This window comes from Schistocerca serialis, chromosome 3, assembly GCF_023864345.2.
Source record: "Schistocerca serialis cubense isolate TAMUIC-IGC-003099 chromosome 3, iqSchSeri2.2, whole genome shotgun sequence".
Classification (NCBI taxonomy): Eukaryota; Metazoa; Arthropoda; class Insecta; order Orthoptera; family Acrididae; genus Schistocerca; species Schistocerca serialis.
In genome coordinates this window covers 797,458,822-797,530,910 of record NC_064640.1, presented here as the reverse complement: position 1 = coordinate 797,530,910, position 72,089 = coordinate 797,458,822, and positions in this window count along the sequence as shown.

The following is a 72,089-nucleotide window of genomic DNA, read 5'->3' as shown; positions in this document are numbered from 1 at the left end:
GGATGATTAAAGGTTGCCTTACGCTTCCGTCATCAAAGCTGCTTGTTTTCTCTACTTTTACTACTACTACAAGGGTAGCCTATGATCTAAGTTAGATTGGAAGGTGATTGCGAGACGGTGAAATCAGCGAATGTGATGTCGCGAGAAAATGTTTGGCGACCCTACCGATGCCAAATAGCCAAGTTAGTGTATTCGTTTGTGTTTCATGAATTAAAAAGTTATTTTTGTTGTAATGGAGAGTCCCTTTTGGACTTTTGGGTTTACGATCGCCTTTCTCCCGAAAGCTTTGGGCATTCCGTGGTAAAATTCACAGCAGGATTTGGCACAATTATTGAAACTCATTAAGTCAACTCACTGCTTTAAAGGACGTCGTCTGATTGCTACCCTCTCTTTAGTCACTTACAACCAACTTCTGACGCACCGCATTGCGTTCCCATCACACCTTAGTGCGGATGCTGCTAACGCTGTTTTTCAATATATGTAAGTAATACCACTGCCCATATTATAGACTCTTAACGAGTGACATTCGTAGGTCACAGGAGTGTAGAATCTAAACTAAAAATTGGTCGGCATAAAACACTCTTCTCTCATTTATCGTACAACACATCTGCATGCATGAGACGACTGTCACGTTGATTTAACGGAGTCTACTGGATCCGTCATAATGAAGTTGCTTGCACATGATGGATTAGCATAGAGAAGTGCATTAAACTGGTCTTTGGACTGAAGACCACGACAAAAACTATATCAACTAAGTGTGTACACGAACATCCTTAAATCGTCCGCCGGCCGGAGTGGCCGTGCAGTTCTAGGCGCTACGGTCTGGAACCGAGCGACCGCTACGGTCGCAAGTTCTAATCCTGCCTCAGGCATGGATGCGTGTGATGTCCTTAGCTCAGTTAGGTTAAATTAGTTCTAAGTTCTAGGGGACTGATGGCCTTAGAAGTTAAGTCGCATAGTGCTCAGAGCCATTTGAACCATTAAATTGTCCAGTAAGATTGGGAGTAGTGAAGGGAGGATTAGGGCACTCAAGGGCAAAGCTTGTTGAATATATATCATGAAGAATCACATACCTATTACTTCCATATTGATACGTACATCTTCTTAAATCGTAATTAAGTGAGGTATCATGAACATTCCGTACTCGCATACATACCATTCACGAACATGTAAAATAAAAACGTTTCTGGATTAATGAAGACAACTAAAGGGGCGTTTAAATAATCGGTCGTTAGAAATACTAGCCAGTTTCACCTAGCACTTATATCTGAGAGAAACTGAGAACATCAGTTAAATTTGAAACCCATAAAACCTATGTCTTTTTGTCTGTGCTCTTACGGGAAAAGAAATCTTTGTTACTATTGACATTAATCACCTAGCTCTTTTCTTCATATTTTTACTTATAGACGATAGATACTATCGAATATTCATAAAATTCACAGAGGATGACTTGCAACGTAGCTGTTGGTTTCTAGCTATCAGGATACTCCGGAAATAAAACAATTCCAAACCAAGGTCCATGATAGTTGTCTTCCGCAACAGGAGAGAAAATTTGAGCTCGTAAGTTTGCATCTGTGGCTGAGTCGAAGAATCTAGCAACTAATTAGCAGTTTTTACTGTATGAGAGATGGTAACATCCCAACGAACACATAAAAACTGGTTGTACTCTTACATGATGACTAGGACGTATGCACGAACCGTACCGTTCTATTTGTGAGTTTGAAAGAGGACGCACTATTGGCAGGGGAGAATGTGATGCATCCATCTGGGAGACTGCTGCTCGTTTGGGACGAAGTGTTTCGGCAGAGCAACGGATGTGTACAGAATGGTTCACTGAAGGCCGTAGAACACGACGAGATGAGTCAGGTAGCACCACCCAGGCCACCCCCAAAGAAGGTCGACATCTCATCCGAATGGCATAGCAGAACAGTTCTGCGTCGTCCTCGGCACTGGCGCAACAGTGTATGTTAGAGAAGAAATGAACAACTCTGGCAATAAAATAAAATCAATATGGAATGTTGTTAGAAGGGAGACAGGAAAAGTAACCACTGGGTTAGGTTGTATTATTGTTAAAGAGAACGAGACTACCCTAACCAACAGTACACAAGTAGCTAATGTATTTACCAACTATTTCTTAAGTGTAGGAGAAAAAATTGATGAGAACAGTTCAAAAGAAAAAGCTAGGCAGTACATGAAAGAGCCTGGTTTGAAAAAATTTAGTCAGATTAAGTTTCACCTATCAACCTTTTGAGAAATAAGTAAAATTATTAAATCTGTGAAAAATAAATGTTCTGTTGGAGTAGATGACATCTCTAATAAGATATTAAAACAGTGTGGAGCATTTACAGCTGATGTTCTGAGTCACATATGAAATGCATCACTAACTCAAGGTATTCTCCCAGACAGGTTAAAATAGGCCACTGTTAGGCCTCTCTATAAAATGGGGGACACCACAGATGTCAATAATTATCGGCCAGTATCCTTGCTTACAGCATTCTCAAAAATCTTCGAGAAAGTAATGTACTCAAGAGTCATCTCAACAGTAATGGGATACTTAGTAAATCGCAGTTCGGATTTCAAAAATGCTGTTCCACTGAGACAGCAATATACAATTTCACTCTCCACGTAATAGAGTCTTTAAATAGTAAAATGTCACCATTAGGAATTTTCTGTGACTTGTCCAGAGCATTTGATTATGTGAACCGTGACATTATGTTACAGATATTACAATTCTATGGTATAAATGGAACAGCATATGAGTGGTTTAAGTCATACCTACAGGACAGGAAGCAAAAAGTTTCTTTATATGGGTGAAGTGATTTAAATAAGTTTGCCATTTCATGTAACTGGAGTGAAATTACATTAGGTGTTCCACAGGGTTCAATCATGAGTCCCCTTCTGTTCTTGATATATGTGAACGACCTCCCTTCCTATCTGAAACAGGAAGTTGAACTGACACTGTTTGCTGATGATACAAGCGTCATTATTAATCCAGTAAAAGGAAGTCAAATTGAAAATGATACAAATAAGATCTTTGGAAAAGTCATTAATTAGTTTTCTGCAAATGGGCTTGCTCTAAACTTTGAAAACACCCAGTACATCCAATTTTCTGCTGCAAAATGTACAATTCCTTCAATAAATATAACACATCAACAGAAGTCAGTAGACAGGGTAGAGCATACTAAGTTTTTGGGTGTACATATAGATGAGAATCATAATTGGAAAATTCATATTTTGGATCTGCTAAAGCGACTAGGTTCAGCAACTTTTGCGATCAGAATAATTGCCAATTTTGAGGATATAGAAATTAGTAAGCTAACATACTTTGCATACTTTCAGTCTCTGTTGTCAGACGGAATAATATTTTGGGATAACTCAACATTTAGACAAAAAGTATTCACTGCTCAAAAGAAAGTGGTTAGAATAATGTGTGGGGTTCATAGTCGCACATCTTGTAGGCAGCTTTTTAAAAGATTGGGAATTCTTACAACAGCCTCACAATACATCTACTCACTAATGAAATTTGTTCTCAACAACATGGGCCAGTTTAAAAACAACAGTGACATTCATGATTATAATAACAGAAAAAAGAAAGACTTACACTATCCTTTGCTCAACCTATCTTTGGCACAGAAAAGGTAAAATATGCTGCTATAAAAATTTTCGACAAATTGCCGGATGAAATAAGGTGTCTGGCAGACAGCAGTAATAGCTTCAAAAATAAATTGAAATCATATCTCCTTGACAACTCCTTCTGTACAATAGATGAATTCTTGAATAGGAATAAATAAATCTATAAATATAGTATATGCATTTTGTGCCATTTAAGGGAATGGGGTAAATAATAGAAATATTAATCTTTAACTCTGTATTGTAATATACATATATATATGAAAAAAAATTGTTTCATATGTGCATTTCTTGTGCACTTGACACGTCCCACACCATAACGGCTACCGTACCGTGCGATTGATCAATGGAACACCCAACCAACTAACTATAACATCGTACGCTATCACGAGTGACAGTCCATAGCCGTTTATTATGGCATGGGTTACATGCGCGTCGTCCACTTCTCCGCTTACCTTTGACGAATGTGAAGCAACATGATAGACGGCAATGGTGTTTGGAACGACGTCACTGGGTACAGGAATGGCATCAGATAGTGTTTTCGGACGAATCCAGGTTCTGTTTGTTTGAAAATGATACCCTTTCGGTACACAATCCTAGACAATATTTTTCGACAAGACATAAAACTATGGGTGCGGCGCTGAGACCCAGTGCCAACCACCACAGATGAACTTTGGAACCAGTGATCGCACCGTGGATTGGTATACAACAAAACGCCATTGGCGCTTTATACGCGTCAATGCCATCACGCATGAAACAAGCTATCAGGGGATGGCGGACCCTGTGTCTACTAGGCAACAAGATACATGCTGAAACGTGGTGACTAAAATGTTAATCATTTCTACATAACATACTAGTGTATATGTCCGGTAAATATGAACATCCTACCTCTAGTCGTTCAAGTGTGTTTTTTTTTTGTTCTTTGTTTTTGAAGATGGATGAGTGTATAATTGTTAAGTTATGCTCATTAAGTTAAGAGACTTTCGAAATCTACGAAAGAACATTGCACTATGGCGTCACTGAATAGACCAAATCAAATTGTGGCGAAACACACGGGACAACGTGAGAAGCACGCATGTTAATATGAGACTATCTTGTGTGCCTGTAACGGTCCAGTTTGGTAAAGGTACTGGGTATAATGGCTCCGACTGTGTACTGTGTATGTGTGGCATAGGATACTGAAGTCGCATGGAAGGAGGCAGGAAGATTAGGGTGCCCTTTTGAAGGAAAAATGGTTCAAATGGCTCTGAGCACTATGAGACTTAACTGCTGTGGTCATCAGTCCCCTAGAACTTAGAACTACTTAAACCTAACTAACCTAAGGACATCACAAACATCCATGCCCGAAGCAGGATTCGAACCTGCGACCGTAGCGGTCGCGCGGTTCCGGACTACGCGCCTAGAACCGCTAGACCACTGCGGCCGGCTTTTGAGGGAACCATCCCGGCATTTGCCTGGAGCTACTTCGGGAAATCACGGAAAACATAAAGCTGGATGGCCGGACGTGGATTTGAACTGTTGACTTCGTGAATGGGAGTCCAATGTGCTAACCCCTGCGCCACTTCGTTCGGTGGTTTTACGGAAGCAGAATTCCACAGCAAATTTGTGGTATTGCAGGTGGGGAACTCATGCGTTCAGTAACCGTCGTAATCTGTAGGGATAACAACCTGCACTTTTCGTGGAGCGTTTGGACAAGAAAAGTAATGCTGGACCATAAAGAATGGCTCTGTTGATGAATTACATGCCACATGATGAAATTACACGTCTATAGCCGACAGCTCGCCTTCGGATTTAAACCCTGTTCATAATTCATGAGACGATCTAGAGCAAAGGACGTCTCCAGCACTAACTAATACTTTTTCAAGGGCCGCCATACTGGACTGCCCGATCCTATATTTTGTGGAAATTATGTATTCTGTTTTGCCATAGGAAGGTGTGACGTACAATATCTGTATTCCATTGACTCACGCCTAAGTGCCAGCCATTGACGGACATCCAGTATTCATGTAAGTATCAGTGTGTTATGTGTCACAATATTTGCAAGGAAATTATAAGCGCACACTTTATTCGCCGTGTTTCATGTTGTTTCTTGGCGCTTAAAGTCTCTTTTAAGTTATACTCATTAGTGAATACTAATAATAATGAAAGCATTAGGGATAAAAATATGCTGGTTATACGAAAATAAAATGAAACGATCTTGTGGCATTATTGGTGGGAAGAACCCGTCTGAGGACGGACGCCTAGTGTTAGTCTTTGCATTTGACGCCACTACGTCGATTTGTGTGACGATGGTGATGAAACGAAATAATAAAGACCACACAAAGGCCGAGTCTTCATACGAAGAAAATCTCCGTCCCAGCCCGGTGTGGAACCTCGGAACCCAGGAACTGGAGGGAGCAACGTTAATCAATAGACCACGGGCTCCAGGACGGTTACCCTCAAGTTCATACATGCAACCGGGGTTCACGAAATAGCACACAAGACAAAAAATATTCTCCACCAGGAGACATCACATTCATATCGTGTAGCACCCTCTCTAACTCAGATATTGGTCTCAGTTAGACGAGGATGTTTCTTCACGTGTGTAATATCCAGCTCAAACCAGTCGTTAATCATTAGAGTTTAGCTACTTAATATCAAGTACAAGGACGGCAATGATTTACAGCTGTTGCAAATAGTCACAGACATTTTCTGAGGGATGAAGAACGAGTATTTAGCGGGCCAGTCGAGGTGGAGTAGGGTGCCTGATTGCTCGTCAAACCAAGAGACGTATGCGTGCAGACTGTAGATACGGTTGTCGTCATCTTGGAAAGCGGGAGTGTTCACAGCTTTCGGCACAGGCACCTCAGAGAGAATAAACACTCCACTGAAAATATCGAACGAAATCTCACAATTTTACGTAAAGTTTTCAGTGCCCAGTTAACGGAAATTTTAGAAAAAAATACAAATCTACAGTCACACACACAAGCACCCAGAATAAATGGTAAATCAAATTCATAGAAAATTTCCGTAGCACCTTAATCAGCATGTGAAAGGCACTCCCACCAAATACTTAATCACAAGCGATTCAAAGAAATGTTCAATAGTATCTTCTTCAGCAATGAATTGCACTCCATCCTACCTCAGTCACGCACAGTATACGAGGCTACAAACAATGCCCTACAAATTACGAGAGTATAACAATCCTATTGTATGTGGGTGTCATTGAAATACAAATGAAACAATACGTTTCCTCTTAAATAGTGCTAGAAAGAAAATGAAAATTTATTGTAATCTGTGCCTCACACTGAATGTAGTCAGTGATATTAATACAGTCCCGAAATAAACTGAATATATCAAAGATTATAAGAGACATTACGATAAAATTCTTTGCATCAGCATCTGTGAAAATTACAACACCTACAATAAATAAGCCAGCGTGACACACAGAATAATCCAATAACAACTTCTCTTCTGCACATAAAACATCGTTGTAACGTGTATCACTTCATTTTGGATAATGGAGGTACCACAATCAACAATATATATACTGGCCATTAAAATCGTTACACCAAGGAGAAATGCAGATGATAAACTGGTATCCATTGGACAAACATATTACACTAGAACTGACATGTGATTACATTTTCACGAAATTTGGGTGCATAGATCGTGCGAAATCAGTACCCAGAACAACCATCTCTGGCCGTAACAACGGCCTTGATACGCCTGCACATGCAGCTTCAACACGATACCACAGTTCATCAAGAGTAGTGACTGGAGTATGGTGACGAGCCAGTTGCTCGGCCACCATTGACCAGACGTTTTCAATTGGTGAGAGATTTGTAGAACGTGCTGGCCAGGGCAGCAGTCGAACATTTTCTGTATCCAGAAAGGCCCGTACAGGACGTTCAACATGCGGTCGTGCATTATCCTGCTGAAATGTAGGATTTCGCAGGGATCGAATGAAGGGTAGACCCACGGGTCATAACACATCTGAAATGTAGCGTCCACTGTTTAAAGTGCCGTCAATGCGAACAAGAGGTGACCGAGACGTGTAACCAATGGCACCCCATACCATCACGCCGGGTAATACGCCAGTATGGCGATGACGAATACACGCTTCCAACGTGCGTTCACCGCGATGTCGCCAAACACTGATGCGACCATCATGATGCTGTAAGCAGAACCTGGATTTATCCGAAAAAATGACTTTTTGCCATTTGTGCACCCAGGTTCGTCGTTGAGTACACCATCGCAGGCGCTCCTGTCTGTGATGCAGCGTCAAGGGTAGCTGCATCCGAGCTGATAGTCCATGCTGCTGCAAACGTCGTCAAACTGTTCGTGCAGATGGTTGTTGTCTTGTAAACGTCCCCATCTGTTGATTCATGGATCGAGACGTGGCTGCACGATCCATGACAACCATGCGGATAAGATGTCTGTCATCTCGGCTGCTAGTGATACGAGGCCATTGGGATCCAGCACGGCGTTCCGCATTACCCTCGTGAACCCACCGATTCCATATTCTGCTAACAGTCATTGGATCTCGACTAACGCGAGCAGCAATGTCGCGATACGATAAACCACAATCGCGATAGGCTACAATCCGACCTTTATCAAAGTCGGAAACGTGATGGTACGCATTTCTCCTCCTTACACGAGGCATCGCAACAACGTTTAACCAGGCAACGCCGGTCAACTGCCGTTTGTGTATGAGAAATTGGTTGGAAACATACCTCACGTCAGCACGTTGTAGGTGTCGCACACCGACGCCAACCTTGTGTGAATGGTCTAAAAAGCTAGTCATGTACATATCACAGCATCTTCTTCCTGTCGGTTAAATTTCGCGTCTGTAGCGCGTCATCTTCGTGGTGTAGCAATTTTAATGGCCAGTAGTGTATATATAATGCACCTACTTTAACATAACACAGTAAAGTGTAACAACAATTGTGACATTCTTCAACGCAGGCCTGAGATAAATTTGCTTGTGATGACATAAATAGAACGGTCCACATAAAACACATCCTACATGCAAAATACGGAGGTAGTTACCATACCAAACACATTATCAAAGACACCTTTATTATTCACATTCGACGAATCCACTTGTAACAAATTTTATTCTCTGTAGTGGGTGACTTGTGAGAATGGGCAAAGCCCGAAACTATTCAGAGACAAAAATAAATAGCAGCTTTGGTGGTAAACATTTAAAAAATGTATTTTCTTCAATATTTGGAAGCTGCAGGACGCGACGTATTGGAAACATTTACAGAGCGTATTCATCATGAAGGTTTAGAGGACAGGGCAACACATGGTTTCGATAGCGTCGAAATAAACATAGTGTTTCATTTTCACACTATCCTAAATCAGTGGGACCGAGTCATGGTACGAAACAAAACGTCAAAGAACCATCCCTGTCCTGAACCACGCCCTCTAATACTACGGCCTGAAGGTCCCATCCGTGCACTTGATGCCTTGGATCATTTGAAAAGAGGAAGAATGGTGGTCGGAGGAACACACTACACGTCTCCAACTACTGTTCAGTTTCTGAGTTATTATATCTACTGAAGACGGGAAACTGTACTTGCTGCTGTGAGTAATGACTTTCTGCGTAGTACCCGCTGCCAAATGAGCACTGAATGGTCTTCGCAATGTTCACTGTGAAACTGAGATGAAATTACATTCACTGTTAGCAGCAGTTCCTGTCGGGTTTGAAAAAGATTGTCATTGAGAAAGTATAACAATCGTTTTCGGTTCCGTTCGGTAAGCATATTTTTATGATCGCTGTTCTTACACCGTGCTGAGAAATCCTGCTGCGTTGATTCCATACAAGCGACTGACACATACACACCACTTCACTACCATGAGTTACAGGGATGGCAAAAAAATACGGAAACACGAAATCGCAACATATTACCATGACTAACAAGGTACAGGGAAGCAGTTGGCATCCAGAAGAGCTTCCTGTCGTCCCGGAATGGACAAATACAGGTTCTGCATGGTTTTAAAGGAATTATTACTCCCACCCTTCCTGCAAGATAGTGGCAAGTTTAGGCAACGATGCTGGGGGTGGATAGCGCTCAAGCACTCTTCTCTCCAAAGCAGATCACAAAGGCTTAATAATATTGAGATCTGTGACTGATGATCGGGGCTGATGTGACAATTCATCCTAGTGCTCGCAAAAACAGACCTGAAAGATGCGAGCTGTGTGAACAGATGCCCTGTCGTCTTGGGATACGGATTCATCATTGGGGAACAAATATTGTACCATAGGGTGTACTTGATCAGCTGAAATGGTTACAAAATCTTTGGCAGTAATGCGACCTTGCAGAGCAACCATTGGACTTATGGAATACCTCGGCATTGCCGTCCAGATCATCACCGAACGTCCCGGCGGAGGTTCGAGTCTTCCCTCGGGCATGGGTGTGTGTGTTTGTCCTTAGGATAATTTAGGTTAAGTAGTGTGTAAGCTTAGGGACTAATAACCTTAGCAGTTAAGTCCCATAAGATTTCACACACATTTGAACATTTTGAACACATCACCGAACGCTGCGATGTTTCACTCTTGGGAGGTAAACTCGGCCAGAAGTTGGTAACAGCGTGATACATCCTACCATGCCACATTCTTCCATAGCTCCATAGTTCACATTTTATAGCTTCTCCACCATGTTTTCCTGTGTTGGGGATTTGCGTTGCTGATGATTAGTTTTTGAGTCTCAGCTCGCCCTGTAATGTCCTACCTATGAAGCTCCCTTCGTGTTGTTTTTGTGCTGACAGTGTTCGCAAGTGGGACATTAAGTTCTGCAGTGAGTTTTGCAGCTATTGTCGTTTTCAATGACTATCCGCCACGATCACTCAACACAAACTTTCATTCTCGTCGTGACATAGCGGGTGATGTTTTTGCGCTTTCCCTCTATGCAGTATAAATATTCGACAGGGTGCCTGTTGACACACCAAGCACTTCTTCGGCTAGCATAGTTACGAAAGCACCCACCGTATGAGCACCAATGAGTTACCCATGTTCTAATTCACTTATCTCCGACACAGTCCACTCACAACTACACAGAAAACTGTTGTGACTACAATTTTAATACAAATTTTTGGAACAGTGATCAAAGATTTTTAAAATATTTCTTTTTAAAATTCAGTCTTGATCACACCACGTATGTTACAAGAACATAGGTGACCGGTTTCGGTCATATCACATGCCCATCATCAGACTGATGATGGGTCTGATGATGGGCGTGTGATATGACCGAAACCGGTCACCTATGTTCTTGTAACATACGTGGTGTGTTGAGACTACGACTGGCACTTGCAACGTGTTGAGGACATTGGACATGTGTCGTTCTTGGGCAAATACAACAGCACAACCTGCAGACTTGTCTAGCATTCGCATTTATGCTTAAGCATGCTTTCTCACTGTTTTCTCATGGTTTTTTTTTCCAGCCCCTGTATTTCAGCGGTGAAGGGTCACCCGATCGCCTGGTACCAGTTTGAAAAGTATCAACAGCTATCTAAAATGACAAGCATGCTGTAGAAGGGGTGAGTAGTATTATATCTGGTGAAGTTACCATCGTCTGATGTTGAGCCTGCAATGGCTTCAATTCTAGCAGGAGGCCAAACATTACTTTACGTTAATTGACGACTGGTTCTATTTCTACTAGAATCATTTACAGTAAAATCACAGTGTTCAACAGTGTTCAGAACGGACAAGATAAGCGCCGTGACGTAGCCGCTACGGCAAGCGCGAAACGGCGCGGGGAGAACACGCAGAATGTCATCGTAGAGGGGCAGAGAGAACCCTCAACAAAGTGGGCCACGCGCGCGCGCCTCTCGAGGGCCACGTCACGGGCGCAGAGGGGGCCGAAGAAAAAAGCCCGGGATGAGGTCGGTAAGTGAGCGGCCGCGTGCGGCGTGCGGCGTGCGGGTAGCTATCGCGTCGTAGGAGGTCCGCGTGTCGGGTTCCCTGGCGTGCCACCGCTTCCGGGGTCCGCTTGCATCGCTCCCCAACGGCCTAACCGGAGCAGGTGTACCGCTAAATCTGCCCCGGGCCCCGGTCACTCTCCCAAAGAATTAACGGTCGCTTCTCGCCTGCCACAGTCTTCTGCACCTATGCCGAACCTCCGCTCTTCGCAGCGAGCCGAGCTCCGTAGTTGCTGAAACACTGGGCTCGTATTCGCGGGTACGGGGTTTAAATTCTCGTCTTCACTGCCAGCTTGACATGTTCTTAACTCACATAAATTACTTTAGACGAATCTCAGTACGATAATGTTTCTGTTCTCCGAGCTATTGATCGCCTCGATGCCGACGTGGCGAAACGTAGAAAATACTTTCTAAATTCGAAATATTTCATATAATATCTCGAATAGCAGAATTATTTAAATTTAGATAAATGAGAGATAATTTCCATGTATAAGAGAAATGGTCAACAGCATCCTGTAACAAGATTAATTGTATACCTTCTGCAGACTCATTCGAAGATTTAAGTACCGAAGTATTGCGCCACGAAATGATGTGAAACGATATGGGCACATGAAATCAATTATGGGTTCTTTTTGGAGGATTCTCTTAAAGTACCTGCATATAAGGCTACTGCATGACCCGGAGTTCTTCTTCAGTGTTTGGAGTTGTTTTAAGGCAAACCAGATACCGGACGAAGGACTAGGATCGTAAGATACATTATGTGATCAAAAGTATCCGGACACCTGGCTGAAAATGACATAAATTCGTGGCGCTCACCATCGGTAATGCTGGAATTCAGTATGGTGTTGGCCCACCCTTCGCCTTGATGACAGCTTACACTGTCGCAGGCATAAGTTCAATCAGCTGCTGGAAGGTTTCTTGGGGAATGGCAGCCTATTCTTCACGGAGTGCTGCACCGAGGAGAGGTATCGCCGTCGGTCGGTGAGGCCTGGTATGAAGTCGGCGTTACAAAACATCCCAAAGGTGTTCTATAGGATTCAGGCCAGTACTCTGGCAGGTCAGTCCATTACAGGGATGTTATTGTCGTGTAACCACTCCGCCACAGGCTGTGCTTTATGAACAGGTGCTCGATCGTGTTGAAAGATACAATCGCAATCCACGAATTGCTCTTCAACAGTGGGAAGCAAGAAGGTGCTTAAAACATTAATGTCGGCCTGTGCTGCGATAGTGCCATGCAAAACAACAAGGGGTGCAAGCCCGTCCACTGCACACGCTGGCATTCGCCATACCCACAACCTGCCATAGGATCGCCACATTGTGAACCGTGATTCGTCACGCCACACATCGTTTTTCCACTGTTAAATCGTCCAATGTTTATGCTCCTTACACCAAGCGAGGCGTCGTTTGGCATTTACCTGCGTGATGTGTGGCTTATGAGCAGCCGTTCGACCATGAAATCCAAGTTTTCTCACCTCCCGCATAACTGTCGTAGTACTTGCAGTGGATCCTGATGCAGTATGGAATTCCTGTGTGATGGTCTGGATAGATGTCTGCCTATTACACACTACGACCCTCTTCAACTGTCGGCGGTCTCTGTCAGTCAACAGACGAGGTCGGCCTGTACGCTTTTGAGCTGTACGTGTCCCTTGACGTATCCACTTCAGTATCACATCGGAAACAGTGGACCTAGGGATGGAAACCTCGCGTACAGACGTCTGACGGAACCAACCACCTGACCACGTTCGAAGTCTGTGAGTCCCGCGGGGCGCCCCATTCTGCTCTCTCACAATGTCTAATGACTACTGAGGTCGCTGATATGGGGTACCTGGTAGTAGGTGGCGGCACAATGCACCCAATATGGAAAACGTGTTTTGGGGGGTGTCCGGATACGTTTGATCACATTGTGTACATATTAATGTGAAAAAGGACATGTTCAACGAACTTAGAAGCAAATCTTCCGCATAAAGACGGTGTTGTTCTCGCTAAATACTGTTGGACAAATTTAAAGAACCACTCTTCGAGTTCGGCAGTGTAAAAGTTGCATATCTTTGTCGTATATCTCTCGTAGGGACCGTGAGAGTAAAATAATGTATGCTACGGTATGTACATACATAGAGCGTCAGTCATTTTGCCCTCCTGCGTATGTGAATGGTATAGGGGAGGTATTGACTAGTGTTTACTCAGTACCTTCCTTCATGCAGAGTCCGTTAGTTATGAATATATAGATGAAAATATATATCTAGTTCAGTTAATGTCATTTAAGCGTTGCTCACCCTGAGAACAGCAATTAACGTAGGCTGGCGGAACATTCAGCACCCTAGAAATATAAGAAACTTATCGATCTTCATTTACTCAAAATCCATGTCTTGAAACTAAAAACTACTGTCGCGAATACTCCATTGAAGGAAAACTTTTCCACTAAAATATTTTTTATTTTATTTCGATAACGAATGTAAGTAACACGGCACAATTCATACTCCCAAATCACATGATAAGAAATTAAATTCAATCTCAGTGGGTGACTGCAATTCAAAGTGTAGCTCTGGTTTACATACAAAGACACGACGTTTCCGAATATTTATAAGTGAAGTACTACTGAGTGTATCAGACAGACCCAAGACTGTTTTGTTTACAGAATGATACGGGAATAGTTTCATAATAACCGTACTAGATTTCACCTTAAGTGTGTGACTTCAAAAATTATATAACAGATGAAACATGCTACATACAGGCACCAGTATTATTTACTTGTTCCACGTGGCGCTTCGAAGGTTTACTCTCATTTCGTCACATGGGCGGCCATTTTACGTTACTGAGAACTTGTTGTGCAGCTTTTATTACGTTTCTGTGAAATGTTATGTGTTTGTTTCCTAAGGTCAAAGATTATTATTGGTTCACCTACAGTGACCTCGACACGTCACATAAAAGCCATAACATCAACAGTACGTATACATCGGTAGAGTAATATGTGTGTTCACCTGAAGACGACAGAATAAAAGCATTTAACGCGTGGGGGAGCTGATCAGTGATAATGATAAATACTTGCAGTGTTATAACAAGAATTTCACAAGAATGGTTGTTTGTAGCTGTGGTCATAAACTGTATCGTACAGCAATTAATGTGCTTCACAGTCAATTTGCTATCGCTCAATACATGCAGTTTCTCACACATAATTCTGATTGAGAGTATGATTAGTGCATCGGAGAACATAAGTTTTTGGTTTGTAAGTAGATAAGACGCTCTCATATAATTTATGTATTTTGCCTTTCTGCAGAAGAACGCACTTGTGCTGTCGTTAAGGCACTCGAAGTGCATCCAGGGTTCAAAGGATGTTACATACCGGCAATTGTCGTACATGTTTGCTTTCACCTTCTGTGTCCTTGTGGCTGGGCGGTTTCTCACTCATGCTCACGCCCTTCATCCTCATATTACATTATTATCCATAAACAGCCGAAACAGACTAAAAGTGGACTAATAAACATTATTTTGAGTCGCAGGCAGATTTATGTCGTCATTTCGTAATTTTACTATGTCTGTGGACTCTGTTCAAACGGAAGTAATTTATTAACAAAGGAAAGTAATATATTACCAAAGGAAAGTAATGTATTATCAAAGGGAAGTACTGTATTGCCAAATAATACTGTATGTGCTGGAGAATGGTTAGAGGTAAACGCCCCATCGACGCCGAATTAATTAAATGACGAGTAATTTCTCAGTCAGAGAATTATTTCGAAGGCCAGTGTTCATGGAATGTTAAGCAGAACAAAATCTAAAGGCTGGATGAGGATTTGAAAACCGCTCCTTCCAAATTCGAATCCAGCGTTTAAATAACTACACTTCGTTACTTAGTGTGTACCCTGAGACACTAAAATGCTTACCTACAAGTAGATACATCTTTAGTTTAAAGTTGCACCAGTAATTCTAGCATAATACAACAAAATCTTCTCCAAGCATCAACCGATTCAGAACCAATGAGTGAGAAAACACTGCGCATATAACTCGAATTCTAAAATAACATCGTGATGTGTGAAATAGCGATTCTCACTTATCCAGTCCTCAAATAATTAAGTCAGATTGAAGAAATAACAGAATACTAGAAATATAAGGGAGCTTTTCGGAAAATAAGGACCGATCGATAACGAAATGAAAACCACAATGAAAATCAAAACTGTTTTGAAATGGAAACCACAGCGAAAATCAAAACCGTTTTGTTTGCAAGAGTTAGCTACACCTTCCAGCTACTTCTCTACATAGTAGCTGCTCCGACTTAGACATCTACCGTAGCCTTGTACCAACTTTCCAATAACCTCGTCATAGAAGGCAGCCTCCTGTGCTTTCCGACAATTTTCTACTCTGGACTGAAGCTCGTTGTCTTTGCCAAAATGTCTTCATAGCCTGTGGTTCAGATGAGCAGAAACGAAAATCGGAGGGAGCCAATCCCTGCCTGTGTGGTGGGTGATCAAACACTTCGCATCGAACATGCTGCAGTGTTCGGCCTTCATGAAAAAGGAACCTCATGACATTTGCGTTATGTCGGGTAGTATGAAATTAGGCGAAGTCTCTCGGCGGAGACGCTATTTTCTAGGCACCTTTACGCGGTCACTATGCGCTCAGAACTGAGAATAGCGACGTGACGCTATCTATGGACATACTAGAGACACTTCCCAACGCATCCATGTAAACCTTCATTGGATTTTCACTGTCGTTTCCATTTCGTGACCGATCTTTCCTTGCTTTCCTAATAGCCCTTGTACAAAGAAGTATCTCAATACCTCCTGACCATAATTGTCATTCACTTGCAACGTATATCATGGTGTAAGGGTATTCATATTATAAAAATTTTAATTATGCTAAATGAACAACCTAGTTCTAATACTAGGCAGAAAGTAGAACTGAAATGTTCATTCATGTACGGTGAAAAAAAAAAAAAAAGAACGAGTGAAGCGCGTGTGGAACGTCCCATCACCTGCGTAACAGATGACGGAAAAAACGCTTTGCGTGACTAACAAAACACTCTGTCGCGGAACCGACGTCTGAGGCAAGTGGTGTAAATACGTAACGAAAATACGTGGCGTCTCTCGGCAATGACAGGGACGATAAAGGCATTTTCTGTGGCACGCTATGAACGGTTAAATTGATTTACCGCATTCTTCGCCAGAATAGGAAAGCAGCTCTGACAGAAGTCGATCTACATGCACGCTGGCACTCTAGTAGGTGGCTTTGTTCAGAAAAGAATGTCACATATTTTGACAAAGACGACAACATATGATGCTGTTCGAGGTACACTGGCGCATACAGACCACTTGATGGCTCGTGAGGAGCGAAACTCAAGGAGTCCGTTAAGGATAGAATGTAATTCAGTACTTTGAATAGCGCGTGAGTATTACCATAATTACAACACAAGAAGAAATAATAAACTGTGTTATTCTTAATTAGAATTGGCTTAAGCCCACAATGCCTACTATCAAAATATTTGACTACTTACATGGTTCTATAAAATGCCTGCGACATAGGATAAATAAACTTGAATTAAAGTGAAAAAAGAGAGAAAAAAGGAATATTCCAACTGAGCCATTGCTTCACTTCTATCAACTTTTATTTAGAATGTCGTGTTTTTTACTGGTATCATCATTTCTGTTATTACACTAAATATTTTTTTCCTACTATGTGGTGTGATCTGTGAATAGTCAGCATACAGCCACAGAAAAATAGAAATTCCTTTAATGGTCTGGAAACTGATTAATTCTATGCTATTACGATGTATTTTGTAATTGACCCATAGAACAAGTAATTAACTAATTCATCAGGGCACTTTCCATTCGGAAAGCGATTGCACTCAGCGACTGTTACATTGGCTTGTAAATTATAGATTGCAGCAATCAGTCGTCCTTTTTAAATTTTATTATGCAGATCTAGATTTCGGCTAGAAGCTAGCCATTCTCAAGGCACTATTATTTTGGCTCAGAGAATGTAAGTCCCCTTGATCGGGCTTCACCCACAGTTCATTGAATAATAATTAACTAATTAATATAGTTATTTTTATTCTTGTTTATATCGTATGTAAGAACTTTCAATTTCATATAGCTACATGTTACATAGTCACGTGGAAGTATAACAAGTGAATGATGGAGTGTTATAAATACGAATACAAAATGGGCGAACTTAAGAGTTTAATATTTAATCGACAAAGATTATGTTAAATGTCGAGATGGATAACTTATAGTGGCTTGTTCAATGGACACATGCTGGCTACGTACCAACGGCAAAGGATTCGCAAACCTCTGTCCAGCCCCACAGTCAACATTTCGCCAATTAGTTGGTCTTTAAACCCTATAAAGCTCGAGCGCAGCCCTCCCATCTCGTGAACATCTTCCTCCAGGAGGCACGATGCAAACGAACGGACTGACCTGTGGGATCTGCCGACACGAACCTGAATGAGAATGCTTGAGACCACTCAGAATATTCCGTGCGCCATCGGAAGAAACCCCCTCACCCGCTGGACGACCCCAGCCAGGATGGCTGCCTTCGAAAGGTTGGACAGCAACATCTCGGCCACCTTGCGGACAGCCTGCCAAACAGAGTCCAAACATGTTACTCTTCACGGCGTAGAGCAGTGTTTCACAGCAGCTGATTTTCATTCTGCAGATACGGAAAGATATGTACTTTCGAACAGACTGCTTTTATTTTTGTATTTTGTTGTTTTATTTCACAGAAAATAAATATTTCAGTTTTGTAATTTTTTTTCTTCTATGTTCCCGTATATTCTGCTTATTAACAAATTCTGTCTTTTTACGTCACAAATGTCCTTTTCGTGCTTACAGTACCACAGACAATATAAAGGACACAAACGAGGTATGAACAAACACTAACGGCAATTTTTTTCTTAAAGAATCTTTATTTATTCATCAATATCTTTTATATCTCCTTTAACGTAATTCGCCTCGGAGATAATACATTTGTGCCAGCGCGATCTCCAATCTTGGAAGCACTTCTGGAACTTTCCGTTTTGATGTTCAGCTTCTTCAGCGATTCTGTTTTTATCTCGTCAGTGGTATAAAAACGGCGTCCTTTAATGGTTCTCATCAGCCTCGGGAATAGAAAGAAGTCGCAGGGAGACATTTCCGACCAATACGGTTGCTGAGGCAACGTAACGATTGTTTTTTTTTTTTTTTTTGCCAAAAATTACGAACAAGCATTGAGGTGCAAACGGGAGCATTATCATGATGAAATTTCCTCGAGTGGTTTTGCCACAATTCTTCGGATTGCTTCACGCAAACGACGCTTAACTTTCAGGTAGTATTCCTTATTGACCGTACCACCACAAGGAAGGAACTTATGATGCACCATCCCACTGTAATCGAAGAAAACAGTGAGAAGAACCTTCGCATGTGATCGAATCTGTCGAATTATTTTCGGTCTTGGCTATTCAGGCAGTTTCCATTGGTACGGTTGGGTCTTGGGTTCGACATCGTACACTTATACCAATGTTTCGTCACCTGTTATAACCTTCTTTAGACGTTCTGGATCGTTGTCAACTGCATTCAACAATTCCCGAGCCATGCCGATGCGACGTCGTTTTTGGTCGAAATTCAACAATTCCGAAACAGACCTAGCTGCTACACGTTTCATGCCAAAAACATCAGAACAGATTGCTTGGCATGAGCCAAAGAATGTGCTGACTTCATCAGCAACTTCTCTGATGGTGATTCGGCTATTTTACAGAACCATTTTCTTTACTTCTTCCACATTTTCGTCCGTAACTGATGTGGTAGGGCGTCCAGGGCGGTTGTCATCTTTAGCGCCTTCTCGACCCTCTTTGAAACTTTTATACCACACGTAAACTCTTGTCTCACCCGCAGCACTTCATTCGTTTTTTAAAGCGATATACAATGCAAATTCTTTGATTCATCTTTCTCGAAAGTAAAAATTCGCTGATCACTGGAAAACGGGCATAACCTTTTCGACTGTCAACAGTAAAATAAATATTCAAAACAGCTGAAAATGCTAACGTACATCAGTAGCATGTGTACCAACGAGAGAAAAAAAATTGAAAATCGGATGTATAAATCCCGTGAAATTAAAAAGTTCCCATTACTTTCTGATCGTAACTCGTATTGGGTGTGAGAATAATAGGCAAACAATTTCTATTTGTTCCATCTACCAGCGCAGATATTTCACAATGTAGTTTGGTAGGCGTAGTACAATAGTTCATAGATGACATGACAGATTTCGAGTCCTATCTCAGACCACCCAACCTCTAGTGTAGATTCGTAGGTGGGGTGGTTGGGGAGGTGGGGTGGGGGCGTACGTTACATGTTCTGCTGCGGTAAGGGTAACAGGTGGATGACAGTGTGGTTATGAAATGGCACGACAATTGAAACGTACTCCAAATTTGAACTGCGCGTGACAGTACTATTCTTGTGGGCAATACGTCTAAATTGCACACAGATTCACTTCGAAATTCTGGCGGTATATGTACAAAATGAAGTGCCACGTCCAACCGTAGTGAAATGGTGCCAACAATCTGACTTAGGCCGTACTGGCGTGGATGATGATGATCGGAAAGCCCAGATCTTGCAACACGTGATTTTCCATCTTCTCGGTAAGCTGGAAGAACATCTGGGGGAAAAGAGGTTTTCCAGCGATAAGCACATTCACACAGTAGTTCTCGAATGGCTCCGTGACCAAGAACAGCATGTCTGTTTTCGAGGAACTGAACGATCAGTAGAACCTTTCGACCGCCGTTTAAATAGACTTGCGACTATGTTGAAAAATATAGCCATATATTTGTATCACTTTGATATTCAGTGCAGAATTCAATAACAGTTCCGTGGCCCTACACCATAATGTGTAACTTACTTTTTGAATTCTTCCATAATTTTCCTAGTTACTGTTGGCTCCGCATGTTCGGCGAATTGGATTATTGTCGGCTTCCTTTGCGATGAGCTGGATGGTAGCTTTGGCTACAGTTGCATGCAAAGTCAGTGGGTGCTCCGCTCTCCTGTTTGTATGCTACTTCCTGTTTTGGTCTTTAAAAGTAACTGTCTCTGATAGAATCCTCGCAGCTGCTCCTCCGTACATCAGACTTACAGTGAACATTTTATGCGTACTAGAAACATTCGTCTACTGAGAAGTGTCAGACACATATCGTTACCGAATAACGGAGAAGAGGTAAACTGCAGCCCACTGCGGCAAGACCTGTCCGTTCAACAGTCCAAACTGTAAGACGAAAGCACGCTCCTTCTACGGCAGTAATACCTAAGTTCTCTGTAACATGATGACTTCTGAATGATAACGAACAGAACACGATTTAACTTCAGACGATGTTGGAGAAGGTATCATCAGTGCGTTTGTCGACCGAACTATCTGACACCTACCTGAACCGGTGGGACCATGGAGGTTCAAATCAACACGATCAAGAAAAACTGAGCGCGGTTCAAGTCATTAGATTATTCTTTATACACGAGCCTTCCACATGCTCAGAAGTCTTTTCAGTTATGTACCCTTAACAAATAAGCCTACCTTTCTGAGCTGTTAGATTATGTTGTTACTATAGTATTGAAAAATTTTGATAATAGCGAAGTGTAAGTTCTGTTATGAATTTGTTTCAAGATAGATAACTGGCTGGTAGTCAAGTGTGAAAAATGGAAAGATGTCTTAACACGATGATACTTCGGCGGCTGATAGAGCAACACTAACCTGCACCGATTGCAGTGGTGGAACGATGTCCACACTCACTGTTGCGGAACAGAAACTTGTTGGCTGCTTACGTGCTCTATATATGTCCCTGTGGCAAACGACTGAAATACTGTAATACGTTTTGTATCAGCAAAGTGGTTTCTAAAACTTCAACCGAAAGCCTACTAAATTCTGAGAGCCATTGTGTAGCCTCGTTGCAGAAGAAAGTAATTTTCTCTTTTGAACGAGAGGAAAAGTCTCTGCTTTGAGATGGGGAAAAATGTTTTTGTTTCGTGTTTCGTTGTTCAGTTTTATCGAGTGAAAATGGTAATACAATGTAGGCATTTTCATTTTAACTTACGATCTGTAGTTATGTCAAAGGGAGTATATTATGTCTAACAACAGCTGATTATTTCCCAGAAGAGCGATATTGACTTTCGAAAGTGAAACTTTTGGCCTCTGTGGCGCCGGAAGTGCGAAGTAATCAGTTCCGCCGCTGCACAAAACAACAAAGAGACGTGATAATATCAAAGCTGCTGATGGCGGTTATCTGCGGTCGCTGTGAAACCAGTGGCAGCCCACAGCGCAGTTCGAGTTAGCACTCATTCATTACAACTTAGGATACCCTCAGAATTCCAAGTTCTCGGATATCTTTTCACTGTTCTTCTCACCTACATCACATAATAGTAGTAGCATTTTTTAATTTTTTTTTGTATATCTATGACATAAGTTATTCTACAAGCATTGTTGCACTTTTCCACATGTAACTATATGTTATAACTCATGATTACTTTTCTAATTTGGAAAATTACTTATCATGATTTATGTTAATGGGGCAATGTGACATGGCGGTCACGGACCTTGAGAGACAAATCCCCATTCGTCAGGAGAGCCTGATTTAAGTTTACTGTGATTTCTCTAAAGCGATTAATGCTACTGCTAAGATGGTTCCATCGAAAGGATCGATTTCTCGCTCCGTCTTTGTGCCATTTAAAGCTCGTCCTCCTGCTGTTAAGACGACGGAAAGTTAAATCGTATCTTTCTGCCTCCTCCTACTTGCACAGAAACTTATTTTTTCCATTCTCCTTTAGTTACTGCGTAGCTTACGTGTATGATTTTCAGAATGAAAGGAAACACGCACTTTAGGTATTACAACCACCCTGAGACATGTTTGGCGAATAAAACATAAACACCGAGTTTTACAAGAAGACGGTGTTCAGCTAATTATTCATTTCCTAGGAACTGTTCCTCGAATAACAGAGAAGAAGGTAACGAGTGAGTGTGGCAGAAAACATGATAAATACTGTAAATTTCGTATAACAGTCGCAAATCTCAATCGATTCCACTGCAGTGTAGATAAATTTTACCTATTATCGGTGTCATTCATCTTTACGGCAGTAGGGTAAGTGAATTATGCTCGCATTCCTCCTTTTCGTGGAATAAAGTGTAGAAACAGAATTAACTAGGAATACAGCAGAAAGCCTGGACACGACTGGACAGATTGGGTACGTTTCAGTGTTTTGTCCATTGCGACTACACTACGTCTCCGGGCCAACGGAATCCAAATGTATGGAGAGACACTCATACGATCCCTTGACTTCAAGATAATAAAATCAAAATTCTCTGTCCCGTCTTCAGTGGGAGTCCTCTCAGAGAGCTCAGACGGTGGGAGGCGGACGAAATGCTAGCTGTTGAGGTGCAGGCCTCTGAGGAGGACATTAGCGGCGATCTGGGGCCGTAATAGAGCGCACCAGGATCCAGTGTCACACTAGCCGGGCTTCCCGTAAGTCACACCGCCCACCGGGGCGGCCGAACACGCATTCTTTACGTGCCCACCGCCCAAGATTACAGAACACTACCTAACGCCTACCCCAGCACGCATACAACTAGACGAGTATCGATGGGTCACACAATGTGTATGAGGTACAGCTCCATCTTCATTTGTACATAGGTATGGAGAGTACGTGCTGAACGAAGTGCATCTCCCTTCCTTTCCGTTCCATTCGTGTAAGTAATATGTTTCTTCACCGGTTTTGGAGCCCGGTTTTCCGGAATTCTGAGTGTAATGCTGTCTGTGATGGACGCAATGTCTTTAGCTTTTCCCATTGTATTTTGAATGACGTTCCCGTAACGCTGTCACGCTGATTACTAAACAAACCTGTGATAAATCACGCAGCACTTATTTGAATTATTTTAATACGTACAGCAATCAGCCACTTTTCTATGTACTGTTATTTATGCCGGCTGGTGTGGCCGAGCGGTTCTAGGCACTGCAGTCTGGAACCGCGCGATTGCTACGGTCGCAGGTTCGAATCCTGCCTCGGGTATGGATGTGTGTGATGTCCTTAGGTTAGTTAGGTTTAAGTAGTTCTAAGTTCTAGGGGACTGATGACCTCATATGTTAAGTCCCATAGTGCTCAGATCCATATGTACTGTTATTTATGCTAATACGCGTTTTGCTCTTTCACTCATCTTCAAGTGGCGTAATACATATTTCAACCTTCAGTTGTACATCGTTAAAACGTCGACAACAATTTAGATGCTGCAGATGGTTTGTGAAAATGAACAGTTTGTTTTAGCTACTATACTTCGGGAGTTGGATATTTACGATATATTGTTGGTTAAAGGTGCTTACTTTCTATCCTGCTTGTTGAGGTTCCGATTTTAGCCTTTATAATCGCTGCACAAATACTTTCTTGGTTATATTTTGCACAAAAACAGCGTAGTATCCGCCATGTTGCTGACTAATATCATTGTTTACATCGAAATATTATGTCTCTGGTCTAAGTTATATTTTACTTATAGGTTCTGAAAGTATTATTTCTAGTTAAAGCTTTTCTATGACTGAAAAACTGAAATTACTTAGCATGAATGTCCTGAGGGCAAGTATGATTATTCAACAAGTACAGTACTGGTTGGTTAGTCAAACTGTATTGATTATTATAAAAATGATCTACTACATTTTATGTAAAAGAACTGATATTACTCACAGTTGGAGCGACATTTACAAACAATGAAGGGAGAAAAACTGGCTTCTTTGACGTAGGATTACTGTATACATTAGATGAGCTCGTACTGGATTATGTTTTTACATGACTGTACTTAGTGAGTGGTTGTGTAGGTAAATTACTGAAATTCCTTGGAAAAATTTTGTTGGGTAACTCTGGTCATTTAGGATGTCATTTGGAGATGCACATTTATAAGAAGAATAAATTTCAATTTCTGCAGGTAAGGTGATTCTTTATCCTTTGTTAGCCAGATGGTACATATATACGTGGGTTGTTACTTATGACTGTCACTTGATGTTTTTCTTCAGTGACATGTATGGCTAATGTGGATTTGCTTAATTTTCTTAAACGAAGAACATCTATACGTTCCTGGAAACGTACCTTGAAATTTCTTCCTTTTTAGTCAACGTCTATTTTATAAGTTGAACTGCCGTTAAGTTTGTACATTCCTGATCGAGTGTATGGTTTGCTGCTATATTTAATACTATGGATGGTTTGTCCATTATTTTGTTACTTCTGATTCTCAAAGATGTTCCTCGGAAACGGTTAGCTACTTTATATGACAGTTTTCCTAAAAAGGGCATGCTCACATATTTTTCTGTTGGCTGTGATGTGGTGCTTTTCAGTATTGGTTTGTCTTTTTGGTTGGTTACTTCAGAATTTATTTCACTGTAGTCATTATTTCAAGCATTTGCTTCCAATGTGTTTAGTTCATAAGTTTTGTCAGCTGTTTCTAATGGGATTTTGTGCATTCTGTTGAGCATTGCACTGTATGAAGCCATTTTGTGATTATCTGAGTGGCATGAGGTTTTATTGATTGTGGCATCTGCGTATGTTCGTTTCCTTTATACTTGAATTTTATATGTATTGTTGGAGCTACTTATGGAGACATCCAGGAAATTTAAACGTTTAACTGTCTGATGTTCAAAAGTGAAGGCGATATACTAGCCCATTTTCTTTGTTTTGCAAGGCCCTTAATTTTTTCTGTTATACTATCAAATAATATTAATACATCATTAGCACATCTTGTATAATGTATTACTTTGGCAACTATCTGCGTGTTTACTTTAAAGTTACATTCTAAGTTGTTCATGAAAATGTCAGCAAGTAAAGTGTCAACCCAGCTGCCTACGACTAGGCCATCTTTCTGCTGGCACATTTCGGCATTAACAGAAAATTCAGATCTCTCTGAATTTGTAACAACTTTCAGACGTCAGCTGTCTGCACGCAAATGCGTCGTCTGCTAATAATCATTCAGAGCATATACACTATCTGATAAAAAAATATCCGGACACCCCTGCGTAACGTTGAATTGACCACTAGATGTCACGAGAGACAGACCACCAGCATGAAAGGAGGCGGGGAGTATTCTGTTGTCAGCAGAAAAACAGTAACAGCAGAATAGGTCGGTCAGGACACGCAGTGACTTCGAACGTGGACTAGCAACTGGACGTCATCTGAGTAGAAAATCCATGAACGATATTTCAGCCCTTCTAAGGCTACCGGAGTCGACTGTTGTTGATGCGATAGTGACGCGTAGGAACAACCACAGCTAAACCAAGACTAGGTAGACTTCATGTACTGACTTACAGGGACCGTGGAGCATTGTGGAGGGAGATTGTAAAAGATTGAATTAAATCACCGGAGAAAATCACTCGCGAGTTTCAAAGTGTTACCAGCAGGCCACCTAGCACACTGAGTGTGCGCAGGGAATTACCAAGAATCGGTAAAATGGTCGAGCAGCTTCTCATAAGGGAGATACACTATCTGATCAAACGTATCTGGACACCTGGCTGAAAATGACTTACAAGTTCGTGGCGCCCTCCATCGGTAATGCTGGAATTCAATTTGGTGTTGGCCCACCCTTAGCCTTGATGACAGCTACCACTCTCACAGGCATACGTTCAATCAGGTGATGGAAGGTTTGTTGGGGAATGGCAGGCCATTCTTCACGGAGTGCTGCACTGAGGAGTGGTATCGATGTCGGTCAGAGAGGCAAGGCATGAAGTCAGCGTTTCAAAACTTGCCAAAGGTGTTCTATAGGATTCAGCTGAGCACTCTGGCAGGTCAGTCCATTACAGGGATGTTATTGTCGTGTAACCACTCCGCCACAGGCCGTGCATTATGAACAGGTGCTTGATGCTGTCGAAAGATGCAATCGCCATACCCGAATTGCTCTTCAACAGTGAGAAGCAAGAAGGTGCTCCAAACATCAATGTAGGTCTGTGCTGTGATAGTGCCACGCAAAACAACAAGGAGTCCAAGCCCCCTCCATGAAGGACACGACCTCACCATAACACCACCGCCTCCGAATTTTACTGTTGGCACTACACACGCTGACAGATAACATTCACTGGGCATTCACCATACCCACACCCAGCCATCGGATCGCCACATTGCGTACTGTATATTCGCCACTCCACACAATGTTTTTCCACTGTTCAATCGTCAAATGTTTTCGCTTTTTACACCAAGCGAGGCGTCGTTTGGCATTTACCGGTGTGATGTGTGGCTTAAGAGCAGTCACTCGACCATGAACTCCAATTTTCTCACCTCCCGCTTACTGTCATAGTACTTGAAGTGGATCCTGATGCAGTTTGGAATTCCTGTGTGATGGTCTGGATGGATGTCTGCCTATTACACATTACGACCCTCTTCAACTACCGGCGGTCTCTGTCAGTCAACAGACGAGGTCGGCCTGTACGCTTTTGTGCTGTACGTGTCCCTTGACGTTTCCACTTCACTATCACATCGGAAACAGTGGACCTAGGGAGGTATAGGAGTGTGACGCAAGTGACACCCAATCACCTGACTACTCCTGGGTTCTGGGTCCGTGTCGAACGCTTGTCCGAAATCTAGAAATATGGAATCAACCTGTTACACTTCATCCATAGTTCTTAGTATTTCATGGTAGAAAAGATCAAGCTGTGTTTCAACAGAGCGATGCTTTCTAAAGTCGTGCTGATTCGTGGACATGAGCTTTTTGGTCTCTAGGAAATTTATTATATTGGAACTCACAATATGCTCAAGAATTCTGCAGCAATTCCATGTTAATGAAACTGGTCTGTAATTTTGCTGGCCCGTTCATTTGCTCTTCTTATATACAGGAATCCCCATGCTCTTTTTTCCAGTCGCTTGGCAGTTTGCGATGGACGAGAGATTCCCGACAAATGAAACTAAGGAAGGGACCAATAACGCAGAGCACTTTTTGTAAAACCGAATTGGGATTCCACTCTGATCTGGGGACTTATTTGTTTTAAACGTTTTCTAGGCCAACGATATCGGGGATTCATGGACTTCATATTCCTAAACAACGACTTCATGTCACCGTTTCACAACTGTTCGCGACTGGTTTGAAGAACTTTAAAACGAATGATTTGTCCAGTCAGACTTCCCGACATGAATCCCGTCGAACATTTGTGGGACGTAATCAAGAGGTCAGTTCGTCCAAAATAACCTGTATCTGCAATCCTGTCGCAATTATGGATGGCTATGAGGCAGCATGCCTCAGCATTGCTGCAGGGGACTTGCAACGACTTGCAGAGTCCATGCATTACGCCGGGGTAAAGGAGATCCGACACGATATAAGAAGGCATCAGAATGGTTCAAATGGCTCTGAGCACTATGGGACTTAACTTCTGAGGTCATCAGTCCCCTAGAACTTAGAACTACTTAAACCTAACTAACCTAAAGATACCACACGCATCCATGCCCGAGGTAGGATTCGAACCTGCGACCGCAGCGGTCGCGCGGTTCCAGACTGTAGCGCCTAGAACCGCTCGGCCACCTGGGCCGGCTAAGAAGGTATCCTATGAAATGTCGCCTCACTATATGTGTAAAATGTTAATGGCACTACTCCTACCATCTTTGTGTTGTTGTTCATCATTTGCATGTAGAGGGTGTCAACGACGAAGTCCCGGATTTCAAAATTAAATATGTCGGAAAGTAAGATCGATAGACGAGTGCAACAAGACGTGTGTTTATTGTGAAAACTGTAGTTTAATATGTAGTTATATAGAACTCTCGAAATAATTTGAAAATCAGCTGACAGATGAAGGTGTACGCTGTACAGCTCGTAGAGTATTATTGTACATAATTAGATTCGTCCTCCGCAAACATTCAATTGCAATCACAACAGAAACTTTTCGAAATGTCCACCACTCGCGCAGTAAGGAGGTGACACAAACAACGAAATTTGCCATACACATCTTGTATTGTCTCAGCGCAAATGGACTCAGATGCCATATAGATCGCCGATTCAAGCTCGTCCAGCGTGATCAGATAGTTCCGGTAGCCAAACAGAAAGCGCCAATAGATTTACCAAAACGACATGCAATGGCTCTATTCCCAAGCTATTCATCAAGAACTCGAAACATCTTTTCAGTGCCGTGTAGTCTGGCCCCATCTTGCTTGCACCACTCGGTATGCGGACGATCCTCCAACGCTAGCTGTCTGGTGGCGATTCAGTCCAAAATTTTAACGTAACGTTCTCACGTTACCGTTTCGCGCATGAAAGAAGGATCACTAAAGCCTACGCTGCAAACCACAACCCAAAAAATAGCGTTGGGAATATATAGTCGTTTCGCTTCACACAAATGGGTGTTTTCGTAAGCCCAGAATCACCAGTTTTGCTTATTCACTATTCCATCCAGGTGGAAGAGTGCTTCATAAGTGAACCAGATGCGACCAACATCAAGCCCTTTATTAGCAATCATTGTGAGAATTTGGTTCAAAATCTGCCACACAACTAGTACATTTATGGCCTGGTGGCTTTGGAGTTTTATTGGAAACAAGTGTCGGCTCTATCTCAATACGTTCTGTGTGCTTGAACGTTTCAAACCAAACTCTTCTGTAGTTCTTCTGTCCCATTTCCATGGATTTTCATGAATAATTCCAGAAACTGTGTCGATATTTTCAGGAGTAAATAATATTTTCCTGGGACCAATATTCCCCAGTTGATTATCAGCCACATTACCTATCCGTTGAAATTTGGCGAAGAGTTTGCGGATGAGTTTTTGCATCGGGTCATTTTGGACCATCTCTAATTGCATGCGGTGAAAAGTTGCTATTCCTTCACACGCAGACTTCCCACGCAGCGTCTCTTGTCACCCAGGTGGTCCGGTGACAGGCGGGCTCTGCCGATCTTGAAAGGGTAAGCCGACGGGTGTGAGGGAGTCGAGTGAATGCTTTCCAGACGCCGACATTGTCAGAAGACATGCCCGGAGGAACCTGAAGTAGCAGCTGGGCTAGAGGTTTCGTTACTTCGCAGAAACTTAGCAAAAACACTTTCTGGCGGGCTACCAGCGAGGCGCGGGAATGACTTGTGTTCCCAAGCAGCCTTGGCGCGCAAATTCCCGCGTTTTCTGCCGTATAGTAACTGTGATTGGCTTGCTCAGGGCATAGCTTCGTGACGTAGCAAAATCGGCGCAGAAATTGGCGCCAAGAATCTCCATTGGTGGAATGGTAGTGCTCCGGCAATAGAGTGGAATTTTCCGCCGGTTTTCGAGTTGCTGATTGGAACATTTAACCACAGCCACTGTCGTGGGGGCGGGAATGTCCTGTGTTCGGTTTGTATGGGTGCTCTTGTGGTAGTCGGCTCTCGCCTTTCGGTCGGAGTAGGTTACAAGACTGAGCTCTCGCTGCGCGGGTCAGCCTGCCTTCCGTTGGCTGTCTAATATACTTTTATTTAATTGTAACTGTTTGACAAAGTTGCTGAAGTTTCGTCTTCAACGTAACTTTCTGAGTACAGTTGGCAATTGAGCGTTCTGCGTACAAGCGGCCCATGTTGTCTGTCTTGAGCAGTTTTGGCTAAAGTTGACTGTATTGGAGTTACTGTGTGACTTCACTTGTTAAAATCAATCACTGTACCGTCAGTGATTGTGTGGCGAGCCTTCTTCGTCTCCCTCAGAGGCGCATTTGTATTGCTAGGAAGTCTTTAGTCTGGAACAACCAGACCAGGATAATTTGTTTCAGGCTATACTCGCAACATTGTCATCACCAAGACGGGACGTCGATGCAACCAGCCATCGCCTCCGGTACGCCATATCGTGTTCTTGTAGTTAAGAAGACAGTTTGGTAATGTATGTCCGCTGCACAGGCAGATAGGGATTTTCCTAGGTGATAATCAGAGCTAAGCAGAGCGCGCCTGTTCGTCTTTCTCTAGCTTTGTTCTGTCTTGGGTGTTCATTGTCTGAGTTCTCACTAATGTGGCAGCAGTTAATGTTGGGCTAGCTGTGTGTCTTTCTTAAGATTTCAGTGGCAAGGAATTGGATCCACATACCACTTCGTCATAATCCCCACAATCTAGTTTAGGGACAACTTCACCTTCACAGCGTTTGTTTGAGTATCCAATTTGAGCCAATTTGATGTATTGTAAATGTTTCATATGTTTTTGTTTATTATTTTGTGTTTAGTCTTAATAAATCATATTGTTATTTTGGACAGAACTTTCATTCTGTTAATCGGTAGAGCAACCCTATCAATTCTCACTACGTTAATGAAACCTTCGTTTATTTAACTTATTTATCAAATTAAATTATTGCAGGTGCCTAACTCTTTTCTACTCCACTGGCAGGGTTGATTAGAGTCAGTTCGCGTTTTTTTTTAATCCATGTGGAACAGCAAAAGTCGGAGTAAGAATAGGGGGGGCTTAGAGCATCATTTACATATGTAGATTCTAGAAGAATTTAGTGTTAAATACACTGCTAGCCCCGGCACCTCGCATAAAATGGCGACCCTGCCAGGATCTTTCCTGTGAATCACTGATTAACAAACAGTATTCTTAGTAGGAACATTCAAATTTTTTTCTCTACTATTTTTATGATTAGTACCCAAGTTCTTTTTCTTGTAGTTCCACGATTAGTTTTTATTAGTGTATATATTTTTTGTCTGTTCATTGTTTTTTTTGTGTTTCTTTGATGTGGTATCCGTACCTCATTACCCTTTGTCGGGTTTGTGTGCAGTTTCTGTACCACAACAAATCGTGCTTGTAGTTACAGCGTTGGAATGGCGTTGTTGAAATTTTATGTCTATGTGGAAAAATATTGGGAGTAGATGATTTTTATTGTGAATTTTAGATAAATTTGTTTTTTTCATGAATGATCACGAGAAGTAAGGCACGACTATTATCGAGCAAAACTAAAACAAAAGAGGATAGCATAATGGATAAGAGGCAGGTTACTGTCGAGGATAGATTCGAAGATGAGATGGGCACATTTTTGGCAGCACAGGACGACAGGGTCATTGATGAGGAAGGTGATTTGGACGCGATCTTAGAGCAACGTCGCGAGCGTGATTATGATAGTGAAGTGGAGGATGGAACAGAGACTGGCACACAGGTCGAGACGGTAGCAGAAGTTTATAGTCAAACGAACAAGTGCAGACAGAGGCCAGCTCGGTCATTCAGAGCTCTAGCGCCCAGGTGTCCAGAGTTACATCACCCATGTTTGAAGAGGATCAAAAAGATGACGTAAACCCAATACTGAGCTTCCTACGATCAATGAAAGAAGAAGCTGATGAACAACGTAAGAAGGAGAAGGAAGAAGATGAGAAACAACGTAAGAAGGAGAAGGAAGAAGCTGACGAACAGCGTAAGAAGGACACTCAGGCAATAATTTCGCATATAGGAGAAATTCGAGGGGAATTACTAACAATAAAGAAAGAATGTGGAGAAGTAGGCCAAAACGGCGGCAATAGGGGCAATGAAAGTCGCGGAAGCAACTTCTAAACTCGCAGGGCGCTTGCGACGTACAACACAATCCCACTCAAAATCCCTAGCGTTCTTAAAAACTCAAGGTAATATCGCGGTTGCGAACAACACGAAACGAATGGAAGAAGTAGAGAGGCGGATAGCAAAACTAGAGCAAAACGGGCACACGAGCACTGCGCGTTCGGATACCAGTGATGGAGTACACAGAATTGGTCTCCGAGGAAAAGCCCGCCGAGCTCTAGCCCAATGACCGAGTGCGGAACTAACAATGCACACGCAGAAACAGCGAGTAATAGCTCTAATAATTGTATCCCGCTTAGGAGAGTGAATTCTGCATGCCACTGCCACTGTGATACAGAGGTAGCACATCACAGTTATCAGCAAGATAGATCAGGACACTCAGCAGACGTACAAGTATCGGAAACGAGTGACAACACCAGTGCGAGGATCAGACAGGATTTTGATCACAATCACTTCCTGTCGATACTAAAATTCCGGAAGTTCGAAGAAAATGGAGGGTCGATGCATCCGAAGAGCTGGGTGATGCAGTTTACAAATTCATTACCGACATCATGGCCAACCCAGGCAAAATTAGAATTCATGTGTGGACACATCGAAGGCCAAGCCGCGGAAAAGATGCGAGGTGTGGCAGCGACGTGTCGGACTTATCAGGAATTTGTTGGTGCATTCCTGCGGACCTACTGGTCAAAGGAAACGCAAGACAGGATTAAAGAGGAAATAATATTTTGTCCTGAACTGGAAGTGTCCGGGCATAGGAGCGCAACCAAATCTCTTGATGATTTACTCAAGAAGAATCAATTTTTAGATAGTCCATATAGCAACGGAGAAATCATTAAATTTTGCTTTTCCAAATTGCCAGTTAGGTACCAACAGACACTTGTCGGGAAGTGTGGATCTGACATAGAAGCATTCAAGAGTCTACTCCGCGAACTCGAAGTTGTCTTTGATAAACAAGACGCAAAGGACAAGAAGAAGAGGCAAAGTAACAAATACCACGGTCCAAGAAGGGAAGACGACAACAGATCGCATAATCGCACTGGTCAGTTAGGAAACCAGGGTTACGGACGCCAAGGTTACGCTATTCAAGGTTATGGAAACCAAAGACACGGAAACCAGAACGTCAGGGAGCAGGGTCAATCTAGACAAGGAATCTGGGATAGGAGGAATAACGAACGGCAAAGCGACCGTAATTGGAGAGAGCGAAACCAAGGACAACAGTGGAGCCAGGAGATTGAAACTAGACCCGCAAATCCTAATGCACGTCAGAGGAGGGGGAGCTAAACAAGGGATTGACGCCAGACTAGTGCGAACACAGGCCGCCGGAATTTCGCACGTAATCTCGGACCTGACCAACTACTGATGATAAATTACGAAGATTTATCAGAAATCCTGCTCGAAGAACCTAAAACAACACCTCGACAGGATCGGCAGCCTCTTATCACAGTATCAACAGCTGAAAAGAGTATGAATGCGATAATAGATAGTGGAAGCTACATAACAGCAATATCTGAGGCAGCATACAAGAGGTGCTCTCAGGAGGTGTACTGGCCTGTCCTATCGGTTAAGAAAACCAAAATAAAAGGGGCATTAGTGGGTAAATGTACGGTGGTCACCCAACAAACAAGACTGGAATTCTCCTGCCAAGGACACAAAATAGAGTCTAACTTCTGGATCGTGCCAAATCTGGCGATCGACATGATAATCAGAACGGACTTCCTAAATGAGCATGAAGCGATAGTTGATCTAGGACGAGGTGAAGTGGTTCTGAGGAAAGGCAATCCCGTCCACATTAAGTTCGACGACCAGCTGATCCCAGCTCAACTACCGTCTAACTATGCGTGTCAGAAAGACAGAAAGGAAGAACAGGTCGACGTTGCGGGTAGGGGAGATGACACGGATGAGAATGAAGTCGTAGTAATGGGAGAAATAAAGGAGAAAATAGGAGAAAAAGTGGAAACAATAAAGAATATAAGGTGCGACCACCGCAAAGAACTTCATAAATTACTAGTAGAACATGCGGAGGTTTTCATTCCCAAGACAGGATCAATAAAGAACTTCCAATATGAATTCCGTGTACGTCCGCACAACCAGTTTCGTGTGTCACCCTACCCAATCCCCTTGGCATATCGACAGAAAGTAGAAGCTGAAATTACGCGAATGCTGAGTGAAGGAATAATAGAACCTACGGCTTCAGCCTATAATAACCCGTTAAGAGTAGTCGAGAAGGCAGATGGTAGTATTCGTTTAGTCTTGGACTCGCGACAGATTAATACCATAATAGAACCCGAAACAGCCAGACCGGAACGATTAGAGGAGCTCTTACAAAACTTCCATGGAATATCAATCTTCTCATCAGTTGATCTAAAATCGAGTTTCTGGCAGATTGAGCTCCATCAAAATTGCAGACAGTATACAGCCTTTTTAGCATTTGGAAGATGTTACCGGTTTCGTCGTCTGCCATTTGGTTTAAACATTTCGTCTGCCGCATTAATTCGGAGGCTGGACAGCATACTAGGCGATAATTTGAAACGTCATGTCACCAGCTATGTGGACGATTTGCTGATCGCGGAGAAATCTTGGGGAGAGCACAATGCGGTCCTCGGTGAACTCCTTGCGACATTCAAGGAATACGGAGTGACTATCAATATCGAAAAATCGAATTTTGGGACGTCCTCTGTCAAATTTCTGGGACATATCATCACGGGTAAGGGCATTGCCCCAAATCCCGAAAATATCGAAGCGATTGAAATGTTTCCCATTCCTACGACAAAGAAGCAATTAAGGGGGTTCTTGGGGATTATAAATTTTTATAACCGCTTTATACATGTCAAAACTCAGAGCAGTCCTAGGTTGCATCAACTTACAGGAAAGAAGATTCCTTGGGAATGGGATGAGGCGGCCGAATCCGAATGGAAAGCATTAAAATTCGCATTATTACAAGCACCCATCCTCTCACACCCTAATTTAGCAGAAGAGCTTTGCATAGTCACGGACAGTTCATACTCAGGTCTGGGTGTCATGGTGTTCCAAGACTATGTACATGAAGGAAACAGGGTGTGGAAGACAATTGCGTTTGGTAGCAGAGTACTAGCCAAGAGTAAGAGGAATTACTCAGTAACCGAGTTAGAGGCGCTGGCTATTGTATGGGCGTTTGAAAAATTCAGATACCTTCTGTTTGCTCGCAAGACGAGGGTCTACACTGACCACAAAGCACTCGAGTTCCTGATGACTGCAAAGCTTAATCACAGGCGGCTCATTAGGTGGGCATCATATATGCAGCAATACAATTTTTCGATAGAATATATCCCCGGCAGTCAGAACATTATTGCAGACGCCTTATCACGGTCACCGATCAGATTTGAGCACAACATGGAAGAAGATCTGGAGGAAAATCACTACTGCCTTTTCTATATGCAGAAAGTAGCCTTTGAAAACTTTATTACCTGTAGTATGCAGGACATCAAGAAGGAGCAAGACAACGACCCTGCCCTAGTGTTATTGAAACAGAAATGGATAGACAGAAGACACGCCACCGTCAGGCAGTTCTACCTGTTGCAGAAAGGCATAATTTTCCACCGAAATTATGCCAATGACACTGAATGGGGGGTATGCATCCCTGAAAACCTAATAAACAAGATTATATGGCATACTCACCTCAGTTATGGACACTTCGGACCACGCAAGTGCAATCTCAAGCTAAGGACCATGTGTTACTTTCGAAACATGGAGCGTCGAATTCGGAGGGTACTGTCGGTGTGTAAAGACTGCCAAAAGGCTAAGCACACCACTGTGAGCATGCAGGCACCATTATACCCAATCGTACCGACCAAATTAAGACAATTAGTAGCAACAGATTTGATGGGACCTTTGCCAAGAACAAGAAGAGGATATACTTACGTATTAGTGTTTGTTGAACTAACGTCCAAATACGTTACCTTACGGCACTGAAGAGGGCGACAGGACGAACTGTATCACGAGCCCTAATCCGGGATTTCCTACCACAGGTTGGTCATGTGAGTAGAATTATTTCTGATAACGGGCCACAGTTTAAGTCAAAAACATGGAAGGAGACGTTGCGTCGATGTAAAATTGATCCCATTTTTATATCTTCACACCATCCGAGCTCGAATGCTGCAGAACGGGTTATTAAGGAACTCGGAAACTTGTGCCGGCTGTACTGTAACAAACAGCACACGACATGGGACGTTTTCCTTAAAGACTTCCAGGAGGTGATCAATGAGGCACCCCATGGGATAACAAAATTGGCACCCATTACAGTACTGAAAAATCGGATTCCTAAGGAGTTGATAACCGAAGTGGTAAGCTTCCCACCAAGGGCGCGAACGCAGCACCGAGCCATAGTGGATTTGGCTCTCAAGAGGATACGGGCTGCAGCAGAGGTCAGGAAGAGACGTGCCGACAGGGGAGCTCGTCTACGACACTTCCAAATTGGACAAATGGTGCTCGTGAAGTCTTTCCGACTCTCTAACAAACAAAAAATGATATGCCAAAAATTCTATTCTGTTTACAACGGCCCGTACCGTATAAGGAGAGCAGCTCACCACAATGCTTATGAATTGGAGACGCTGAAAGGAAAGAAGTCAATAGGACTCCACCACATCTCTCACATAAAGAAGTTCGTGGAATAGTAGTAGTGTAAGTGGTGTACATAGTAGAATGGGCAAATACATGAACCTTGCTATAGTAGTAGTGTAAGTGATGTGCATAGTAGAATAGGCAAATATATGAACCTTTCTTCGGGGAACAATAATCGTTGCATTAATAGATTAAGATTGCTAAAGTATTAACACGCTGCGTTGTCTTGCATAAGAATTTACTGCTGCTATCCTCTTTTTGTTTACGTTCGCGACTTCCAATGTCGATGGAGTAGGAGACACTACCTTTTCATGAGCACTGTGTTTGTCCTTTCCTGTCTGGTGTCCATGTTGAGGGATAATGATGAGTGAGGAGATGTCGCACAAACGGGCGCATACAACAACGTGCTTTTAGAAGCGTTCTGAGAAGTCGTGATACGCTCTATAGCGGCCACAATCAGTTCGTGAGACGTTCATACCAATGCTTGCAGGCACGCAACAGTGCACTGCAAGATTGTGGTATATTGCGTGATTTCGAGGATGAATATGGGAAGTATAGTTTTTACAGTGCTGCGCCAGCATCGTTGTCTTGCAAGTCGGGGTGAACCTGTGAGCGTTTGACTCCAATGGTGCCCTAGACGGTAGAAACGCGGGCATAAAGCCTACCATGCCAATGTGCTGGTTGGGGATTTAGCATGCTGCTTGCGACTGTCACAGATGAATAACCAGGGACTTATACTTGGATATTCGTGACATACTGTGTAGCTGGCGTGTGGTGGGCGACTGAATCCTCAACAGGAACCAGTCTTGGCTTGGTCATATTACATTGCCTCTGGAAAGGTGCGCTTTCATTGCTAAAACTGCATCACATACAAAATTAAGTTCAACTATAAATTTATTGTCTTGTATAGCCATGGCTAACCCAGTCTCCGGAGTTTCAGTGAGGCGTAATGAAAACTCGGAGGTCATGTCGTACGGCGCGCACATCACTGTCGTCAGTAGCGGCGAGCAGCGAGACATCTCAACGTAACAGGAATTATGTAAGACTATTGTATAAGGTAAACAAAAAATAAATAAATAAAAATAGAAAAAAAGGAGAGTACTATATACTAGGATAAGTTAAACTTTAGGATTTAACAATAGCTAGATCCTTAATATTGTGGGGGTTTTCTACCATAAGTGTTTGGCGCGCGACTGTTGGGATGCTATGTTTCAGGTCACCAAACCACAGACCCCAAGTGGAGGGACGACGGGCGAGCAAATGTAGAATAGTTGCATGTTCTTTATAACTCAGTAAAACTTCCACCTGCATAATCACCTAATTTATTCAAAAGACATCGAATGTAGATCTTTGGTAGTTGGTAGTTAACTCTTGAGCATGTCTGCTGTCGCTCTATATAAGTAATAGTAATATAAGTGCGGGCCCGCACATTTAGCTGTTCATCCAGTATAGCGTCACACACCATGAACAGTAGTGAGATCAGTCTCTACACAAATATCAAGATAGATTATTTCCATGTCTAGCTTAGATACACCAAGATTTGGTTATAGTGATAGCCGTAAATTGATAACTATAAAATTAAAATAAGAGTGTCTGAAATGACAGACCATCAATGTATCGTTATGTAAATTTATTATAACATAGAAGGTCATGGGAAAAAGTTAGGCATAAGATTTTTGTCAGAACTGTGCAGATGACGGGAATCGTGGCAATGCAGAAGCCAGGCGGAGCAAAAACAAGAGGTCATCGGCTACCTGCAAGAAGGGGAACGTCAACGCGCCACCTGACGTGAAGGGCGCGAGAGCATCCGGTCCTACAAGCTGTCAGTCACCGGGCCGTATACCTCAGGGATTAGGCGGGATCCTCGCCGGGCCACAAGCGAAAGTGAGGCTGGCCGTCGACACTGACACGCGACCCACACATGACAGCCTGCTAGCTCTCCGGACGCGGCAGCCGTTTGGAGGGATTCCCTGCGGCAGACCACGTTGTCGTGAGTACACGAATATCACATAACGTGTCAGAACCTGCACCTCATGTGCCTCAGGACAGAAAGGGACGCTATATACTCACCTGTTTGGGTTTTTACAACTCACTAGCATTTTCCGATCTCCATACACAAAGCAGTATCATGCCACACACTCTAACAAATGAATGGTCTCATTTCTAACTTCTCCTCTCTATTAGAGAGCAGTTGTAGCAATCGTCGCTCCTAGTTCGATCCTGTATGGATGACCTCACACACTTGTGGAGTCACTCCACGTGCCATCATCCCTTGTCGAACTGCAATATTGGGAAACGTAAAGTACTGTCCAGCGAGAGAACAGACCTAGACTAGTGATGTATCCCAACAAGTAGACCTCAGAGACAATTAATCGACACGAGGAGAGCCTATCACTGTGTCTTCCTACCGTCCTGCCGTGATCGTATGCGTGAGTCTTGCTGCAATCTCAACATAGTACTGCAGATGCTCCAGCACACCCCATTGCTGTTGCAACAACGTAGCAGCAACACCCGACGTTTAGCCCTATGTGATGTCAGTACTGTGGAATTTGTGAAGTGCTTCGAATATTTCTAACAATGTGATTTAGTGCCTCATTCTCAGCACAGTCGTGAACGTTGTGCAATGTGGAAGCACAACTTGACACCCCATGAACCTTGTTTTTTTTTCTTAAATTTCTTTCTCTAGTGTTGTTTTTGTAATGTATGTTATACCTTGTATGTGTTTGTGTTTTACACTGTAATTCTTATGTAAGTGATAGAGTAGGGCGCACAAATTACAAATTTCTGTATTGTTCTCCACACCATGTTTTTTGTTTGTATTTTGTATTTATTGTTGTGTGTATGCAAACAGTGTGCCTGAAGTCCCCATAAACTGAAGCAGATACCACCACTGTCATTGTGAATGGACCATCAGTTCAGGGAACATTTTGTAAAGGTTATTCTTGCTGCAGGGAGACAGAATGAATCGGAGGTTGTAATTAAATTCTGAAAGCTCCCAAAGAGATTGTTAAATTAAAAAGTATTGTGTGTGGGTGAGTTCAGGTTAGTTTAATGATTCAAATTGTTGTAACATCTTGGGCATTTAATTGTGGAGCACTCCAACTCTGATTGTAAAGAATAAATTGCTCCATATTTGGCTCACATGCCCGGGCCATATTTAGAGAGTGAATGTCTGTGTGAATCGGTGTTTGGAAGGGGCTCCCTGGGTATGGATGTGTGATGTGAGTGTTAGAGTTCCATATTAAGAAGGTGAAGTTGGCTACATCATAAATAATCCTCCCTCTATGAGCTGCATTTTTCAGTTGGAGTGATTTTCTTTATAGAGTGCGGCATGTGGAGTCAGTTGGCGAGATTGTTCTTGGGCGATTGACTCACTACCTTGCTCCTAAGTGAGCCAACCGCTCACCAATTACAATCTAAAATGGTGTAGGGGCTATGAGAGGTGCCATGAGCCCCCTCTCATATTTCTATCTTACGATTTTCCTCTGTAATTGCATGCGGTGAAAAGTTGCTATTCCTTCACACGCGGACTTCCCACGCAGCGTCTCTCGTCACCCAGGTGGTCCGGTGACAGGCGGGCTCCGCCGATCTGGAAAGGGTAAGCCGACGGGTGTGAGGGAGTCGAGTAAATGCTTTCCAGACGTCGACATTGTCAAAAGACACGCCCGGAGGGGCCTGAAGTAGCGGCTGGGCTAGAGGTTCCGTTACTTCGCAGAAACTTAGCGAAAACACTTTCTGGCGGGCTACCAGCGAGGCGCGGGAATGACTTGTGTTCCCAAGCAGCCTTGACGCGCAAATTCCCGCGTTTTCTGCCGTATAGTAACTGTGATTGGTTTGCTCAGGGTATAGCTCCGTGACGTAGCAAAATCGGCGCAGAAATTGGCGCCAAGAATCTCCATTGGTGGAATGGTAGTGCTCCGGCAATAGAGTGGAATTTTCCGTCGGTTTTCGAGTTGCTGATTGGAACATTTAACCACAGCCACTGTCGTGGGGGCGGGAATGTTCTGTGTTCGGTTTGTACGGGTGCTCTTGTGGTAGTCAGCTCTCGCCTTTTGGTCGGAGTAGGTTACAAGACTGAGCTCTCGCTGCGCGGGTCAGCCTGCCTTCCGTTGGCTGTCTAATATACTTTTATTTAATTGTAACTGTTTGACAAAGTTGCTGAAGTTTCGACTTCAATGTAACTTTCTGAGTACAGTTGGCAATTGAGCGTTCTGCGTACAAGCGGCCCATGTTGTCTGTCTTGAGCAGTTTTGGCTAAAGTTGACTGTATCGGGGTTACTGTGTGACTTCGCTTGTTAAAATCAATCACTGTACCGTCAGTGATTGTGTTGCAAGCCTTCTTCGTCTCCCTCAGAGGCGCATTTGTATTGCTAGGAAGTCTGTAGTCTGGAACAACCAGACCAGGATAATTTGTTTCAGGCTATACTCGCAACATTATCATCACCACGACGGGACGTCGATGCAACCAGCCATCACCTCCGGTACGCCATATCGTGTTCTTGCAATTAAGAAGACAGTTTGGTAATGTATGTCCGCTGCACCGGCAGATAAGGATTTTCCTAGGTGATAATCAGAGCTAAGCAAAGCGCGCCTGTTCGTCTTTCTCTAGCTTTGTTCTGTCTTGGGTGTTCATTGTCTGAGTTCTCACTAATGTGGCAGCAATTAATGTTGGGTTAGCTGTGTGTCTCTCTTAAGATTTGAGTGGTAAGGAATTGGCTCCACATACCACTTCATCATAATCCCCACAATCTAGTTTAGGGACAACTTCACCTTCACAGCGTTTGTTTGAGTATCCAATTTGAGCCAATTTGATGTATTGTAAATGTTTCATATGTTTTTGTTTATTATTTTGTGTTTAGTCTTAATAAATCATATTGTTATTTTGGACAGAACTTTCATTCTGTTAATCGGTAGAGCAACCCTATCATTTCTCACTACGTTAATGAAACCTTCGTTTATTTAACTTATTTATCAAATTAAATTATTGCAGGTGCCAAACTCTTTTCTGCTCCACTGGCAGGGTTGATTAGAGTCAGTTCGCATTTTTTTTTAATCCATATGGAACAGCAAAAGTCGGAGTTAGAATAGGGGGGGCTTAGAGCATCATTTACATATGTAGATTCTAGAAGAATTTAGTGTTAAATACACTGCTAGCCCCGGCACCTCGCAATATCATATTTGAAAACTGAGCCTTGTTGCTTTAGAACTGTGTTATAATCTACCGTATTCCAATACCAAGAAAACACTTTGTTCAATGGAGTACTTGATTTCGCCATCTTCCATCAGTACGCTAACCTCCTTCTGCAATGTAACTGATCGTTCTGAGCTGCGGTGCACTATTTATAGGCACTACGCATTGCGATTACAGTACCACCTGTTGGCAGCTTTTCAAATTATTCCAAAACTTCTGTATGAATTTTTTACATCTTTCACAACTAACGTATTCTTTGTTGCACTGGTCTGTCGATCTTAGTTTTTGGGATATTTAATTTAGAAATCAGGTACTCCTGTGCTGGACACCCTGCACAAGCATATAATACACTTGATGCCGATTTGAGGTTTGTTGCATGCTGCGTTCATGTTTTGCAGTAACTCTGATGCCAGATAACGTGTAGCCGGATTCTGTAAGAAGGTTTCAGCAAGAAGGTGGGAATGTCGGTTCAGATGATTTTACAAGAATAATACGGGGCCAATTCCCAAACACTTTTGACATTCGTGGAGGTATGTATCGTCTGTGCATTTTGACATTATCGATAACGACCACGGAAGTCTGTGTTCTTATTTGACGTAATTTGTTACCTACATGGCATTATTAATCGAATCGAAGACTTTTCATAGGTCAAGAAACACGGCATCAACCTGGACTTCGCATTTCGTGATCGAAGAGAGCAAGCTTGGTTTCACAGGTTCTGTACTTGTAGAATCGATATTGACTCGTAATGAGGAATTGCTCGGCTTCTAAACACGTCATCTCAATAAAAGAGTCTAGAAATGTAAAATTTCCGAGCCTCAGTTAGGAAACAGGTGACATGTGCATACATTTCGTCGGTTAGTTACAACAGGAAGAACGTATCAAACTATCCAAGCTATATTTTGCAATACAGCTTAACACACACAGTATGAACTCCTTCCTATTATGATGCAGCGCCAGATTTTGCATCAAAAATAGACTGAATTCTCTGAATGACTGATGGAAATCACTTCTGAACGGAAATCAATAGATTTTTAAACGATTTATTAAGGAATTTTAAATTTCTAGGGAAATGCTGAAGGGGGGTTATGGGAATTCAGTTCTTTTTAAATATCGATCGCATTCACTTGAAAGTGCTCTATTGGGACCAATTTCTGCGCTACTGACTGAACTTCATTACCAATAATAATCTTAAAGTTCTTAACAATTATAATCTAAATTGCAGTTGTTTCAAAGAAAATGTCCTTTGTATGCTCCACATCCAAATTTTTATTTTTATTTACGCACCCATGATAAAAATAAAAAAAATAAAAATGTCAATGTGCAGCTTGCAAAAGACATTTTCTTTGAAATAACTGCAATTTATATACAGCTGCTGCAAAAATGGCCACTACAAGAAACGAGTTATACTCTCTTTCACTGCCGTCACAGTATTCACCAAAATGCACCGCATGACTTTTCAAGTCATTATAGTATCTCTAGCATACTTAAAAATTGGAAGAAGACTATCTGAATCGTAAGTTCCTCCTGACATTTTCCCTAAGTAAACACACCGTGTGATAGTGTACACTTTACACCGGACAAGCTAATTGTATACAAGATCCCGTCAGCGCCACTTTGGCGCTTTGTGGTTCATAGGCAAACCGACATAGTTACTCAAAACACTCAAGCCAAATAGAAAACAGAACGCAAAGTATAGCTATTAACAGACCATAGTATTATTCTACTGAAGGAGGAAGAAGAAGAGGAATCAAATGAGCCACTACCATCTAGATGCGGATCACAAACTTGGCTTGATCGGGCTAATAAAGAACTCTCGTCGCACCAAACTACATTTTTTCCCCATTGGTCGGTAGCGCATGTAATGTGCTCCTTGTATAGGAGAAGCTGCTAAGTTCCATTCACTGGTTTACAAGATCTTTGGTAGTAGAAGCCCACCATGAAAAATATGTAATTTCGTTGACGCTGTATTATTTAGACACATATTAACCTCAACAGTTTCTTTTTTTCATCCAGAGGTAGGCTGATTAGGGGTAACACGTCTTCTTTATGAGCCGGTTTAGATTTTACACCACTCTAATATCTAAGAGACGAAGCTACACCATGTACACTGTATGCTCACATGGCAAAAAATACAACAGCTCTAGATACCCTCAGGACTGCAGTATTAGGCAGCAATTATCAACCAAGTGAGCAATACAATTTACTCTGAGCGTCTGATACGACGTTAGATCAGCACAAAACTACTTTCATCGTGTCAGTCAAGCCTAGAGGTACTGGGGATGAAAGTTCATTATAAATTTGGACATCAAAGTGCTGTCATTTTGAGCTTCTACAAGCAACTGTATGTATGTATCTTAAGTAGGAACTGTAGTTGTCGTGTGAACAACTGATAATTAAACATTTGTACGTATTTGCTAGAATAATTAAATCTCTTCCGTGGATTTCAGATGATATTGGTTGCTTCATATAAAATTTGTGTGATGGGCAACAGGTTCCATGCAAAGCATAAAACTTCAGATAGGTAGATGCAAAATATTCTTGCCTATCAGAGGTCCAGTGCATACCTTTACAGCTTCATCTTCGCTACTGTGAAACACGCCTTTACTGAACAGGTGCTCATAGCTATCAAGGTATGCATTTTAGAGTCTATGTATGCTAGATAATATTTTCTTGTTTTGCTCCACACTACCTCATCCCAAAATAAGAAAAGCAAAGATCTTGTAATACAAGGCTTTATTTTACATATGGAAGATGAAGAAGTGGTCATATACCTTACGGTGTGCATTTTAGAGCTCAAGATTATTTGTCTTTTCTGCCTCGTATGCTTGTTCCTGTCATATTCCTGAACACTGATCAATCCTCGTGGGACACTCTGAATAATTATGCTAGTCATTAGCTACAAATTTCTTTAGATGTCCAAATAAGTCCAAGGGTGACAAACCCTTTGAATAGGGCAAGTGTTCCAACAATTCGCACTTCAAACTCCACTTTGTTGGCTGATACAGATGTTTTATTTTTATTTATTAATTTATTTGCTCTGCCACCAATTTTCACCAAATGCTATGATTGTTGTTATTTCTTTATCAAAACGTGGTGGGCACATCCTTCATCCAGAGTGCCAAAATTCTCTTTAAAACGGTCCTGTATTACTGAGAAACACGTTTTTGCATTTGTTAATAGTCAGCCGGCCGTTGTGGCCGAGCGGCTCTAGGCGCTTCATTCCGGAACAGCGCGACTGCTACTGTCGCAGGTTCGAATCCTGCCTCGGTCATGGATGCGTGTGATGTCATTAGGTAAGTTAGGTTTAAGTAGTCCTAAGTTCTGGGAAACTGATGACCTCAGATGTTAAGTCCATAGTGCTCAGAGCCATTTGAACCATTTTTTCGTTAACGGTTACCATTCAAGTTACATGGCACCGTTCTTGTAGAAAGCTTTCTCGTGGCTAATTCATCATGTGTAGTGTACCACATACCGGGTGATCAAAAAGTCAGTATAAATTTGAAAACTTAATAAACCACGGAATAATGTAGATAGAGAGGTAAAAATTTACACACATGCTTGGAATGACATGGGGTTTTATAAGAACCACCCCATATTGCTAGACGCGTGAAAGATCTCTTGCACGCGTCGTTTGGTGATGATCGTGTGCTCAGCCGCCACTTTCGTCATGCTTGGCATCCCAGGTCCCCAGACAGTCCGTGCGATTATTGGCTTTGGGGTTACCTGAAGTCGCAAGTGTATCGTGATCGACTGACATCTCTAGGGACGCTGAAAGACAACATCCGATGCCAACGCCTCACCATAACTCCGGACATGCTTTACAGTGCTGTTCACAACATTATTCCTCGACTACAGCTATTGTTGAGGAATGATGGTGGACATATTGAGCATTTCCTCTAGAGAACATCATCTTTGCTTTGTCTTACTTTGTTATGCTAATTATTGCTATTCTGATCAGATCAAGTGCCATCTGTCGGACATTTTTTGAAATTTCGTATTTTTTTTTTTGGTTCCAATACAACCCCATGTCATTCCAAGCATGTGTGTCAATTTGTACCTCTCTATCTCCATTATTCCGTGATTTATTCAGTTTTCAAATTTATACTGACTCTTTGATCACCCGGTACTTTAATATTCGACTGCTCAGTATCATATTGCACCATGTGTGTCAATGTTTTCATCTGTGCAGGAAAAGAAGTAGCGCCACTTTTGAATTCAGTTGCCAATTTAGTAATAGGTGGCAACTGAGCACAAAAGATCACGAACTTAGGATGTATTTCCTATGGCGATGAACTACCCCACGCATATAATTTTACAATGATATAACATTTCAGTTTATCCATCTGAACGAAAAAAAACACGACTCCGGAAAACAGATATATCACAGATCAATGTAACATTTCACGTATATTTTTATACACTTGCACCAATGTAACAGCATCCTTATTAACAATGCCAGCTCTGTCCTAGACGATGAATTTTCCACACTGCAAACACACTCGGATGTGAGTTTGCGAGCTGTCGTTTCACCTATAAAATAATAACCAGGTAACATTTTGTGATACACGTTGTAATGGTACTTGAATTACGTAACCATTACGGCACCTCACCTCAACCTCTCGATACCAGCAATATTCTACTGTGTTTCTGTAGAAAAGTTAACATATTTCTGTGACAACATTCAGATTTGATTTCATTAATGTAGAGGTACTTCGATACATGGATCTGTATATGTTGCAATGATATTATTCTTATGTGTATTCTTTCTTTTGTCACTATGATCGTTGACGTACTTGTAACTCTGATTTTTGGGCGCGTAAGCGGTTATTAGAGAGTCAAGCTTTGGTCATCATGTTAAAAAGACGCAAATTGTAGTCGGTTTATGAAATGTGAACTTTAACTGTGAGGAAGATATTTTCAAGTATGTTTTATATTGTGAAGTGATGTTTTGGAACGAGTTACGTGATATTGCAACAAAAGTAATAAAAAAGAAGTGTAACATAAATTCGGAGTGCTGATTACTTTTTTTACATCACGATTGTCCTAACTTGCAAAAGTTTAATCTTCAAGAATGGTTTATGAAACACATCCATAAAACTTTTGAATATCGCAGAATAACACCTAGGCCTCTTTGCATCCGAGTTTGGAATCATCACTACCTAGATTTTCGACGATTGAGCCATGAGTTCACAGCGAGACCAGCGTGGGAAACAGGAAAAGATGAGTGCTTCGTTTATCCATTATTTCAAGAAATGACTTTATTAACTGTGCTCTAATGACACCTGCCACATAATATAACTTTGTTGTTGCCCGAAAATGCAATATTTAGCAGCGTGAGCAACACTACATTCATAATTAATTTTTGACCTTTGTTGTGGTAGGGTTGTTAGAACGTGACAAATTTTACGCATGAATGTCTCTAGAGAAGTGTCCAAGACGGGGATAGTTCTGATCGTGGTAATGTGCTATACTTATTTGTGGGCGATCCGGGAGCTGTGGGACGGTATGGCGCCGAGAGAATCAACAGTTTTTCGTATCGCCCTTTCCCAGGAGCCGCCCGCACGCCACTTAGGCCGCTGTTCATCTTGCGGTGTATTTCTATTATTGTCTGGGCGGGCTCTCAGACGGTAGTTCTCGAGCTACCGGAAAATAACTGATGATTACAGGGACGATTAATGGCGAGGAAATGATTTTGATCCCATCTCATGTGAGCCAAGGCCAGGTAGTTTTTTTGGGGATGAGTGCAGCATTTAGGAACCATCGGGATCCGCGGCCGGACTCTACCTGGCGATTGGCCGCCTCCACTCGCTACCCGCGAGCCCTATCGCTCGCATGCCGGAGGCTCCGATTTCGATTAACACAGACAGAGCTCGTGGCGGCTGCGGGCCCACGCTTCACCTGACTCCTTTGCAACAGCTTTCTCGCTCAGGGCAGAAGCTTAGAAACTCAGTACACTGGCTACAATGAGTGCTGTATACACTACTGCCCATTACAATTGCTACACCACGAAGATGACGTGCTACAGACGCGAAATTTAACCGACAGGAAGAAGATGCTGTGATATGCAAACGATTAGCTTTTCAGAGCATTCACACAAGTTTGGCGCCGGTGGCGACACCTACAACGTGCTGACATGAGGAAAGATTCTAACCGATTCCTCGTAATCACAAAAAGCAGTTGACCGGCGTTGCCTGGTGAAACACTGTTGTGATGCCTCGTGTAAGGAGGAGAAATGCGTGCCATCACGTTTCCGACTTTGATAAAGGTCGGATTGTAGCCTATCGCGATTGCGGTTTATCGTATCGTGACATTGCTGCTCGCGTTGGTCGAGATCCAATGACTGTTAGCAGAATATGGAATCGATGGGTTCAGGAGGGTAATACGGAACGCCGTGCTGGATCTCAACGGCCTCGTATCACCAGCAGTCGAGATGACAGGCATCTTATCCGCATGGCTGTAACGGATCGTGCAGCCACGTCTGGATCCCTGAGTCAACAGATGGGGACGTCTGCAAGACAACAACCATCCGCACGAACAATTCGACGACGTTTGCAGCAGCATGGACTATCAGCTCGGAGGCCATGGCTGCGGTTACCCTTGACACTGCATCACAGACAGGAGCGCCTGCGATGGTGTACTCAACGACAAACCTGGGTGCACGAATGGCAAAACGTCATTTTTTCGGATGAACCCAGGTTCTGTTTACAGCATCATGATGGTCGCATCTGTGTTTGGCGATATCGTGGTGAACGCACATTGGAAGCGTGTATTCGTCATCGCCATACTGGCGTATCACCCGGCGTGATGGTATGGGGTGCCATTGGTTACACGTGTCGGTCACCTCTTGTTCGCATTGACGGCACTTTGAACAGTGGATGTTACATTTCAGACGTGTTACGATCCGTGGCTCTACCCTTCATTCGATCCCCTCGAAGCCCTACATTTGAGCAGGATAATGCACGACCACATGTTGCAGGTCCTGTAAGGGCCTTTCTGGATACAGAAAATGTTTGACTACTGCCCTGGCCAGCACATTCTCCAGATCTCTCACCAACTGGAAACGTCTGGTCAATGGTGGCCGAGCAACTGGCTCGTCACAATACGCCAGTCACTACTCTTGATTAACTGTGGTATCGTGTTGAAGCTGCATGGCAGCTGTACCTGTACACGCCATCCAAGCTCTGTTTGACTCAATGCCCAGGCGTTCAAGGCGCTTATTACGGCCACAGGTGGTTGTTCTGGGTACTGATTTCTGAGGATGCATGCACCCAAATTGCGTGAAAACGTAATCACATGTCAGTTCTAGTATAATATATTTGTCCAATGAATATCCGTTTATCATCTGCATTTCTTCTTGGTGTAGCAATTTTAATGGCCAGTGGAGTATTGAAATGAAAAGGGTGAAACACAAAGGTATTTGTGAAACTTCACTAACGACATCTGAAGGGTGCAAGCACGAAGGTCGCTGTAGACATATGCCGAAGAAGGAAGGCTGATTAGACCTAGATATATTTCCAAGAAAGTAGGCTGATTAGACCTAACATGTCGTCGACGTCTAGGTCATTTCAGATAGCATTGTGGCGCGGATGATACAAGAAATCGCTCAAGTCTTTGTTGCCGAAGGAATCTGGTCATTCGGCTGATTTAGGAAAACCACACAAAACAGTAATATGGAGAGCAGAAAGAGCATCTTTCCCGGTTTCACTCGAGTGCAGTTTGCTACTGGTTGTACATATTCGAGGTCGCCAAAGGAAGCTACTGCTGTGGTAATTGCCTGGGGGTAAAATAATTGAAGCCGGAGGACGAATGGAACTTTCCTCTCGAGTATAAGAAGAGGAGCAAGTCAGAATAGGACATTGTTCACGAATAAATCCTTGGGGAGTGTGGTAACTGAGTGCGGATCGATCTCGTGGCAGGTGATACATACGCGTATCGAAGGGACCATATTTTGCAAGCTGCAGATGTCCACCTTGTAGTCATTCATATTAAGTAAAGTAAATGAGTAAATGGTCTGATTGCAGGAGATAATGAAGATACTGCCGTTGATTTTGAGTCAAGTACGTACAGGATGTCAAGGCTGAAACTCCAATCGATATATTTGTTGTTTCTAGACGATTTTCTTTACAATTTTTTAACAGTTTGTTGTTAGAGACCTGACCATATAAACCGGAGTTACTTATATTTATTGGTATGTCCCGAACATATTTTAACAAGTTGAGCCACCATACGTGCATGATCTTCATTTCATGGCCTGATTTCGTTTGAGAAACTTTTTGTAAGAGAAACATAGATGTATTATGGGATAGAACAAAATATTTTAAAAAATCGCATTTCCACGTGCGTTGAAGTTGGAACAACCTCTTTCGTACGAATCCAGTACCAATGAGAAAAATTGAATATATTACCATAGCTTTCGCGTGTGGGTGCCTACCACAGCTTCTTCAGAAAATACTCATGTTTAATTTAAAAAAAGGGCTAAGTAATTCCTGACTCCAGTTCATCACATGCTTGCCTTTTACAGTCAGTGATGACAATAAGTAAATGCATTGATGATATTAAATCTGAACAATTACATTCAAAACAGTGTGCTGTGCAGAGTCTTGTGTGTACTCATGTTGTTGTTGTTGTTGTGGTCTTCAGTCCTGAGACTGGTTTGATGCAGCTCTCCATGCTACTCTATCATGTGCAAGCTTCTTCATCTCCCAGTACCTACTGCAACCTACATCCTTCTGAATCTGCTTAGTGTATTCATCTCTTGGTCTCCCTCTACGATTTTTACCCTCCACGCTGCCCTCCAATGCTAAATTTGTGATCCCTTGATGCCTCAAAACATGTCCTACCAACCGATCCCTTCTTCTAGTCAAGTTGTGCCACAAACTTCTCTTCTCCCCAATCCTATTCAGTACCTCCTCATTAGTTACGTGATCTACCCACCTTATCTTCAGCATTCTTCTGTAGCACCACATTTCGAAAGCTTCTATTCTCTTCTTGTCCAAACTAGTTATCGTCCATGTTTCACTTCCATATATGGCTACACTCCATACAAATACTTTCAGAAACGACTTCCTGACACTTAAATCTATACTCGATGTTAACAAATTTCTCTTCTTCAGAAACGATTTCCTTGCCATTGCCAGTCTAGATTTTATATACTCTCTACTTCGACCATCATCAGTTATTTTACTCCCTAAATAGCAAAACTCCTTTACTACTTTAAGTGTCTCATTTCCTAATCTAATTTCCTCAGCATCACCCGATTTAATTTGACTACATTCCATTATCCTCGTTTTGCTTTTGTTGATGTTCATCTTATATCCTCCTTTCAAGACACTGTCCATTCCGTTCAACTGCTCTTCCAAGTCCTTTGCTGTCTCTGATAGAATTACAATGTCATCGGCAAACCTCAAAGTTTTTACATCTTCTCCATGAATTTTAATACCTACTCCGAATTTTTCTTTTGTTTCCTTTACTGCTTGCTCAATATACAGATTGAATAACATCGGGGAGAGGCTACAACCCTGTCTCACTCCTTTCCCAACCACTGCTTCCCTTTCATGCTCCTCGACTCTTATAACTGCCATCTGGTTTCTGTACAAATTGTAAATAGCCTTCCGCTCCCTGTATTTTACCCCTGCCACCTTCAGAATTTGAAAGAGAGTATTCCAGTTAACATTGTCAAAAGCTTTCTCTAAGTCTACAAATGCTAGAAACGTAGGTTTGCCTTTTCTTAATCTTTCTTCTAAGATAAGTCGTAGGGTCAGTATTGCCTCACGTGTCCCAACATTACTACGGAATCCAAACTGATCTTCCCCGAGGTCCACTTCTACCAGTTTTTCCATTCGTCTGTAAAGAATTCGCGTTAGTATTTTGCAACTGTGACTTATTAAACTGATAGTTCGGTAATTTTCACATCTGTCAACACCTGCTTTCTTTGGGATTGGAATTATTATATTCTTCTTGAAGTCTGAGGGTATTTCGCTTGTCTCATACATCTTGCTCACCAGATGGTAGAGTTTTGTCATGACTGGCTCTCTCAAGGCCATCAGTAGTTCTAATGGAATGTTGTCTACTCCCGGGGCCTTGTTTTGACTCAGGTCTTTCAGTGCTCTGTCAAACTCTTCACGCAGTATCTTATCTCCCATTTCGTCTTCATCTACATCCTCTTCCATTTCCATAATATTGTCCTCAAGTACATCGCCGTTGTATAAACCCTCTGGGCTCTTGATATTCATACAAGTGGTTCTCTTCTCTCCAAAGGTCTCTTTAATTTTCCTGTAGGCAGTATCTATCTTACCCCTAGTGGTTGGTTGGTTGTTTGGGGAAGGAGACCAGACAGCGTGGTCATCGGTCTCATCGGATTAGGGAAGGATGGGGAAGGAAGTCGGCCGTGCCCTTTCAGAGGAACCATCCCGGCATTTGCCTGGAATGATTTAGAAAAATCACGGAACACCTAAATCAGGATGGCCGGACGCGGGATTGAACCGTCGTCCTCCCGATTGCGAGTCCAGTGTACCCCTAGTGAGACAGGCCTCTACATCCTTACATTTGTCCTCTAGCCATCCCTGCTTAGCCATTTTGCACTTCCTGTCGATCTCATTTTTGAGACGTTTGTATTCCTTTTTGCCTGCTTCATTTACTGCATTTTTATATTTTCTCCTTTCATCAATTAAATTCAATATTTCTTCTGTTACCCAAGGATTTCTATTAGCCCTCGTCTTTTTACCTACTTGATCGTCTGCTGCCTTCACTACTTCATCCCTCAGAGCTACCCATTCTTCTTCTACTGTATTTCTTTCCCCCATTCCTGTCAAATGTTCCCTTATGCTCTACCTGAAACTCTCTACAACTTCTGGTTCTTTCAGTTTATCCAGGTCCCATCTCCTTAAATTCCCACCTTTTTGCAGTTTCTTCAGTTTCAATCTGCAGTTCATAACCAATAGATTGTGGTCAGAATCCACATCTGCCCCTGGAATTGTCTTACAATTTAAAACCTGGTTCCTAAATCTCTGTCTTACCATTACATAATCTATCTGATACCTTTTAGTATCTCCAGGATTCTTCCAGGTATACAACCTTCTTTTATGATTCTTGAACCAAGTGTTTGCTATGATTAAGTTATGCTCTGTGCAAAATTCTACAAGGCGGCTTCCTCTTTCATTTCTTCCCCCCAATCCATATTCACCTACTATGTTTCCTTCTCTCCCTTTTCCTACTGACGAATTCCAGTCACCCATGACTATTAAATTTTCGTCTCCCTTCACTACCTGAATAATTTCTTTTATCTCGTCATACATTTCATCAATTTTTTCATCATCTGCCGAGCTAGTTGGCATATAAACTTGTACTACTGTAGTAGGCATGGGCTTTGTGTCTATCTTGGCCACAATAATGCGTTCACTATGCTGTTTGTAGTAGCTAACCCGCACTCCTATTTTTTTATTCATTATTAAACCTACTCCTGCATTACCCCTATTTGATTTTGTATTTATAACCCTGTAATCACCTGACCAAAAGTCTTGTCCTCCTGCCACCGAACTTCACTAATTCCCACTATATCTAACTTTAACCTATCCATTTCCCTTTTTTGATTTTCTAATCTACCTGCCCGATTAAGGGATCTGACATTCCATGCTCCGATCCGTAGAACGCCAGTTTTTTTTCTCCTGATAGCGACGTCCTCTTGAGTAGTCCCCGCCCGGAGATCCGAATGGGGGACTATTTTACCTCTGGAATATTTTACCCCTAGAGGACGCCATCATCATTTAATCATACAGTAAAGCTGCATGTCCTCGGGAAAAATTACGGCTGTAGTTTCCCCTTGCTTTCAGCCGTTCGCAGTACCAGCACAGCAAGGCCGTTTTGGTTAATGTTACAAGGCCAGATCTGTCAATCATCCAGACTGTTGCCCCTGCAACTACTGAAAAGGCTGATGCCCCTCTTCAGGAACCACATGTTTGTCTGGCCTCTCAACAGATACCCCTCCATTGTGGTTGCACCTACGGTACGGCCATCTGTATCGCTGAGGCACGCAAGCCTCCCCACCAACGGCAAGGTCCATGGTTCATGGGTGGGTGTGTACTCATTGCTGGTATTTTCCTGTATAGAGGCATATTTTATTGCTCACACTAGTTTCAGTGTGAGAGAAGTTGTGTCATTTGCGCCTGTACTAGTTCTCCCTGCTGTTTCAGTCTTGCAGATGTAAAAAGATCTCAATATTACATTTTCGAACTATGGAATGATAAGACGTTCCTAGATTGTCGCTATCAGTTTTGATTCTTTATTCATTTGTCACTTAGTAGACGTGCTTAAATGAGGAGTAATTTCTAACAAGCTTTTCTTGACATATTGCACATTTCATTATTTTTGCAGTAGCCTGAGATAATCCATCTGATACATGTTGACAAAATAAAAAGAACGATAAATAAAAATGTACAAATCATCACGTAATGCCAAAAGCTAAGTCTTTTTCTGAGAAGTGAGGCCATTCTCGATTACAAGTAATCGATTGTTATAATAATTTCTTTCGTTGTGCAAAAATCTTCATACATGTTTTGTTTTATTTGTAAGGATGTTAATTTGCTGTGACGCCTCTAAAAGTACGCACAGAGAACATTACAGCAAATATTGTGATAGTAATACCTGTTGCTGGTTAATCTTACGGGATATTGTCGTGGTCCATAACACATTTTTGCTCCTGACATTTCGTCCAGAGCTACATTGGACACTTTCAGAGGAGCTTCTGGCTACGGTGAGTCACGCTGGCTGGTTCGGACATCGGAGACTGACAAAAATTCGTAAGAAGAGGCCGTGGTAGAAGTCTACACGTAATGACAGAGATAACCGTTGTCATGGACTCAACGGGTTACTTATTGCGACGCCATCGCCTGGCTCATAGATCAGTCGTCCCACTGAAAATGACTAGAAGTAAGGAAACATCTAACAACAGCAGCCAAATCCTCTGAGGGAAACATCTTCTATTTAGATCCACGCTTTATTAACTGGAATCGTTATAAATCAAGACAGTATGTCGAAGCTTACAGGCATATATACAGGAACCAACGTCAGCCGTTCAAGCTTTTCGATGATAAGATGCTACTCTTTCATACATGAGTCAGTTTTTCCAATGTATCGCTACAAAAGAGCTGCCAAATATCTTACTACTTGATATGTAGGGGAAAACTGATTGCATTAACGACGGGTCTCAAAGAAAAATCAATTATATGAATATTGGGAATTTTATGAATGTTGAGAAACTCTGGGACACAGTTTCAGTCGTCAGTAACGCTTTTTTTATCTCTCTCTCTCTCTCTCTCTCTCTCTCTCTTTAATTGGAGCACTTTATCAGAGGGTCTGAAGTCGTGAAAAGTAATAATAGATAGACATTAGTTCTACAGAATCGATAAATAGTTTTATTTCTGACAGACGACAGTCCGATAGTTAAATTTTATCTTCTGCAAGAGTTATATCTGCCGATCACGCATTAACATCTACCAAGCCCATTTCTACGGCATTTACGTCGCTCATCCGCGTCCGACCCGTCAGTCGGTAAGACTCTGCGTAGCCAGAAGCACCTCTGAAGATGAACAATGCCACTCCAGACGAAACGTCCGGAACAATAAAGTTTCATGGACCACAACCCTGAAGATTCGCCAGCAACTAATACAACCGGTCGTGAAAGACTTCATAGTAATCCGTGTGTTATCACAACAGGTTGCTTATCAAATTCGGACAAAAACGGCTAGAATGTGACGTAGATCAAGTCACCTAGCACTAATTTGGCGCGATTAGCGACACCGATGCAGATAAAAGCATCATTGTCGCTTGTGATGAAAGATGATAAGGTATCTTTTGGACACCACTACTTACAAAAATCTTGAGCAGCGTATCACAATGCAAGTTTTGAGAATAGCTAATCTATTCTTAAAAGTGTCCTCTTGTTGTCCTAATGATAAGAAACACCTCTGCAACAGAGAAGCTTATCCGTCCAGGTCGTTTGGTGTACATAAGGTTCATAAACGTAAGGTTCCCTTGCGAACTGTTGTTAGTACTATATGATTCCCTACCCGCCATGTGCTAGGTATCTAGTCTCGTTACTGAAACCATACCATTTGTTGGTAAAACTGACAGTGTAGTGTTAAACACTCACCGCATTTTGCTTAGAAACAAAGACATCAACGACGACCCGAATGAAATTCTTGTTAGCCTCAATATTATCTACTTACTTAGGATGATTATTGTGAGCGAAGCTATTTTACATATAGAAGATAGACTGCAACCTATTTCCAGCACAGTAATGAGTTTTACGAATAAATTGTTGGGGTTTCCATTGACAGCCTTCTTAGTCATGCTGTTGCCGACTTGTGTACTGTGATTTCTGAAAAACAGTCACTTCATGTAGCCATACCATTTAGTTTATACTCTGCTGAGTGTGTGAATGATACTTTCGTAGTATCGACCTATGACGAAGAGGATTTGGATGTGAAGAACACTAATCCAAAACTTCAAATTGTTATGGAGAAAGAGGGCAATGGGAAATTTAATTTCCTGAATGTATTAGTGCACAAATACGCGAAGGGAACTTCGAGCCGTTAGGTGTACAGAATAGCATGTCATACATATCGACACCTCCATAAAGAATGAAGCCAACATCCAAAACAGAAGAGGGATGTAATTAAAACCTCGAACGATAAGACAAATAAAATATTCGAGCTGGTTTACTTACAAGAAAATCTCAGTTATCTACTATCGGCTTTTTTCGGAAATGATTGGTATAATAAGCAAGTTAAGTATGTGAGACAATTCAGTGAAGGAAGATATCCAGCACTTATATGAAACAACAACTACGAACGCGGATGGTTTTCCTGCTGTTTCTGAACGCAGTGGAAAGGTTTTGGCCGAGAACGGGATTTGATAAGAGTTTTAAGCCCATCAGGAAAATAGATAAATTGCTTAGATTTGTCATCATCATCATCATCATCATCATCATCATCATCATTTAAGACTGATTACGCCTTTCAGATTCAGTCTGGAGCATAGCCCCCATAGAAAATTCCTCCATGACCCCCTATTCAGTGCTAACATTGGTGCCTCTTCTGATGTTAAACCTATTACTTCAAAATCATTCTTAACCGAATCCAGGTACCTTCTCCTTGGTCTGCCCCGACTCCACCTACCCTCTATTGCTGGACCCATGAGTCTCTTGGGTAACCTTGCTTCTCTCATGCGCGTAACATGACCCCACCATCTAAGCCTGTTCGCCCTGACTGCTACATCTATAGAGTTCATTCCCAGTTTTTCTTTGATTTCCTCATTGTGGACACCCTCCTACCATTGTTCCCATTTACTAGTACCTGCAATCATCCTAGCTACTTTCATATCCGTAACCTCAACCTTGTTGATAAGGTAACCTGAATCCACCCAGCTTTCGCTCCCATACAACAAAGTTGGTCGAAAGATTGAACGGTGCACAGATAAATTAGTCTTGGTACTGATTTCCTTCTTGCAGAAGAGAGTAGATCGTAGCTGAGCGCTCTCTGCACTAGCTTTGCTACACCTCGCTTCCAGTTCTTTCACTATGTTGCCATCCTGTGAGAATATGCATCCTAAGTACTTGAAACCGTCCACCTGTTCTAACTTTGTTTCTCCTATTTGGCACTCCATCCGTTTATATTTCTTTCCCACTGACATTACTTTCGTTTTGGAGATGCTAATCTTCATACCATAGTCCTTACATTTCTGATCTAGCTCTGAAATATGACTTTGCAAACTTTCAATCGAATCTGCCATCACAACTAAGTCATCCGCATATGCAAGACTGCTTATTTTGTGTTCACATATCTTAATCTCACCCCGCCAGTCTATTGTTTTCAACATATGATCCATAAATAATATGAACAACAGTGGAGACAGGTTGCAGCCTTGTCTTACCCCTGAAACTACTCTGAACCATGAACTCAATTTACCGTCAACTCTAACTGCTGCCTGACTATCCATGTAGAGACCTTTAATTGCTTGCAAAAGTTTGCCTCCTATTCCATAATCTCGTAGATCAAACAATAACTTCCTCTTAGGAACCCTGTCATATGCCTTTTCTAGATCTATAAAGCATAGATACAATTCCCTGTTCCACTCATAACACTTCTCCATTATTTGCCGTAAGCTAAAGATCTGGTCCTGACAACCTCTAAGAGGCCTAAACCCACACTGATTTTCATCCAATTGGTCCTCAACTAATACTCGCACTTTCTTTTCAACAATACCTGAGAAGATTTTACCCACAACGCTGATTAAAGAGATACCTCTGTAGTTGTGACTATCTTTTCTGTTTCCATGTTTAAAGATTGGTGTGATTACTGCTTTTGTCCAGTCTGATGGAACCTGTCCCGACTCCCAGGCCATTTCAATTATCCTGTGTAGCCATTTAAGTCATGACATTCCACTGTATTGGAAGAGTTCCGACTTAATTTCATCCACCCCAGCTGCTTTATTGCACTGCAATCTATTGACCGTTTTTTCCACTTCCTCAAATGTGATGCTATTTCCATCGTCATTCCTATCCCATTCTACCTCGAAATCTGAAACATTACTGATCGAATTTTCACCTACATTGAGTAACTCTTCAAAATATTCCCTCCATCTGCCCAAGGCATCCACAGGATTCACCAGCAGTTTTCCTGACCTGTCCAAAATACTTGTCATTTCCTTCTTACCTCCCTTTCGAAGACTGCTAATTACACTCCAGAATGGTTTACCAGCAGCTTGACCCATAGTCTCCAACCTGTTTCCAAAGTCTTCCCAAGATTTCTTCTTGGATGCTGCAATTATCTGTTTGGCTTTGTTTCTTTCTTCAACATAACTTTCTCTGTCTACCTGAGTTCTAGTATGTAGCCATTTTTGATACGCCTTCTTTTTCCTTTTACAGGCTGCCTTGACTGTGTCGTTCCAGCAAGCTGTTTGCTTCATCCTACCTTTACACGCTACTGTTCCAAGACATTCTTTAGCCACTTCTAGTACTGTGTTCCTGTACCTTGTCCATTCCTTCTCCAATGACTGTAATTGACTACATTCAACTAACTGGTACCTTTCTGAGATCGCTGTTATGCACTTGTGCCTGATTTCCTTATCCCGAAGTTTCTCCACTCTTATCCTCCTACATATGGACCTGACCTGCTGCACTTTCGGCCTCACGATCCCAATTTCACTGCAGATTAAATAATGATCAGTGTCATCAAAGAATCCCGTGAATACACGTGTGCCCCTCACAGACTTCCTGAATTCCTTGTCTGATATTATATAGTCGATGACAGATCTGGTTCCCCTGCCTTCCCAAGTATACCGGTGAATGTACTTATGTTTAAAAAAGGAGTTTGTGATTACTAAGCCCATACTGGCACAGAAATCCAAGAGTTGTTTCCCGTTCCTGCTGGCCTCCATATCCTCTCCAAATTTACCCATAACCTTTTCATACCTTTCTGTTCGATTTCCAATCCTGGCGTTAAAATCACCCATGAGCAGAACACTGTCCTTGTCCTTTACTCTAACAACTACATCACTGAGTGCCTCATAAAAACTATCCATCTTATCTTGATCTGTCCCTTCACAATGCGAATATACTGACACAATCCTAATTTTCTTGCTAGACACTGTCAAATCTATCCACATCAGTCGTTCGTTTACATACCTTATTTCAACTACGCTGGGTCCCCTTTCTTTCCTGATGTAAAGCCCTACACCCCATTGTGCTATTCCTGCTTTGACTCCTGACAGGTAGACCTTGTATTCTCCCACTTCCTCTTCTTTCTCACCCCTTACCCGAATGTTACTAACATCTAAAACGTCCAGCCCCATCTTACTTGCAGCCTCTGCCATCTCTACCTTCTTCCCAGAGTAGCCCCCATTGATATTAATAGCTACCCATCTCATTACCATTTGTTTGCCAAGTCGTATCTTAGGAATCCCTGGTTTGTCAGTTAGACGTGGGACTCCGTCACCTCCAAAGGTCCTAGGCATTTTGCTCTGATTGTTGCCACCATCATATTTAAAGTACCAGGGAAGCAGGTTGCTAGCCTTACTTGCCCCGAGTCCCATTGGGCATTACCCCTAACGGTTGAGGGACTAACCGGTGGATTTGGTAGTCTTTGCCGTATGAGTACAAAGGTGACCACGCCTCAAAATATGTCCGAGATGCCCAGCCTTATTCCAAAGTAACTGGTATCCCGACTGTCGGGACCACTTACTTGGCCACTCATACGTTGCCCGTGGTTCATGAACTAGGACATGACTACAGGAACCCACACCATGAACCACGCTTAGATTTGTAAAAAAAAAAAAAAAAAAAAAAAAAAAAAAAGTATTTGCACCAGTTTAGCCCAACACAAGAGGAACTGTTGTTTTGAACAAATTGATAATTCAGCCGCAGGGGAAAACGCTTTGCAGTGTGTAGACCACGAAATAAAATTTCATGATATACAAGTTTGATGTCTGTTCTGCTGGACATGTCCGACAAAAAAGACACTACACCTCTGAATCTATGAGCGAGGACGGCTCTTGGTAGTTTCAGTACAGATGCACTTTAATTTCGGAACCCCTTCGGGACTTACTAAATGCTACGAGCAGTTGGGCTAATGAAAAGGGGCGCTACTTGTGCTTGACAGATTGAGAATTTGTGTTGCACAGAAAGCGTGTCCGGATGACCGCGGAGATGCCGGCACGGTAGCTCAGCGTGTTCAGTCAGTGAAGTACTCAACGATGAACATGAAGGGGTGTCGTGTGACGTCTACCCAGACCAAGTGTCGAGAACAATGATGAAGAAAAGGAAGAGAGAGAAAAAAAGGCGGTTAAGGCAGCCCTTCTAAAGAAGCGGAGCATCAGGGTTCGAGCCCCGGTCCGGCACGAATTTTCATCCTTCGCTGTTGACTTATTTCAACAGCTATATATGGCAGACAATCCTGATTTCTCTTAACCAAAATTTCACGAGACTAGTATTTTAGCCAAGACAAGGCATTGACATGTTGCTTTGTATGGAGAGGGGATACAAGTTTTGTATGCACCACAATAATTTTAACGTAAAGGAACAAGGAATTAACTAAGATAAAATAAAGATATCGACCTTGCACAGTGAAAGGAATTCTAAAGGTCGACTATTTGTGATCAAAACTAATGTCATATGATGGACACAAACATACATATTCGGCATCGGTTGGCGAATTATAGTACAACCTCTTCTGTGAAACCATCTCTACAGTTCATCGTGCCCCTATAAATTCGTGTCCCCTTGAGCGTTATAAGCTGTTGTCAGTGTTTCTTGTCTGAAGATCGTTCGGCAGGCGGAGAATAAACGTTTGTAGATTGTTTTACGCATAGTGTACGCCTTCTCAGCTCGGAATTTTAACTGAAATATACACAGGCCTCATCCTTCATTTTATTATTTAGCCCAAAGTTTGAAATGAGCGTCACACCGGAATGTGACATTAATTCACGGACTTCATACGAACCATCGTGGAATAATCTGGTGATTTTTACACTGGAAAACCAAAACCCCACAGACTATTGCTGAAAATAAAATCAAAACGTGCTTCACATATCTGGGAAACTGCCAGAACAATATCTACTTATATTGTAAGTTTTATTCTGCAGCGTTTGAATAAAAGCCACAATGATCAGCTTGTAAAAGAGATAAACTCTTTTCTTGACTGGTGCCACGAAACAGCATAACTGCTATCTATACATCGCGTTATCTTTGACAAGCAGCATTCTCAGTTCGGCCTTTCTGGTGTCTGCCGCAAAGAGAGCATAGTTCCGTTTGTTCCGAACCAGTAGTTACGTCTAGGACACGCTATTTCCCGATGAGCAACGGAGCATCAAACAGAGGTCGACTACGGGCGCGTAACCACATACACACAGAGCACAGTTTCATGTTTCATTGTGGCAACGCGTGTGCGTGTGTGTGTGTGTGTGTGTGTGTGTGTATGTGTGTGTGTGTGTGTGTGTGTGTGTGTGTGTGTGTGTGTGTCTCCATTCGCGTACCCTCCTAACCCAAAAAACGTACGTACTGAGTCTACTTGCCAATACATAATTTTACATATTCTTACGTATTTTCAGCGCCGTGCTTAACAACTTTTACTCATTGGCTAAGGAAAGAATGCAGTACCTTCAAATGACGAATAAGTTAGCCATCTGTCAATGTGTAACATAATTTTTGCTTTTGATTGCCTCTTCTGTTTCACAACGATTACGGCAGCTAGTTAAAACGGGATTTCCGCCGAGTTTCGATACAACGCTACACAGCCCGAAAGATCATCGCGTGCTAGTAGATGTAGGGCGAAGGAACCGTCTGATATGGGTTACTTGATATGAAGGTTTTGTAATTTGCAGTGTAACGATAGAGAGACTGCCAAAGGGTTCACTGAAGTGGTGTATGCAATCGCCGAGGCTATAAATGGGTTCTTATTACAAAAAAAAGGTGCATATGAGCCATGAGGAAGAGTTGGCATCTCACTCAGCTGAGATTTGTCATACTGAAAGGGAGCACTTAAGGAAGGTGATGTAAAACAAAGAGACAACTGAAATTTCACCAGTACATTCAGGGGTGCTGCTCATGCCAGCTTGAACATCAACTGCAGACTGTACTCTACAGTCGCTCTTGTATTCAATTATCTTACGAATTATGATCGGCATATCTTGATCGTGAACATACGTGAACAAAACAGAACAGATGGCTATGAAGGAGTTAAAGCTAAATTCACGACGCATTTCTCCTTTTCTATCTAATATGGAGACCATTTACAAACAGTGTCACAGTAAAGCATCAGGAGAAGTGGTGTAATATAAATTTCAGATTTATCAATTCACTGAATGTTCTGATGTGTTCTCTCGAAAAATATGCATCTTTCCTTAATTGTGATGAACTCAACATAATGAGGGCACAATTTTCTAATGACCATGAGTTTAATTCAGTTAGCCAGAAGGGCGTTTTTCCATATGGATATATGCGCAATGAATCGATTTTACTGATTTCGGTTACTCTAAATTCGGAATTTTAAAAGTTTAAGAGGCACCACAATAAAACCGGCTGAATACCAAAGAGCTTGCAGTCTATGGGAAGTATTGAAGTTTTTCCCACCATCTGCCATCGTTAAATTTTAAATATACCGCCATATTTACTTTTTTAAATTTATCGCTATCTAAATTATTTAAATTTACCGTCATCTGCCTTTTTGGTTACGTTACGTGTTCTAAGTCATGGGTGACTTTAGAGAGGGGAGGGGTGGTTGTCAAGACAATTGATGACGTGATACATTCAATGTGATTACATCATGTGACGTTACCAGGGGGATGTAGCTTTTGACTTACAAAAATGTGAACACTTTAAAGCTCTGTAACTACATCAGGTGAGTTGAAGTACGAGTAGATATAGTACTTTAGCGGGTCCTTAATTTGTTGCAAGGTGATTCTTTCAACGTGCTTTGCCAATGACCTTGGCACATAATTTGTTAGCCTTTTCTTTGTGAAAATATTTATCAGTTTTCGATTACAGTAAGGTTCTTACTGTTTGGCGATTATTGTAAAATTATTATCTGAACACTTATTAGTCTTAAGCAACGAATCTGCTGCTTCTGACTACGACAGAACCTAAGAAATATCAATTTACAACAGAATTTCTGGAATGAGCGCAAGAATGTGGCTGTAGAAGAAACGCAGTCACCTTCTGTTTCCCTACAGGGAATTTCATGCATTCAGTGACGGCATAATCCATGGTAAGAGGTAGGAAATGACTAGAATTATCGTTGGAAAGAGGTAGACATTGCGCAGCTATTTACCCAGATATGTCAGAGTGTTCATGATTCAACCACTTACCTCAACAGTTACCTCGTTCATCAGTATGACCCTTGAATATGCAGCTTGCTCAGATCATCTGTTTGAGGCAGTTTATTTACCAAATTCTAATGGTTGTACTCCTGAAGTAGAAACAGTAGATTAGCCACTATTGGCATCTCCAAAATTTAGAAATGAGTGAAAGGTTATACGTTTTGTTACTTCACCCTATCATCCCCGCACATACTGGAGTTACTGTACAACAATATGGTATTGATGACACCGTACATTAAGCGATTTATTAGTACTTCTTAAAACCGGAAATTTTGTGTAGATAACAGACTTAAATAAAATAGTTACAGAAGAATAACTACATCGTGAGATAATAGACGTGCAGACTTAATATTTTGTCATCCCCGAGAATGTAACGTCAGTCTCAGCCACTGTTTCACGTTTCAGAGCTGTGGACTGAACAAACCACGAACTATAATGCTGTCGGTTCCGCATTAAAGTATGTATGTGAAGTATGTAAACCAGGTTCATTATTTTGTGAATAATCTGTGTATTAATTGGCTACAATGGGTATTTAAAATGTCAAATTACTGAAAAGATGAGTGGCTGGCGGTTTATTTGTGTTGCTGTTTGTCGGACGTGAAGTGAGCTTCTGGACAAATAGCAGCATCTACGTGCCTTTCATCCGTATCGGCTTAGGCTGCTATTACAACAAATTGCTTCGTTCTGGCAGCCCGCGAGGTCTTCGTTTACCGGCAGTACACATAGCTCGTAACAAACCCATAACGCTACCGACCATTACCATTCCACCCTCCGAACGGTACACGAATTGTTGCGTTCTAGAAAATTCGGTTTCCCCTTGCCAATGCTTATAAAAGAAACAAGAACCGAAGTAAGATGAAACGAGTTCCTTTACGTCCATTTCCTCCGGCTGATGATACGTGAACAGCCTCCTTTCACAGGAAGATTATTGCGCAAAATCCTCGGACCAGTGCTCTTTGAACTCCGAGCATCGTTTTTGTACAGCTCACGGACTTTTTTTTGCCTTAAAAGAGGAATGTAATGTACCTGGTCGGAATGAGAAGCTGAGTCACCGCTATGACTGCAACTAGTAACTGGTTCTAATATACATTCTGTATCAGCACAAGTTAGAAATGGCTGCATTAGTCTCTTTCTGATCTTGATAAATTCCGCAAAACTAGGCATGCCACTGCTGACACATCTAAACTGTGCACAGTTAACTAAACGTGCATTTAATTTTTCTTTGGAATGAAAATAGCACTTACGACGTTCACATACCAAAACTGAATGATGATGGTCAGTAGTGCTACTGCTCCCTAGCTTCGACAAGATTTTTATATAATAGGAATGACATATCTGTAGTAGCAACCTGAACATTAATAGATTCACATATTTCTCGTGACGATGCTTTGAAGTGGTACAACCTTCCTTTTTACAGGATACAATCCAGCTAAAATTAACTGCTTGATGCAGGCATTGTCCTTTGCTATTGCATGTTTATGCCTAAAAAATGGCTCTGAGCACTATGGGACTTAACTTCTGAGGTCATCAGTCCCCTAGAACTTAGAACTACTTAAACCTAACTAACCTAAGGACATCACACACATCCATGCCCGAGGCAGGATTCGAACCTGCGACCGTAGCGGTCACGTGGCTCCAGACTGTAGCGCCTAGAACCGCACGGCCACCCCGCCTAATCAGTAGATGGGAGATGAAAGAGTGTTATTAATAATGTTTATGTCAGAAGAAACTTTTTTGTTCAGTGTTGTCACACACGTCGATTTCTCCTCAGGATCGAGTGTTCTGACGACAGCCAGTGCAGTTATCCAATCACTACTCTGATCGAGTACTGACAACAGTCGGTGCATAATCTGCAACACTGGTGAGAAAAATACATACCTTAGTTACAGCAAATAGTCAGCAGGCGGAAAAATATAAATTTGCTAGCAGTAATGTAAATTCGTTAGGCTTACATGTTTCGGAGAGTTGCTCGCATGCTAAGATGAAAGTGTTGAAACGACAGCTGTGATGGTTCAGCATCAACAATTCGTCACGACTGGCTGCTACTACTTTTATAACCCTCTTTCCAGCCCAGTACTTCCAACTACTTTCGAGTAGTTCCGAACCTTCTGGCTGAATCAGCACCAAAATTGTCTGCGCATCTGCACCGATGCTGTTTCATATTTCACCAACTCAAAAGTCCAGACCAGCTGGGGCCTTGCAAAATGCATAGTCAGCGAGTTCAAGTTTTCCACTACCTAAACATCAAGCAGAATGCTCTGTCAGGGAGCTGAGTATTGCTGATGCCTAATCGACATGTATGTCATATTACACAAAGCCGAGAGTCAAATTCAGTGGTCTCTATCACCCTAATGTGACACACAGTAATACAGATTTTTTGTTTTTTACATTTTCACGCATACACTAAAATCACAGTTAACTTTGTGTTGCAGTACAACCTACCATTCAGTCGTCAGCCATTCAACTGCTCAGCAGGTTAAGTGTTCACCTCTTTAACTATATTAAAATGTTCAAATGTGCATGAAATTTTATGGGACTTAACTGCTAAGGTCATCAGTCCCTAAGTTTACGCACTACTTAACCTAAATTATCCTAAGGACAAACACACACACCCATGCCCGAGGGAGGACTCGAACCTCCGCCGGGATCAGACGCACAGTCCATGGCTGCAGCGCCTAAGACCGCTCGGCTAATCCCGCGCGGCTTTAACCATATTAAATACGTGAAAAATATAAAAGTATTAAATGTAAAAAACATTGTACAGTTTTGCCTCTTAGCATCTCTCGTCATAGCTAGAGTGCATGTACATGCCGCCATCAAACAAGTGTGCATCTAGCTTTCTTTGGAATGCAGTCTTTTATTTATTTTGTATTGCGAGTGCTTTTTCAAAATTTTTTTCCATTCCCATTCCCTCTGTGATATACAAAGTGATTCACATAAACATAGAGACACACGAAACATTGTTACACATCCTTGCAACAAAACAAAGAAAAAAGAATAAATACACTCAGAATCACAGAGAATATAGACCCCAGATGCGGATTTTAAATAGGTTAGACAAAAGATAAGTGACAAACGTAAGAATTTTTTGAGTATGGGCATCTGCAAAATACAATACAATGGCTGTGAGAAGTTTTATCTTGGAGAGACGAGCAAGAATTTTAACATCAAGTTGAAGGAACACATACATCACAAGACAGAACTGCATTTGGACAGCACTTGATTGGACAGAAGCACACCGTAACTAACATAGACTACAATATGCAGGTTATACACACTGCGCCAGCCGGCCGGTGTGGCCGAGCGGTTCTAGGCGCTTCAGTCTGGAACCGCGCGAACGCTACGGTTGCAGGTTCGAATCCTACCTCGGGCATGGATGTGTGTGATGTCCTTAGGTTAGTTAGGTTTAAGTAGTTCTAAGTTCTAGGGACTGATGACCTCAGATGTTAAGTCCCATAGTGCTCAGAGCCATTTGAACCATTTGAACACTGCGCCAAAGAGGTGCTGAATCTTTTGGAAGAAATAGAGAGTTTTGTGAAAAGGAAACGCCACCTTTCTAAACGTCTTAATGAACAGAATGGATTTGCACCCAAACCCTATTTTTCGTTACATGGCGGCCTGCTGTAGGCCTTGAATACTGGTGTACCTCAGTTTCTACCCTGGCCTTGTGCTACCGAGTTTCATTGTCTTGGATTTAGCGAGCCTACTGCGCATCCAGCTGTTTTATCGTGTTTTGATATGCTGCTTTCAGCTCGTTTAATTGTGCACTGCATGCGTCACAGACAACCACTGGGAACTAGCTCTCGTAATTTTAAATGACATATCATCGTACTTCTGTCTAAACCTTACAGATTTTATTAATTATGTTTCTGATTTTGTCCATCTGCATTATTTTTTGGCCCTGGACCAGCCGCGGATTTTTAGATCTGTTCTTAGTATGTCCGCTGTGCGTTTGACTTTTTTTATCTTGTGGCATGCTGATGTCAGTTAACTTTATTGTACTGCATATTTCACAGACACTTATTTTCGGCTACCTCTTGTAATTTAAACTAGTATTTCTCTTTGAACGCACGTTAAAACTCTAGCTCTTTCTTAAAGTGCATTTTAACGTATCCGATTTTAGTTTTATAGCGTATGTCTAGGACAATTTTTCTGACTTCGTATGACGCCGTTGCAAACCGCCTTCGGCCAGCGACACCTAGCGACCACAGGCCCTCAGCTGTTTGCACCGTAGTTGTAAACACAGTACCGCAGTGGCGACCCGACATGGGTCAATGAGTGTTCACCATTTTCCCATATTATACTCTGTTTGACGATACCATTCATGGCTACATATTTTATTCGCTTGCTATGTTGGCTTCATGAGGACAAATTACGATACTGCTTGTAGTAGTTGATAGCCTACGTACAAATTTTTCGCCGGCCGGTGTGGCCAAGCGGTTAAAGGCGCTAAAGTCTGGAACCGCGTGACCGCTACGGTCGCAGGTTCGAATCCTGCCTCGGGCATGGATGTGTGTGATGTCCTTAGGTTAGTTAGGTTTAAGTAGTTCTAAGTTGTAGGGGACTGATGACCTTAGAAGTTAAGTCCCATAGTGCTCAGAGCCATTTGAACAAATTTTTCATAAATATGCACATTTTATCTTTCTAGATCAACCTGAATATTATAATAATCACAGAAACCGGTAATTGAAGAAACAGATATTTGCCATCAGAGACTGTTGTGGTAAATATAAAATTTCATAACACTGGATCGCTATCATCTTCACAATAACTATATCACCTCTCATCGACATGGAATGTACTGATGATGAGGCAGTATAGTATTTTGACATAAATTTTGGTGGAATGTGAAAATAGAGAGAGATGAAGTTCAATGATAAGACAGCAGAGTTTTTGACATGAACATTAAGTATGAAATCTAATAAAGGATTAATTACTGATTAGGTTACGGTATTAAAAGTCATTGCAGAACATATACCTTTTCAAACAAGAAATACCTTTCATCATCTACTTTGCGTCATGGAGAACGAAAATGTAATTCAACAAGTGAGATCAGAAAATACAATATAATTCTCTCTGGGCTGCTGTTCTCTCGAAATATCTGGAACAAGGTTGAGGCACCAGAGCTCAACGACGTGATCCATGTCTTCCTTTGACAGTATAATATCGACTGCAGACCGGGGGGGGGGGGGGGGGGGGGGGGAGGGATGCGTGTCAAGGTCATTGACGACGTCATACATTCAGCGACTGTGACAGTGCATGACGTCACCAGGGGCATGGCTGATTATGTCACTAATGTAAACAAATTAAAACTTTCTGACCACTCACTAATTATAGATTTATTATCACACATGAATAACCTGCTTTAAAGAAAAAGGTCCTTTAAGTACAGACTTCAATAATTGTATATCACATAAATAAAGTAGGGTAGGTTAAATTAGACTAGGGCTTTAACTGACATCCAGAAGGCTCACTAAAAGGAAAAAAAAAATGTTTCAGTAATGAAAGAAACAAAACAAACACCGTCTGAACAGGCACTGAAGACCCGACGGGACCGACCGGCCGGCGTGTCATCCTCAGCCCTTAGGAGTCACCGGATGCGGATATGAAGGGGTATGTGACCAGCACACCCCTCTCCCAGGCGTTGTCAGTTTTTGTGACCAGTGCCGCTATTTCTCAATCAAGTAGCTCCTCAATTGGCTGCACAAGGGCTGAGTTCACCCCGCTTTCCAACAGCACTCAGCAGACCTGGACAGTGACCCATCCAAGTGCTAGCCAAGCCGGACAGCGTTGAACTTCGGTGATTCGATGGGAACTGGTGTTACCACTGCGGCAAGGTCGTTGGCCTAATCACTAACGAAACTGTAGAAAAAGATGGAAAACGGAAGACTGTTGGATCAAACTATTGACAAAAGCTATTGTTCCCTATCACCACAGTATTATTTCATGGAACCTCTGATTTCTATGATTCCCTACTATCACGTCACTTTAACATTACCTGATTCAAAATTATGTTGAGCGTGTGTGTTCAAAGATGCCATCGGATGACACATACAGCCATTATGAAGACATCTACGCTGACAGTATAGTTATGGTGTTCCAGGCCTGTTAATGATTCCACTTTAGCGCACAATATCTCGACAAGTGTCATAGTTGTGTACTTTAGGGGCAGCGAGCGGTGAACTTGTATGCTCGCTGCTTTCACTCCCACCAGACACATGTAGCTTGTATGCATAAGCCCATCATTCACAGCACGTGAAGAGACACCCAAACCGATTCAAATACGAAATTTTCTACGATATCAGACGCTGCAGCATATAGCCACACTCTTAACAATTTGCTGAGATTGAAACGCGCCCAGGAATCATAGAAAACGAATTAAATTTATTCCACATGTACTGTATAGTGATAAGGATAAACTGCTCACGGAGTGTAGTCGTAGATGCAGGCAACTGCGCTAGTGGTTTATTCAAAGAAGTGGTGAGGGATTCTTGCCCTCATGGTTTCCAAGCTGATGAAGTTGTCATCCGATTAGTACGTCACAGTATGTGGGTATTTAAACGAAATAGAGGGAATTCTGAAATCCCTTGCCACACAAATGTGCTCTTAATCATGCATACAGCACAATAACTACAGCGGTTACTGCATCAGTTTTTTAGTTGTTTTCTTAGAATTGTACTCTGTAGATGGAAAAATCTGTGTCTTTCTTATTATCGATTTTCTTAGTCGTAGTTACAGAACAAGAGGAAACCCTAGAACACTGTTCAGCATTATATGTAAATATCTTAGCTAAGAATTTTCTGTTTTAGAAAACAAAATAAATTTACGATGTGAAGTAGGAAGCCAACTTCATGAATTTGTTTGTTGCACGAAGATCTTTAAAATAATTTGATAGGACTGCTCAAACACCAGGTGGCTACCATTAGGGACCTTATTTGTTATCACGGAAGCACCTGTTCAAATTTCCAACGAACGTACGGGCTATGACGTATTAGCGCCTCCAGCTGTGTAAACATTCATTCCTGAATATCAGCTGAACGCTTCATTCCCATCTGTGTTCGTTGTGCTGGCGTATATCACCTTATAATTCGTCGAGTCATCTCTCACCTTACATGTACAGCTACTTTTACAACTATATTCGTTATCAAGAATTATAAGCAGAGGTTGCAGTAAATGATGAAGATAATTTCAAAACTGGGGCAACCACAGCCAAAATTGTTATACATGATTGCTTGACAATTCATACAGTGAACAGTTTTTTATTTATAAATACAGGTGTTAAAAACTATTGCAATGAAACTGAATGGAATGTCCTATGGTCTGCCGTAGCTGTATTTCTTCAAGTCACATATAAATACACAAAACGGGTTTCACAACTTTTGATTGCATCTTCTGGAGCAAACATCTGTACAAAATAGTTTGTTTAAATTAATGCAGTTATTTGCGATACCCTAAAATAGTGAATGACTAGACTTAAACATGGAAGAAAATATTACACAAAGCTAGAAAACTGGTGTGGATCACATACGACACATACGACACACAAGAACTTAATAAATGCAGTTTGTAAGTTCACACTAACAGAAACTTACTTACAAATTCTATGTCATAAGTTTCAGAATGCCACAGAGTAACGATCGCCGTTGCCAGGGAAAGTTTTCAGCTCTCCTCAATTGATAAAAAACCATACTCAGTTGATAAGAAGACTATAGTTAATGATGAATATCATGTCTAAAACGAAACTACAGAATTAGGAGTCAAAACTAGTTCTTAATTAAAAAGCAGTGAAACAGTAACTCACATTAAAAATAGATGCTGACCACCCATATGTGACGTGGGTCAACAGCCAAAACGGTACTGACCTGTGTTAAGTCACGAACTGTACACTGTCCGATTACAGTATGCTCTTGTCGGCCTGTGTCAAGCAACAAAATGCCCCTCACAGGTGTCATTCCGGGAAGTACTGGGCCCTGCAGTGGCTGAAGAATAAATTAAGGTCAGTGATGAAAACTAGTAAATTTAATGCACTGAAATCTAGTGAAAATTATTTTAACTGTTACTGGGAGGCTGCCAATTACCGAAAGGAAAAATCTTATGCTGCCGGCCAAACTTAACAGAAGCCGACACGCTTATGTCTACTGTGGCTGCCGTCTTAGTACTGTGACAGGGACAGAAAATGAACTTAACACGGGCAACACGGAAAGAAAGAAAGCGCGAGGCTAGTGCTTTGCTGAGGGCTTACGTTCACCATGCAAACTCGGCTCTCTGTATTACATGAATTTTAACCTGAATAATACTAAATATAGTAAGTTCTAATGATTCAGAAATAAGCAGTTCATCGCAGCAACATTACTATATTTAGTACTATTTAGGTTCAGTTTCATGTAACACAGAGAGCCGAGTGTAATACACTCCTGGAAATGGAAAAAAGAACACATTGACATCGGTGTGTCAGACCCACCATACTTGCTCCGGACACTGC